The following is a 72,089-nucleotide window of genomic DNA, read 5'->3' as shown; positions in this document are numbered from 1 at the left end:
AAATGACAAAACAAATGGGATGAGGGAGGACTAAATCTGATGTTCCTGCAGGAAAATAGGGATTTTTTCCAAATGGAAACATGTTCCCCAAAAGGCTATTTTTCTAGCCAAAAAATGATCATGTGCCTTTTGTGCAGGGCAGTGAATTTTTGAAGCAGTGTTGTAAGCAGCTGTCAGGAAGGAAAGATTAGGCTTTATTTTAAGTTGGTCCTCACACATAAAAGAAGCTCCTAATGACCTGTGGAGCTTCCTATCCTCGGCTGGTGCCTGCTCCCCCAGAGATATAAGACAGACCAGTACAATGATACTGGGCAGGCACCTATGTGCAGGCAGCCAGTGTCATCTCTTGGCAGGCCTTGGGGAGTACTAGCTGTTAATGCTTGTGTGTGGGAAGAGAAGCACTTTAGGAGGCAGAAGTTGAGCTGTAAAAAATAAAATAAAGCATTGCCTCGGGTACAGGTGAGTCCAACTGGACTTCTCCATAGAACTGGAGCCAGCTGCTAATTCCTGCTCAGACTGAGTGGGAACCGGTGCCTGATCCCTCTGTTCTGCTTTGGGAAGTCTCAGCCAGTTTGAATGCAGCTGACAGGGTTGAAGTCACATGTGAGGACACAGAAATAATTTCCCCTAAGTACCCCACCAATGTAGATCTTGTTGCTGTTGCAGCACTGCAGTTCTCATCCCTTAGCCTGGAGGCAGGTGTGCTGGCCTGGCAGCAGCTGTAACTGGGAATGCTTTGGGAGATGTTGATGCTCCACATGGTACACATCAAGTTACAGATGGGCACCTACTCGAGCACCTGGTGCTGAGTGGGCAGGTGCTTTTGCAGGACCACACTGACACTAGCACAGCTCCTTGTGTGCCTCCAGAGCCAGGGCCCCTTGCTGCAGTCTGTGCATGCTTTGCAAGTCAAGAACCAGGGACTCTGGCCCTAAACATTCAAAAAAGTATGAAAATGATTGCAATATAATCTAATATCTTCTAACATGTTGTTTTTTTACTTTTTCATGCATCTGCAGATCAAGGACTTGCAGGAGAGTGGCTTTCTTGACCTTCTGGTGCAAAAAATTTTAATTTATTTGCTTAGGAGAGGTGAAATCTGATTTGAAGATGCATTTGCCATTAGTAAGTGCTTGGCACTGGTATTTAAAACAGCTCTTTTCTATCTGTGGCAGCTTTTACCTTTGCTTAAGCCTCACAAACCCAAGATTTACAAGCTAATGAACTCTAACTGACAATATGTAGATGATACCCTGTGCACTGGCTGTTTGGTGTAGATAACTGAGGCTTGTGAGTTTACTCTCAAACTGACTGCCTAAGCCTGGATATCTGCTGAGATACTTTATCCTTTTATGAGGGTGAATCCAGAGTGCACTGAGTAATGCATAATAAAATTAGTTTGGGGGGAAAGCAAAAGATAAGCACAGTAAAATAAGCTCAAATGACTTCACTGTTCAGTAATGACTCCTACCAAATAACTGCATTGTAGTTTTATCTTTCCAACCAAGATTGTGTTAATGCTCTAAAATTAAATCTCTTGTGAAAGTTATCTGGAATTTCTCAAACAAGTTTTAAAGGGGTTTATTTTTTCATCAGAGGTCATGCCTCAAGAATTTGTAGGAATTCCGCCTGGAAAGTAATAATCAGTGGAAACTGGCAGTCAAAGCTAATTTATATTGCTCTTCCAGATAAAAATTCCTTCCGTCTTAGACCTGCATTTCAAAAAAGATGATTATCACTCTTGAGAGAATACATCAGTGAAAAAAGAGAAGGAATGACTTAAGAGATGTCTCCTGGATCTGTAGATCTGGGGTTTATGGTCATGCGGTTTTTTTCCTTATAATCCTTCCTTCTGAAATGTGTGAAGGACAGAGACAAAAGGGAAGGAAAGGGAGAAGGAGAGGTATGTATGAGGAGACAACAAAACAAATTAAAGAAATCGGCTGCCAGGTAATTTCCCAGGAGTTTCAGAATAAATGACTTCAAAACAGGGTGATGTCTCACCAAACAGAGATGCTAGAGCCTATTCTTTCTTTTTGTTCAGCTTGTGGTGTCACACCATGTCTGTCACTACTGTACCTGGCTTTCTGTCAGTATTTCAGTTTAATAGGTTAACTGCTGCAAGAGGAAAAATAAAGCCATCTCTCTAACTCAGCTTTAAAAAGTTTCCGTCTCTGAGTGCTGGTGGGCCAGTTGTCACTCACTGGCTCGCAAACGCCCCGCGCCACCAGGCAGAGGCTGGAATGGAAAAGCTCCTAATGCATTTACAGAGCACAGCCTGGGTCTGCCTGTCCCCACATGGGAAAGGGATTCAGAGGAGTGTGTACTGTGAGGTCAGAGGAGCAGGAGGGGGTATGAAATCAAGATGAGGGCATCCTTGGCAATGACACCTTAGGTAGCTGACATGTGCCTTCACCTTTCTCATGTGCTGGCCCTGCTGGCAGACAGTGCCTGCCTTGAAAGCCCTGTGGAGTAAATTTTGTCAGAAGTAGTGTTAGCGAGATCTGGTGCCTGATGTTAATCATCTTCTGCAGGGCAGCGTGGAGCGATGGGCAGAGCTGCCTCTGCTGGGTTTGTCATCAGCCTTGTAGCTGAAGCACTAAACTGCCAGCAGCACCAGTTCACGTCATCTGCTTGTAGAAAACGATGTCAAACAACCCCTCACACAGGCACAGCAAGGTTGTTTGTTAACTGGATCTCAGTCCAAGATGCTGCCGAATGCTATGCAGCCCATATGAACATTACAAAACAATATGTTTTTGCTGTTCTCCTGCATAGTCATGCTAGATTAGCTATTTCCTGTTCAAGCACAAAGCAGAACATTTGTGAATAAAGGAAGCCTTCTATTTATTACAAATTCAATCTCTCTATTGTAATGTTTCATCAAGTTTTTTAACTTAAATCTGTCAGTGTCATACACATGTGTGTGTATTTATTTTTTCCACAGAATTCCAAATCATAATTTTGGTGTAAGGCCATCAATAACCCCATGCGCTTCAGAGAGTAGGTAATCCTTTAGGAGTGGAAACAGAAGACAGATTTGATTCCAATGGTGAGCTCATTCCTAGATCACCACTGAAAGCAGAGAGAGAAACATGCTCCAAAATAAACAACAGTTTGAACTCGAAAGCATTTTTTCTTTTAGGGTGCCCAGCTTTGCATGAAGGCATTCCTGCAAATCCTCCTTAACTGTTCTGAGGACTCTCTTGGTTTCCCAGGTCATTAGTGTGTGTTTCCAGAGCGAACTGTGACAATGCACTGACTCTGAGGATCATTTTGAAGAGAAGGATTTAAAAGAAATACGTAACCAGATCCCTCACAGTTGAAACTACTTGGAGAGGGGAACTGGGGGGTGGACACAAACCCCGTTATGAACTATGCAAATAAATGCCTTGATTTAGTGAGCAAGACAAATTTGAGTGAGCTTCAGGCAGCTTAATTTTTCCTAACCTAGTTTTGCAGCAACTATTGGCTTGCAGGTCACTCTGTAGATTTGCATCTGTAGGTTCCTGGAATCCTCCTTCTATTAAGCAAACAAAATACAGTTTCAAGTAGGCTACACAGAGGTGATTAATGAAAACTCCAAATTGGTTAACCTTAAATAAAGCAAGAAAAAGCACTTGCTTGTAGAGGTCACGCATGTGAGGAGTACCATGTTGTGCAGTGCCAGGTGAGGGCTTACCAGACTGAGGGATTTCTGTGGCAGAGGAAATCCCAGACATTAAAACCAGGCTCTTTTCCAATGACCTGACTCTTGTTCAAAGGGACATCTGCCTTTTGGACATCCAGGCCAGTGACTGGTAAGATGCGGGTTGCCTCTGATGTTAAGGCAGACAGCTGACAATTTGAAACAGCAGGAGCAAGCCCCTCTGTCGCAGAGTATTTGGTTCAGGGAGAAGCAGAGCAAATGGTTGGGTGATGTCAGATATCCCCGGTGGAGGACTCCAATGCAGAAAGTAGATGGACTTATCTGCAAAGACCAGCCAGCTCTGAAGAGGGGTTAGGTAGGACTCGGGATTCATGCTGGATGAGCACATGGACGGTGACCGCAGTGGAGTGCTGTCCCTGCAGAGAGAGGACCACAGGATGGGAAGGACCTGGCAGGCCTGTTAACTGAGTGTTGTATATTTAGGTGGTTGAAAGTTAAGACATGCTGCTGCTGCTGCTGGGAAATAGGCAGTCTTTAGTTTTTGTCTGGTGTTGGATGCCAAATCTGGGGAAAGCTCTTTTCAGAAAAGCAGCAGAGGTTCAACACAAGTGTTCTACTAATTTGCCATGGCTTTATGTAATTAGTCTTGCTGATCCTCAAGCCTTCCCCAAGCTGATATATTTCTTTTCTGCATTTTTGAATGAAAACATTTTAGTATTTGATAAGCAAAGTTAGTTTTTGTTTAAAATATCACCTACTTTTATTAAAATGAAAAAAGTGAATTTGAGACAATGGAAAAAAGGACAAGCCAATGAATAAGAGAAGCTATTGATATGTTTGTTTCAGAGACCTTAATCTCATGCTACCCCCCTGACTCATGCTTGCATTTGTTCTGCTTAGCCAAAAGTATGCTTTTGGGGTTGAAAGCTCTGTCCGCTGGGGGCCACCTCCCTCCCTCCCCAATGGAGGCACAGGGAACTGGTCTTAAATGTATTTCCTCCCATCCATCCATCCATCCGCCTTAGAGACAAGGGGTGGCCTCCATCCAATTCTTTCAGCGATCTGCTCTCAATGCTGTCAAATAAACAGATTATTTAACTCCTGCTAATCGAATCAAATAACCCATAACTATCTTTGAAAAAAACCAACACCCAGCTTCCTCACAAAGCGATTTCTTCATTCCCAGCCCTCTAACTACAGCTACCATCAGTCTTTGTAACAATCATTACATATTCTCTTTATAAGGATAATTGCAGTGATGAAGATTATTTAAGAAAATAATATAGCTATGGGGAAGAAGTAAACCCTGAAGATCCACAGCCATTAAATTTAATAGGTAAGCCAAAGCTGCTGGGAACAGAATTAGTTTGAGCAGAAGGTATCTACCTGCTTACCCCTGTCAGAGCTCAGACACAGCCGTAACCTCAGAGGCAGCCTTAGGGGGATCTGCTGAGACCATCCAGACACTCTTTCTGCAAAGGATGGATTAGTGAGTAGTTTCCTGCTTTGGGACTCTCCCGGTAAAGACACCCTAACTGCTGGAAAGAGAATGGCTTGTCTTTGCATTCACTGCTGAGAAGGAGAGATGTGCTACTGGTGTCGTGGCAGCCTGCTTTCTCCTGAATGACTGTGCCACCTTGTCCTTTGCCTTTTATTCCTCGGGGGGTACTTTCTCACCATGCTTCTCCTCATTACTCTTGGTCTCTGTTTTGCTTTGATGGGTGTTTTGGGGTTTGTGTTGGTTTTTTTTTTATATATCCCTCAGTTTAAACTGCAGTCAGCGTCATTGAATCACTCTGATCATAGGAGCAAAAACCTGTCATAACAGGACTGAGGAAAGACACTTTGAATTTGCCAGTATATGGTAACTAGCCGGGTTTAGTACCAGTTGCCATTCTAAGTGGTTAAATGAAGAGTCCAACCATAACTAGTGATCTTTGGAGGTTCCTTGCAGACCCTGCGACTGTGGGCTTGGGACCTGGGCTTCAGCCTGAGTCCTCACGGCTCCTGGTGCCTGTGCAGGTCTGACCGTGCCCTGGTGGGAGCAGGCAGAGGCGAAGCGGTTCCTTGGGTAGGCAAATGAAATGCAGTTTTGGGACTTGTTTGAAACAGATTGTCACTGCCGTAGAATGATGATATAGTGAACTTAAGAAGTTTGGTATGGCTAACAAACAGTATAGGCAGGATCTCGGTGAAAAATCAAAAGGCCATTTTAAGTCTGTTTCCATGGTTTCAGAGAAGACGGGACACTTTTCTTTTTACATTCTCCTTTTTTTCATTCCCTGCCCCCACTAGTGCAAAAACAGTGAATTCTGAACTCCCCCTTCCCATGCTGCCTCCTGCTCTCTGCAGCAACAGGGACATTTGTAGCTGTCTTCCAGCAGAAAGCTGGAGAGTCTGCTGGACAACCTCTATTCCCTATTTATTTTCTACCAAAGTGTTCTCAGCAGGGTCTCCACTCGGGATGAGGGGAGAGATGTTCACCCTGGAGTCTCTGGCCAAGTGTTTTTTATGGGGGATATAATCCAGTGGCAGGTCCCGATTTATGGAAGAGAACTGGGCTGTGATGAGCAAGTTACAGCTCCCACCACGTATTTCAACATCTGCTTTCAGGCAGGAGCTTTTAGGCCTTGATTTGTATGTTCCTAAAAATGGAAACGCTTCCTTGTTGCGGAATGGGAGAGGAAGAGAGAATTCTTTTTTCTCTTTTATTAATTATTTTTTTTTTGCCAGAAGGCAGTAAGGCAAAGGGAAGTCATTACAGTTTGTTCTCCCTGTCCTTAATCAGTTTGCACCAGCTTATTCTTTTCATTCCTCATTTCTGCCTGCTCCTGCCCTATTCCTGAACTGTTACTGGCTGCAGCAGCAGGTGAATCGGGCTTTTCCTTTGTAATTACATCTTAATAAAGTAGTGGTGGTTATACTGTCCCATGTTGTCCAACATCACTCTGAATTGACTCGTGAAAATTTTTGTGAAAACCCCCTGAACACATCTGGGAATTGTTCATTGGCATTGAAATGGTGTGGTGATGATTGTGTTGCAGTTTCATTCTGAACACTGGTGATGCTAAAGGGGAGGCAGATGCTGGTTTAACAAATCCTGAAACCTCAGATTGCTTTCACCATTGGTTTCTGACTAGGTTCAGGACCAAAAATGCCATTACAGCATTTAAAAATTTATTTAAAGGTATTTTAGGCAAGTGAAACTACAAAAAAAAAAAAAAAAAGATATACTATTTCTAGCTCAATTATACATATAGGCTCAGCTCATACAAGTTGTCAAGTTCTCAGACTCCTTTGAGAAGGCACTTCTGGAAGACCTGTTATAAAAGGAGCCTTTAATGGTATGACAGACAGTGACTGACTGGCTTGTGCGATGGACACTTCAGTTTAGGGGTAAGAGATTAAAAATGAGAGCACTTTTTAAGATTACAAAAATCTTGTATGTTTACCTAGGAAAAAGTCCTGAGGATTATTCATCACTAATCCTGGGATCTACAGTATCTTAATGAATTAATATTTTCTATATACATGTAAAAATGTACTTAATTCAACAGTCTTTTCTGAAAGGCAGAATTTGTAATGTGCTGCTAAAAACAAATGAACAAAAAAACCCCACCCCAACCCGAAACCAGAACAGCAGAACGCCAGCACTTGCTCTTTCCCAGCTCGTATCACGCTGCATTTCAAAGCTTCATCTTAGCTGTTGTGCTACAGGCAGGTCAATATCCGGACTGAGAAAAAAGTGGACAGTAAACATGAGCTCTTGAATGAAATGTTGTTTCAGATAAGAACTGGTAGTGTCCTTTGTAAAAAAATTCTGTGTAGGAAAAAGTAAAATGATTGCTGCAGCACTTAAGCCATAGGCTATTTATTTTGGAAAAGAATCATCATTGTATTTGAACAATTCGTCAGGTAAGTATGGTGGCAGGCACTGCTGAGGGTTAGCATGTGGAGCTGTAATAAGGCTCCTGGTTGAAACTTCTAATTCTGGACAAGTCACTTAGTGTTTGTATTCTCTTGGGAAATTTTGTAAAATATTTCTTGATGATTGCAGCACTGGTAGCCAAGTTACTTGTATTTTCCAAGAAGAGATGCAGCATCTGTATCCTGTTTTCCTTCTCTACAAATTATCAATAATATAATTTACCTTGTGTGCATGTCATGAAACCGAACAGATTAATGATGGCATGAAAAAGAAGGAGCAAAACAACTCTGAGCAAAGCTCAGGTGCAAGCTACCACATATGAGGTGGAAGGTGGTGTTCCCATTTTATCACTGCTACTTTATGACCAGTCTTAAAGCTACGTGTGTAGTCCCCTCTCACAACTGAGGACTCTGTGAAGAGTTGCAACTGATAGTCTTATTAAATACAGCTGAGGTACCCTCCAACCAAACGGAAAGGTCTGCAGTGAACGGCTGAACCGACACATGCAGCTTGCCTTGCGGACCAGGCAAATGCTCAGGCAATGAGTAAAGTCAGACGTTCATGCTCACAGAAGCTGGCAACAGGGAGAGAAGTCTGTGGGCAACCCTTCTGGGTTTTGGGTGATGGGTTGTGGTTGCTTCAAGTTGTTTTCCTTTGCGCTCACTGCTTACCTTTCCAAATACCCTGTAGCAAGCAATAAATAAATAAATAAAAATGTAGGTTCAGAGCCTTTACAATAAATTCCAACCCTTAATCCAGTCCTGCAATGGTAGGAATTCTTTCTTGTGGTTGGGGGCTAAATATCTTCAAATGTCACCCTGTGTTTCTGGAATGTCTTCAGAAAGAACATGAAATCCCAAGTTCTGTATAGAGAAAGTGTTTGTTTTTTGTTATTCCATCCTTTGTCAACATTGTATCTGTTCATAGTGCAAACAAATTCCTTTCGGTCAGTATCCTAGAAAAGGGCAGACAGGACAGGGCAAACCAAAGTAAACAAACTGTTTTTTTCAACTTTTTTTTCACTGTAAGAGAATTCACTTGTGCTATATTACTCTGATTGAATTCAGCTTTTACATTTTGAGACTACTACACACAGTGGGTGTTTTACAATAAGTATCACCTAAATGGATTTTTCTTTACCAGCAGAACTTTAGAATTAAACTTCTGTCAAGGCTGTCAGATTTGCATGAAAGTGATGTTGCTTTTTTATCAGACTTTGTAACAGCCACAACATTTGTTTGCAGCATTAAAGATGTGCTTGCAACAAGTATGTTTTGTGTCAAAGGGAGGTACGTCTTCTGAGGAAGGTAGCAAGCATCTGGCTTTCTGGTCATACTGAAAATTAATTCTACATTTTCTTGGAAGTATGTAGTTTCTGATGGGAAGTAGATTTTGAATGTACTAGAGTTAAATTTTAAAGATTTTTAGATGATTTTCTAAAGATGCAGAAGTGTCTGAGTAGATTTTTTCAAAAGTGTCTAGCCATATATAAACTACTTCTTTGAAAGAATGTTTCATTAGGATCCCACTATCTGTCTCTTTCAGAGAGTAAACATCAAATTTAATCCATAAAATCCAGATTAACTGCCTCTCCATGTAAAATATCTTGAAATATTTTGTAATACACAAAATAACCTGTGTCTCCACCTCAGCCAAAATTTCCTCCTTTCTATGGATAGCAGGGTGAAATCTTGAGCTGAAAATTATTTTCACCTTTATTTAAAACTGATGGTGTTTAAACCCCCTAAGTTTCAAAAATGACAGTGGCACTTAAAAACCTCAGTCTCACAGAAATCTGATGTGACTTCGGTCCCTGGTGCCTAAGGGAATTAGGAAAGTGAGATGTGGTGCTGCTTTTTTCTTCTTTTTTTACTTCAGATCATTGAATTAAACATATGAGTGCCTGTCTTAAGACATTATGTATGGATTTTTTAGAGATTTAATTGGGGAACAAGGTTTATGGCAATAACCTAACTGTGGATATACCACGTTTTGTTGTCTCTTTGTCATTGTTTCACTCCTCCTTGGAGCTTAAGAAAGACTTTGTAGTGCTTTGTCTAAACCCCAGCCACACAAAGGCAGCTATATACTATTCACTGAGGGGCTCCAGGTCTGTTTTGTATGAAGTTACTAATGAGCTAATGTGTTGTTACTGCTTTGGAAAGCTGATATATGCGCCCTGATGTGCCCTTCAGCTGAACGGTGATGGGGACTGAAGCCTGCTTTATTGCCTCGACTGGAGGTTTTTCCAGAAAGGAGGCAGGCACATAATGGAGACGCTAATCTACTGTACTTCTGATCTCCCCTGAATGACCCTTATTGCAATAAACAAAAAGCTGTGCCTATTAATCCTTGCCTGTGCCCACCCAAATAATGCCTAGCTTCAGCTGCAATTGCTTTGAAGGGTGTTAATTAGCATTCTGCAGAAAACTGAACTGGTGATCCTGCCAGTTACCCAACGAGAAAGTGGATTCGGATCATTAGACAGAACGCACCTGCAATACTAGATGGAAATGATGGTCATCCACAATGCAAATTGAATTTTAGTTGTCAAAATCAGAGTACAAATTTTTAATTTCACATTCTCTAAACATTAGAATCTCTAAAAAAGATGGATCACACAAATGTCTTTGACTTCTTATTTTTATTTTATTTTAACTTTCTAAAAACTGAGAACACTTGGCCAACAGCACAGGCTCTTGGTGAGGTAACAAACATGCACAAGGAACAGGAAAATTTAAGAGGAAAAAGAGAAGGCTCTACTGTATTTTTTCTTTTATCATATAGGGTTTTTTTCTTGCTCCTTTATTAAAATATTTCACAGTTAAAATCTTTGAAGCACAGGGATTTTCTTAATTTGATTTTTGTTTAAACAAAGAAGAGCGATACATATGAAAAGCAGTGAGAAGGTTGAGGAAAGCTATAGCTGTCCACATCCCTGTAGCATTAGGATGCTGCTGCTGTCACTGTGCTCCCTGTCATACAGGATCACAGGCTGGGCAGGGACCTCCTGGGCTCCTTGGGCCACTCAATAACTGCATTATACAAGCTCCTTTCATAACTCACCATGCTCCAGCTGAAAGTAGGTCAGTGTTTCACCTATTTCGCCTGACTACAAGACTGTTCCAGACCCTGTACTTAAGCTTCTTCTGAAAGCTTCATTTATTCATGAATTGTTCAAGATCATTTGTTCATGGGCCAAGAGTATCCTTTAAGTAATTCTTTCCTTTCCCCTTAATCCCCATGACTGGCTCGCACAGATCAGTCATCTTTTCTCATTTTTCTGTGCTGGACAACCAAGGGTTCACCCTCCCTTCACAGGAGACACATTCTTTAATTTAGTTAATCCTTCCAGAGCTGCGCAGTGCAGTTCTGATGCTATCTCACCAGCACCCTTCGCCCTGGCAATCCTCCTCCTCCTCTCACTGAAATCCAGTGAAGCAAGTAAGGTTAAAAGCTTCCCAAGAAAGTTTATCAACAAGGATATCAACCGGTTCCTTACATTCTAGGGAATTTTAGAAATGTGAATGTCTATTGAAAATTATTTGTATAAGAATGAAATGGGCATGGTTCTAATCAGATTTGGATTTTACCAATTAACTATTTCTGTCCTAAGCAATTTAATACTTATTTTTGGTTTTACCCATCATCTAGCCAGGGCCAGGTTGGAAGGCAAGTTTTGCTGACTGATTCTGCAGTGCTCCAATGGCAGCGTTGTTTGGAATGGGTTCAGGGATTCATCGGAGTTAAGGTAGTGGCACAACAGTCAAAAATCCATTCTGCAACCAGGTCTCTTCTTCGCTCAGCAGCTTAACTTAGCAAAAAGAGGTAAAAGGCAAACAGATTCTAAGCAAACATTAATATCTTAGAATTAAGTAAAAAGTGCCATTCATAAAAATAATCTAAGTTCAACTGAGAATATTTTTTTCACACAAAAAGCAAGGTGCATTGCTTCATTCTTTGGGTAAATTCTTAGGACATTATGTTGCTCTAAGAGCTCAGGTAAATTTCTAACTGAACCTTGATAATGAGTTGGTCATGAAAAGTGGGTAGGAACTTAAAACACAGTGTAAAAATAGTTTGTACTTCAAAAAGTGGAAGAAAAAGGCATTTCTGAAAGGAAATCCTGCATTTAAAAAATTTCATAGGGAAGTACTTGGATGTTTTCTAAGTAATTCCTGCCCTCTTTGGGATCAAAAGCATGTGTAAAAATTCCATTTGCTCACCTAAAATGAGGGCAGGGAAAAGTAACCAAACTTCAAGGCAATGGAATTCTGCACCTGACTTCAGGCACTTACCTCCTGTAAGTTGCAGAAGTTTGCAAATGTGGTTATGAAGCACCTGAGGCTGCTTGTGCAGGCAGCTGGCACAGCTGGGGGCTACCGGAGGGCATGGGGAAAAACCTTCCCATTTTGATCAGAACTGGCTGCCCTGAGTTGGGATACAGCTGTTCTTCAAAGACTGCAATTGTCAACGAGCAAAACCTAATCTGTGCTGAGAGCTAGCACAGTTGCTCTCAAGATTTGGTTAATTCTGGGTCCTTCAATGAACTATAAAAATTTTTGGAGGAGTCTGATTAAAACTAGCTAGAACATCTGGAAGATAATTCGTTCTGTGATTTCTTTTGGAAAAAAATTTACATATTGTCCCTAAGTTTAATAAGTTAAATAATAAGCACCCCTTCGAGTGTTGTAATAAATGCTTTGTTAGTCCTCTTCTAATAGCTGTAGGACAAAACCCCCCATACCTTCTAAACAGAAACCAAGCAACCCAAAACCTAAATGTTTTATTTGGCTCTCTGATGCTCATGAACACAAGTTTTTGACTGGTGTCTGAATGAACAAATGGATCATGAACACAATTTTACCTGTGTAGAAATAGAAAATACACACAGGCATGACTTGTAATTGCAGTTATTACTATACAAAAGAGTTTTTTTAACATATTTATTGGTCTTGGTTTACCTTCATGTTTGTTCTTGTGGAGCCATCCATCTCGGTGGAGGCTTGAAAATAGATCATTTTATATTTCTTGATCATTTGTAGCTTTTTTTTTTTCTAAAGCCTCTTGCCCTTTGTTCCCCTCTCCCTTAAAGTTTTGCATCAAAGCCTCAAGAGCCACGGGCTTCCAGTCTGCTGTTCAGACCTCCATTGTTTTCCTAGACAGAGGCATTTCAACAGAGGAAACTTTTCATATGTTTTCAAACCTCACATATCCAACCATGATATTGGAATACTTGCTAAAGATTCCTTTGTGACTTCCATTTGTGCTTGACTAAAGCAGAAAGTACAGACTTTCCATCATAAATGTTAATATTAAACAGACCATCGCAGACTGAAATGGAACAGAAGTGAAAGTCAAAAATCAAACATGGCTAAACTCATCTATGAACTTGCCCCTGGAAGAAATAGGGAGGTAAAAGGACACATACCAAAGCAAAGTAAGCCTTCTCTGGCCATTTTTAAAATGCAGGCTGTAATCACCCCTGGATCGAGGGGGAACTGATGAAGATCATCATTACCCCCAACATATGGTCTAGGTGATGCTTCTGTGGCTGTCAACACTTTTGTTCAAATATAGGTGTTGCGCCATAACTTAACAATAGAAGAGAGTGTGACTAGTTAACCTAGAAGAAAAAAGATCCTGTTCCACAGATCTTACTGCTGTGAAGGTTCATTGTAAGTGGGTGAGTGTGCATGTTTTTGTTTTAGAATATTGTTCCCCAGTAAAACTATTCAATAGGTCAAAATTTACAATTGGTTTTGGTCAAGCAATGAAGAAAACAGACAACTCAGAGTTACCCCACTAGTGCTATCCACTGCTAAAAGATTTCACCCCTGTAGGTCTTGTTGGTAATGTGGCTGTTAGAATTAATTCTAATTTACTGCAATTTTTTTCTTTGCTATAGAAAACACACTTAAACCATGCCTTTGACTTATATTTGTACGACTGATGACAAAGAGAGCAAACAATTGCTTCATGCTGACCCAAAGCTGTAAAAGTGTTATTTCAGCAGTAAGCAAACAATGCAGCTAGAGAGAGCACACAAATTCATACCGCATTTATAGTAAAAGTTTCACTTTTAGTATATAAATAACGCCCCCAAACTACTGAGTCCATTGCTATGTATAACCTCATTGCTCTGTTTGCTGACAGGCACTAAAGACAGCACTTTCACACAGCTGGGCTAACGGGTAGCATTTGGGGGCTGGCAGCACTTTGAAGGTTTCATTCCTATCTAGTGATAAAGTCACCCTACGTGATATTCCTTCCCCCCTCCCCCCCACCTTGCTCACTGAGAAATCTAGCTGCCATCTGGGAGCGGAGGGGCAGGGTACTCACAGATGCTGCACAGCTCAACCTCTAACTGAATGCATAATCAATCTTAATTGTTCTTTGTCAATTCACCCCAGAGGTCTCAAAGACTATTTAGGTCCCTTTCAGAAAATTGGGGTATTTACACTTTCTGCTTTTCTACAACTAAAAAAAAAATAAATTAATATGGTATGTTTTCTTACTTACTTATTAGAAATATTTTTTGGTCAACTTACCCTTAAGATGCTGTTTGGTAACTTGCGCTCATGTGAAATCTGTTTCAAAACCAAAGCCCTTAACAATCACATAATTTTATTTTCTGTGTATTATTTCTGTACTGCCCTGTTCCAATCCATAATAATGCTGACAGTACTACTAAGTGTCAGAAGAAGCTGGCCGTAGTTTAACAGCTATGAGCTTATTATGCACTCATTTCCTGAAGCAATGACCTAGAAACTACTTTTTTTTCCTGCATCATACCAAATAACTTCAGAAGTATGGTAAGGTACAGTGGCAAATCTAATTAATGTTTTTTAGGGAACATGTGGGTTTGAAAGATAAACCTGTGCAGGGGTTGGAAAGTGATGTGTGCAATCAGCTAGTTCCAAGGGCAACACAAGGTTATTTAGTCTATAGCAGATATTTCAGATATTTCAGAAAAACGTGAAGGTGACTGATTTCTATTACCAGCAGAGAGATCCACCCAGACTTCTTGAAATTCTGGGGGCTTCCAATTCCCTTGGAGAAAGTAATCGAAGCGGCATCCAACATACAAATCAACTGGCTATTATGTCTAGGCTTTTCAAGAAGAATTCAAATGAAGTAAAAGCTTCCAAAACTTAACCTAAGAGTTATTCAGAAGTAATCAAAGATATTAAGGAGCTGAAGAACACGTCAGCATCCTCTGAAGCATTACACGATATCTAACCACCCACCAAAGGGCTGAGTTTATCAGTGAACTTCTGCTGAGGATCCCGCTCTGGCACTCGCTTTCTGTTTCTTCTCCTGATGTCAAGCTTCGCAGGCCTTTGTGGTAAGTCATTCTGGATTTCTTATTTTTCCACACTGTCAAATACCCCCGAATACTTATTTGTTCTCAGCCTTCACGCAGTAACTGATGGCTCCACTGTCTACTCTATTATGCAGAATCTCACTCTCTGAGACCAGGTTATTTCCCTTTTTCCTATGCAGGGCACCCATCTTTACGGCAAGAACATTTAAAATCTGTTCCTTTTCATCTTTAGATCACAAACTTTACCCCTCTCTTATCAAACTGGTGTTTGGGGTTTTGCTACCCTAATTCATTCCTGTCTCACTGACTTGAATGCTGCAGTTTACTGTGAATAACCACAGTAGAAATAATGAACAGACATCCCAGTCAGAGTTTGGGTCATCAGACTGTGAGATGACAAAAAGATGAGTCCAACGGACCTTGAGTCTGAGTTTGGCAAATGACATAAGGTAGTAAAAACTAGAGAGTAGGTGGAAGCAAAGAAGCGATTGGATTGTGTTGCTAATTTAGAAGCAGTAATTCCAGAATCAACATTTTTGATGTGCAAAGACAAATCTTGATCTTATAGTTAAATCTTATCCAGAGACTGATGAATTAGGAAAGGTCTATGGGAAATTCTATGGAAGAAGGTACTAAAGTGCTCCAAAGAAAGCTAGGCATGCTAACTTAGAAGCTGCAATCACCACCAGGGTTGAAATGAGAAATTATGACCCTAAACCACATAAAATAAAGAAACCTAGACACAGACCAAGATCGTTCTGTTTGGTCCTAAACAAATACAACCACACACGCACCAAAAACAAACAACAAAAAACCCCCAAACCAACCAAGGGGTGGGTGAGGGGAAGGTGTTTCAGAGTATCTTGCTGCCACATGAGTACACCAACAGGTAAATTACTTTAAAGCCACAAGGTCATGCTTTGGAGAGCATAAAGGCAATAAAAGATGGAGAGAAAACTCTGCCAGCCTGTCCCACTGGTGTCTTAAGCTGTCAACAGGTACACTACAAATACACACAAATCATATGGATACCAGATTTTATATATTGCCTTTAGCTGTCTGAGGGAAAAATGAAATCACAATGAGGCTCCCCATCATGAATGAAGGGTATTGAAGTCGCCTGCATGTGTCCTGGCAGTGCCATATGACATCATAGGATAGCTCAAGATGGATTTCATGTTGATGTAAACCACTGTTTAATTTCAGGAGTATAGGTATCAAACAGCTCTAAGACTTGCTTCATGGATGTTAAAAGAAATGTTTACTTTTTAAAGCAATTACTTAACTTTCCCAATTATCCAGAAAAATGACCTCATTGTAGCATGTAAATGTGCATTGGAGAGTCTGTATGTAAGCTATAAAAAAAATATAGCTTTTAAAAATAGATATGCAACAGGATTGAGATACTTGAGCCCTAGACACATGCAGTATATATGCAGTGAGAGTAAAGGCAGCTTTTGTACTGCTGTTACCACCCAAGCCCCACTGAACATTTACAAAATTTAGAACATCTCCCTAAAGTGTTTATAATGGTATCTACTTTACTTGCAAGTAACCAGCCAGATGGGATGGCAAAGATCAAGCTTTCACATTGTGTGAAAAACAAGTCCTTCCTTCCAGCCTCCTTCTACAACCCTTAGGATAGTTCTTACTACCTACTTTGTGCTGGCACTTTGCTCTGCATTACCTTACCAGCATATAGATAAGGCTGTGTGATGGGACCTTATTAGATCAAAAAAATCTGAGCTACTGCATCTCTCAGCCTCTAAACTGATCATAAAGCAACAAACTGGGGCTTTCATTAATTCCATTTACCTCTAAAACATTTTAGGTGGCATCTAGTCATGCCTCCCTGCAGGTTTAGTAGGAAGACGGCAGCTATAATTTTCTCCAGCAAAAAGGTATTTTTGGTATCTCATACATGGTTTGAAAGGTTAGACAGAGCTTCTGCATTTACCAACACAAGCACGATTTGGAAATACCTTTCTTGGACAAGAGGCTTGTGATAGAAACCATTATAAAGGTAAGTAAACGCCTGCCTAAAATAAAAGGTGAGGTGCTGTAACGTCAGGAAGTTGGGAGACACTTCCTAAAAATTTTGTCCTTACTTGCCACCTTCCATTCATCTGTGTCCTTCCTTGTAAATCCCGCAGGTTTAATCTGTGCAAATTGGGAAAGAGCAGGCAAAGGCTGGAAGACAGCAGTGCCAGCTACAAATTGCTTCTCATGTTCTTCAGCAGCCTAAAAGCCACGTAGGCACAGGCATGTGCAACACACGTGTGAGAAAAATGGGTTATGTCTCAGCTTACTAAGTATCTGCAGGATTCAGATCAGCCCTGTGGGTATTCATTCTTCCAGGAGACATTGCATGTCTTTTCCCAAATAAAATAATACAGTGGAGACTGTGGGGATAAACTCACTGAAAGGCATGATGCAAACATGAGCTTTCCCTACTGTCACCTTCTAATGCCTCTCTGTAAAATATTAAAAGGAAAAATTATCATCAAAAGAGGTTTGCATCCAAGGTTTCGAGAGCGCTGGTTAATATGCACAGTTGTCCCAATAAATTGTTAAATGTGTTTGCAGTGAATTCGTAAATCACTCTGTGAGGCATTGAAATAACTGGCACTACTGTTTTGGCTCAGTTACCAGTTTTACATCAGGGACTTATTTTCCAGTTTTTTTCCTCTAAGTTGCTGTAATCATGTGCTGCAGTTGAATCTAAACTGAATGGCATGCACAATAAATACACTCCCTCACTGAGATCATGCAAGCACTATAAAATGTAAAAGAAAACAGTGGAAGGCATTGAAGTGGTTCACACTGTGACCTTTTATAAACCAAGAAGAGAAAAACAGCAGAAAAGCAAAATTTGTCAGATTTATCTGCTCCTTTTGGCTTAATAACAGAGACTATGTTTGCTTGTCTTTTGAGGACATCTATGGTGCAGGAAAAAGCCTACCTGAGCATAAAAGAAATCCCAACTCAGAGCTTTCTTTCATCAACTCACAGATGCAACCCAACTGTGTATTTTTTTTTTTTTTCAGAATCTTACATCTGAAGTGATGACCCTTATGCAAAAGGAGTCACTGGAGTGAGCAGACACTGACTTGCAAAGCAAGCAACGTGTTTGTTTGGAGCAGAAAGACTCATTCTGTACCTCAACAACAACCCCGTCTGTCACAGCCTTGTTATGGCTTGATCTTATGCCATGTAAAACCCACAAATCTTCAGAAAGCAAAATAGCTACAAATGCCAGAAGGGACATTAGCATCTCTCAGTCTCTTCCAAATGTAAACAGCTACAAATCAGAAGCTGATCTTACAAAGTGCCCTTATCAGTGTTTAAAAACAATCAGGATCCTACAACCCCAGGTTATCTGCTTTTGGTTTTGGTTCTTATATCTACAACAAATGCCCTAAGTGAGACAGAGAAAAGCGAGCTGGGCTAACCCAGAGTACAGAAGACCTGGTTTCTGATCCCAAATCTGCCTCCCGGCTTCCTGCAGCAGAAGCTCCACAAGGAGCACCATGGAGCAACAGCTACTGCTGCCTCTGGTTAGCTGGTGACCTGGTCAAGTTAGGCTGTTTTACAGGGCAGGCGATTTTTTTGGTAAGCTCTGAAGTAAAGCTAATGCAACGTGACAAGACTTTGATTACCGTACAGGTGATATATCAGCAAAAGGCCAGTTCTTCACATTTCTTGCCTTCACAATTGCGCTTCAGCTGAAGAAAACAAAAGAAGGCAGTAGTAAGTGTAATCATCTTAGCTTTTCTTAACAACATATAATTTTTGTTTTCCAAAACATCCTATATGACAACTCCGTGCTCACGATTTTTAAAATGCTAAACTATGTACATTAAGTGACTGGGAATGTATAAATCAAAGTGTATATATATCTAACACACACACACACAGAGTCTCGAAGAATGTGACTTTGGTACTTTTCAATGCATATTAAGAAACATTACAGTCATTCTCTGCTTTGCAATGGAAATATACTCTTTTTAATGGTGCTTTACTTTTGAAAAACAGGAGCTAAAAATCTTAAGGTCTTTGATTGTAACTGAATTTCTCACTTTCAGACTCTAGACTATTCCTGATTTTATTTTCCAAAAGAAAACTAAACTGCTAAAACTAAACAGCTGGAAACCTATTTTCTCTCAGTTGGTCATATAGATACATACCTGTTTCTCAAATCCTCAATTCTGGTACTTGTTTAGTTGGGTTTTTTCCCTTCTTCCTTATGGATGCTACCTCTGTAAAATGAATTCAGATTCATAGAAAAAAATTAGTTTGGAAGGGACCTCAGGAGGTCACCTGCTCCAGCCTCCTCAGAGCAGTGCCAGGTTCAAGGTGAGATCAGGGCCAGCTGCGGTTCAAAAACCTCCAAGGAGGGACTTTCCATGGTGCTTACCACTCTCATGATGAAGGATACATTCCTCACATCTGAACAAAATTTCTCTCATTAAAACTTCTGATCATGACCTCTTGTCCCTTTGCCGTTGTGTCTGTCAGAAAGCCTGATCCCACTGCCTCCAAAAGCTCCCTTTGGAGAGTGGAAGATGACAACTGGATCCTCTCACCCACCCATAGCCTTCTCCAGACCCAGCAAACCCCACTGCCTCAGCAACCCCAAGCACCTCTCATGCTCTTGCTTCCTAACCGCCTTGGTGCCTCTCCTCTGGCCTCACTCCAGTTTATCACTGTCTTTACTGGGGGCTCAGTGCTACAGAGAGTTTTTCAGAAAGAGCTACTGGAATTCACCTACAAAATCACGCGGAATATCTCAGCTCCTCAGCAAAAACAAAAGAACTACCTTTTCCAGCAGCAGATTATTCCATCCATCCAAGAGCTACTGTAACTGCTGGTAAGTGGCAGGTGCAATCTTCAGCCACAGCTGGGTGAGGGTGTTTCTTTCTCTCCTAAAGGATTTCAGATCCAGACAGAACGGTTTATGTTTTGGTGATGCTCTGTGCTGAAAACCACTTTTTTTGCTGTAGAGAAGGGAAGAAAATAAGGAAAAGCGGAGTTGCCCAGTTTCTTAGTTGCTCAGTGTCATTCCTATAAACCCTCATAAAGGCACAAATTTTCCAGTTGACTGGGAAAGAACAATTGGGTTTTTCACTACAACCGACTTTGGGCTTTGCTGCTACATCCAGAAAAAAGCAAGTGCAGGAACAGTACGGACATAGATAAAGTGTTCAAGAGGAATGCTAATCCAACCTAAGGTAATCCACTATTTGGAAATGATTCTCAGTCACCCAGGGGATGGAGACATCACTTTTATCTATGACCTTAAGGCTGATTTTCATGCACCTCTCTCCTATATTTCACGTTAGAATCATTCCTATTATGACCAAAAGAAATTTACCTGCTGCCCATGGAGAACTCCAGAAACAGTGAGAACATCCACACGCCAAAGTTACAGCTGCCTGGACAGCCTGGGTAGCTGTCACAGGGCTGGAGGCGAAACTGCCCGGACAAGGCAGCTAACTACAGCCCAGCTAGGAATATATCATAGCCCTCCGCTGTTCGTGCCAGGAACCACCACAGATCCATTGGGATGCAATAACAACAAATAACAAAAAAATTTCATCTTCAAGGAGAGACCCAAAAGAGAAAAGCAAGGGTACGTTATTTGCTTATGCCTTGGTTCCATAATTTGCCCCCCGCCCCGTAGGGACCAAACGAGTGGCATTGCAACTCTTGCCCTAAGGACTGAAGTAGCTAAACAGATCATTTGCACTGAAGTAATTTAGAAAATGGTTATAAATAACCCACATGTTGATCTTTGGCTTCCTGCAGCCTGCGCCAGTATGAGAAATGACTCCAGGAATAATTCCAGAAAAAAGCCCTGTCCACTTGCTGACTTCCATTCTGCCTTTTGTTTTCACATCCACTTTCAGATAAAACTGCTCCTGCTGGAATACCCTAGCATACTGCAGCGCTATGAAAAATCATATTGCTAATCTATTTCTCCTGCCTTGGGAGAGGAGAACAACCTTGATATTCTCTTCTCAGAGCGCCTTTGCATCCACTTCGGCAATGGGTTTGGATGGAATCTGAAAGAACATTTCTATCCTGCAGAACAACATTGTGGGGACCCTTATCATTTCAGGTGTTTTGTGAGTCCCACAACACTCATTCCAGCCCTATTTGCTGTAGATTTCTTCCATAAATCTGCACTGTAACTTGCTCCAAGCCAGCACTACGTTTCCTAGCACACTCTGCCCCAGTAAACAACACTTTTTGGGTATCTCCACTGGTGAATCTACCGATCGAATGAAACGAACTGCCTAGTCAATAAGAAAAAGTCCAATGACAACATAGGAAGTCAGGAAACACTGGACAGATCCAGCAGAAATTACTGGGGGGAAAATCAAATGCCTCTACGGAAAGTGTTGTAATTTAGTTTTATTCCAGGTCTAAAAGTGGAAAAACTTAAAGCTTCATACTACTTTACAGCGGCGCCGTTCAGGGTCTGCCAATGTTTCCATTATGAACTGCAATTTTCAGGGGTTTATAACTCAGCCATAAAAATTTGCTTGGGATGAAACTAGAAATAAAAGCTCTCCACCCAAAAACTAACTCTCCCCCCCCCCCCCTTTTTTTTTAATAGAGGAGAGTTAAACGTTAAATTGAATTTGCTTATTTTTAAGCTAGATCATTTAAAAAAAAAAGGAAAAGATCATTTTATGTCACTTTTTTTACTATTACAAAATATAGACTAACAGGAGAATCTGGGGTTATAGCAGATGACAAAGCAAATACATGTCAATACCATTACGCTGCAAGAGGGCACTGGTCTTTTTGGTTTGTGTTAAAAATGTGAACATTATTCCTAAGAGACAGGCAGTAGTTATTCTGTGCAACTTTGCAATGGAAAGGTCTCATCCACAATACTCTAGCCAATTCGAGCATCACACATTAGAAAGGAGTAAACCACAGCAGAACAATAAAACTTACACAGACCTACAAAACATGATATAAGGAAAGATTGAAGAACTTCAGATTTCATCTAGAAGAATATCATGGGTAAGTGGCAACTGTTTCCCAATATGAGAAAAAAAATAATAAATTGTAAGGAGGATGGTGATCAGATGCTTTCCAGGTTCACTTCATAAAGAGTAAGAAAAAACTGAAGTTTATCTGCAAGAATGAAGTTTTAAGTTACATGCCTGTAAATTCACATGGCAGTGAAGTCATGCAGTGGAATCACCCTCATCTTGACCTGGTCATATTACTTAGCAAATATTTCTCTTGAGGCTGGATAATCATTTTGAAGTTGGTGGTGAAACATAGCACTCAAATACACTTTATTCAAATATAGCATTCAGATATATACCCTGAAGTTGTATGACCAGCTTAAAAAAACCCCACATCATCTTTTTTACTAAAGATAATTTGACGGTAGTTTTTTTTTTTTTCCCCTTTGCTTTGTATTTCCAGAGGTTTTAGAGCATATTTCCAGTTTCGCTGCAATTCAGACAAAAACCAAAACGCTAATAAGCAAAAATTCTCACATAATCATGAATCTATGTGAGCTAAGGGCTGATGAAATACGTAACAAAATTATGGAATTTGCAACAAAACAACAAGAGGTTTTAGCTCTGCATTTTTTTCTATTACGCAGTTGGTTTACTTTCCACATTTTAATTGGGACAGAGAAACTAGACTGAGCAGTTTCTCTTGCTTACAGTATAACTTTTCTTTCACTTTGCTAAACTAATATAATTTCAAGTGTCTTTTAACTAGCAATCTTCTATCATTTACCTAAGGAGTATGCCCTATAAAACCAAGGCACCGGAGCTATCTACACCAATTTGAACAGAATTTGGGAATCAATTTTTTTCGGTCTTTTGGGAAAAAATTAGGAGTATCTTCGGAGTTTATTAGCCAGAAATATTTGCTGGCTTCTAATTCCTTCTGTGGTAGCTTACCACAAAGGCTGGGAGTTTACAGTAATTTCAATACAGTGTAAAATGTTGATTTATAATTTAAGATATTCAGCTTTGCAAAGCTTCTGACTGTGTTCTACATTTGGCTGAAGGATCAGCTGACAAAGCATTTTATTTTATGCACATCACATAAATTGTAAATATCGCTGAATCTGTCCCAAAGAGAAGCTTATCTCCAAGCAGTGGCTGGGGAACAGATCATAACCTTCTGCTGCTCTGGAAGGCTTCTGACATTTTCTACTCCCCCTTTGGCCCCTGTAAGTATTACATATTCTCTGAACTGAGGTTATGGCCCCCAGGGTCTTTCCTCTGAAGGTTATTCACCACTACTGCTGTCCTCCCTCACCCTCTCTCAGCCACGTCTCATTGGATTGCATCATGCTTGTACCTCTCTTATCTGCTTCCCAGGTATTGACTGTCAACTTCAAACGTTACCCTGCCTCACCATATTATACATTGGTTTTGATCCATAAAAAAAAAAGAAAAAAGAGAAACGATAAAAACCCTCACAAACAAAAACAGTAGTGCATGTCATTTTTCTTCCTAGAAGGTCAAATCCTCTGGGACCGCGTTTCTCATCCACACATACTGCCAGGACAGCACCTCACTCCACACACCTCAGGCGGCATCACCAGACCCAAAGGCACTTGAGACCCAGATGTTTTGTCTCTGCATCGGCCTTGTGCAAGCCCAGCTTACTGCTGACCGAGCGGGCGAGACTGTCAGCTGCCCACAGCCAGCCACCCCAGCAGCACGCTGGCAGGCTCATGGTACTCTGCTGCTGCCTGGACACACCATGCCCTTCTCATCCGTCCATCACCCCACATGCCCCTGCAGGCAGAAGAAACTCTCGAGCACTTGGCTCCTGCCCCTGCTGCAGTTCTGCTCTGAGTCCAAACCATGCTCGCTCCCACCAGGCGGACACGGAGAGCACCGGGCTCCGGTATGAAAACACCTTTGGAAGAGACTAGATATTGCTCCCCACGTAGCCCAAACAGAACACAGGGTGAGCACCTCAAAAATATTTCACAGCAAAGGTGACCAAATCAGCTTCAGTGATCTGTGACAGAAGGGACTACAGGGACAGTTGGGTTTCACCTTCAAACAGTTCAGAAGATGCCACTAGAGATGGCCTGAGGCACCGCCGCAGTTTTCTGGCAGAAACGCAGGCCCAAGTATCAGGTCACGGACAGACTTGGTGCACTCACCTGGTAATAAAAGCACCCAAAGTCCGTGTGTCAGCAAACGTGTGATGCCGGAGCTCGGATTTACACAGCAACGTCACAGAACCGCGCGGATCCCCCCGTTCTCGGTCCTGCTCAGGGTGGTGCCCCGCAGCACACGCCGCCACCGCACACGCTGCTCCATCCCGCGTGGCAGGAGGACAACATGTAAGGCTCGATGCCCCTGGACTGCTTCCTCTCCTCGCTACCCACCTCCCGCCAAGATTTTAACGACATCGACAGCAGATCCTATTAGCTGCGCAGAACTCTTGATTTTTCAGGCTGGCACTTGAAAATGTCTTAGCTGAAGGTGAGATGTGGTCGAGGGAACCTCAAGAGAAATAACAAAATGAAGCAATACTATTATAAGCAGTCCTTGGGTGGGTTACAAGTCAAGCTGCTGATGACTGAGTGAGTTTAATCACCTTTAGAGCCCTGTAACCTCCCTGAAATAGCCCAAAATGTTATGAAATGGAATTTGTATGCAGGACGCAAGGAAAACAGACCTTTAAATTTACCAGACTTACAACTATGATTATGACAATAATGGTGGGTCAGAATGTTCCCATTACATCAGTGGATCTATAATTAGCCCCTAACTTTGTTTTTGAGGGAATAAAAACATCTTTCAGCTTGCCACTTGTTGCTGTATTAATTGCAACCCAAGTGCCCCCCCTCTAGCTGTCAGCATTACGCCACCGTTTCACCTACGTTTTCTTGAGGCTTAAAAAACCCCAAAATAAAATAAAAATCATTGCAGTACTGAATTGCCCCTTCGACATCCTCTTCTACTTGATGTACTCTCCAGGAGAAGCAGCTCCTCAGCTGGCACAGGGTCAACCCCCCAGTAACTCCACTCGTGTCAGGGCCTTGGCTGATGTATGTTGGCACGGTTCGACGGGTCCCAAAGGAGCTACACCAATTTACAGAAGGAACTGGCACAGACAACTCCGCTCTACTCCGTATAGCATTAACAGGTCCTCCTAATTATTTATTGAAAGAATGTTTTATTTTCCTGCTGCTCTCTAAAGCCAAGTCCCTCCAAGGTGGTCTCCATCCAGCGCCTGGAGCTGCATGTGAAGCTGTTTCTGGACGCCTGCAAGTCCTGCGTGCCACCGTCAGGTAACCTTACCAGGTCTGGACAGCCAGCCACCAGCTGAACGCATGCAGAGCTCTGAACATGACGTTTGGGCACAAATCTGGGAACACAATTTGCGCCATTTAATTGTCTCAGTAAGCCAAAACACAATTTTGACTACAAGAGACATCAGCGCACGCAGATGTTATACATGTAAATCATTATGCACTCACTTGTGGTTACAGCACTGGAGGGAATTTGAGAAAATAAAATGAGGCCCATCCTTCTTAGCACCACTTCAGCATTTGATTAAGTACAAAGGAAAGGTTTTAAAGAAATTGCCAGTGAGTTACATTTAAATGGCGTGAGGTAATTACAGTACAATAATTTTTAAAGCCCACCTTAATGCACTGACTGCTGTGGAGGAACACTGACTTCAGACTTTCTGACACTTGTGTATGCTTCACTGCAAGAAGGGAATGACACTGATTTCAAATACCAGTACAGACAGCAATCAATGTAAGCATGCACAGAAGTGTTTGGTAGACCAGGATCCACGCTACTACTTCTGCTGCATCCTATCATGTTAGCACATTACAGTTCTGTGGTTAAAAACGAGACAGCTGCAGTAGCTTTCTGAATACTGCCTCCTGTCATAGAACACAGACTGTCACAACTAAGGAAAAAAAAAGAAGGCAGTGTTTTCTGAAAAAATATTTTTTCCATAAATATATATTCCTATAGTAATAATTTTAATACTGTAAAAAGGTAAGGACAAAAAGATTTACCTGTAGTTCCCTGTCTTCCATTTATCTCCCCTTTTACTGATTTCCCCTGGTAAAAAGGGAAGAAGTAGAAGAGAAATGGAGACAAAAATCCTCAAAGGAACGAAGAACCTTTATGGTATTTGAAGATAAAACAAAACTCTTTTCCAGGCTGAAAGGAAGGAGGGGGGGAGGGGGGTGGGTGGAGAAGAAAAGCTTTAGTCAAGCAGAATTTTTTTGAAAAATAACTAACAAAACAGAAATTCTTGCACTGTATTCCCCTCCCTCACCAATACTATTTGTTGCATTTCAAAACCTCATACAATAAGGGCAGCCAGCCTGCAAATCTGGAAGGGAATTCAGCACATGTTATTGGTGGATGATTTCAACATAGCCACAAGGGGAATGCATTTAAAGATCCATATGTTTAGTTGGCACCAAATCAAGTTCCATTAAATAACACTGTATTCAGCTACACAACAAATTTACTTACCATACATTTCACATGAGAACTAATTTGTTTGATAGGAATATTGCTGATGTTTATACTGGTTTACTGTAATGAAAACAGTATTTTCCAAACTATGAACAAATGCATACCAGTAGTTTTACAGTGGCTTATCCAAAGTACTGGTAGTGCTTCAAGAAGGGAATTTATACAATATGTATGTTTCTCAGCGCTGCTCGCGCCAAACATAGTAGGGAGGTTCCACTATGAAGACGGAACTTGCCTGTAACACCGGGAGGGCAGACTGAAGCCTCTGCATGGGCCATGGGGAGAGCTGCTGAGGCCAGCTGGGCTACAGGTAATTCCAGGCTTGGCAGCTTGGTGTGTCCAAATATACCTTCAGGAAAACCGGGCATGTATGTCCAGGGCTGTTGGAGTGGAGCATGACACGAGGCTCTCCTTTCTCATGACACTCTACAGAAATTATGAAGGCAATCAGTTACCCGCTGTTTTAGCTGAATGTCAAACCCCTAATTTTTAATATGAAACCAAGGGTCTTTATATAAAATGTGAAATTCACATACCATTGCCTATCTGGTCAACAAGGCTGCCAAATATTTTCACATACAGAAAAACACTGGTGACTGAGTTGTGCTATAAAAACAATAGAACATCTTGAGGATTTCAGTTAGTAATTCCATGCGGTCTGGCATTAATCAATTGGACATCTTCAGAAAAAAATATATTTCCTTAGTGGGGAAAAAACCACTTCTTCCAAGAAAGTCACCTCCAGTGTTTCGCATGTTTATATTTTTGCTTAGAGAAGCATCGGGGGTTTTTTTTTTAAAAATACACATCTGAGAAGGAGCCAAGGATGACTTAATGATGCACTTACTGAAACCTCTGCAAATCATCTTTTCTGTCAGCTTTCGATATACAAAATCTGCCTTGGCACTTGCAATCTTAATATCCATTCCTTTCTTTTCACCAGGACAGTTCAGACTTCTGGTTATGAGTCACACTAAATTATAGATACAAACAGAAGCATGGGCCACGTTCTTCCCCAAAAATATGTCAACATATTATTAAAAATACCAGCAGTACCATCCTTCATTTTTGATCCAGTTCATTACCAAGGAAATTATTTTAAATTAGCACATGCACTTCACATCACCTTTGTACATGCTGCAGGTGTCCACAGCACAAAAATCTCTTCCTGTAAGGAAAAATCTGCATGGTTCTAAGTGTAAATCTGATGTGACGTGTCATGGGATCAAACAGGCTGATTACTCGACAGGAGAGGGAACCTGCTTCTAAAACAAGCTTCCTCTCCCTTCCCTAAAAAGCGGGGAAGGCAAGGTGGCAGTCAGACAGGCACCTCCAAGTCCTCACTGGAAAATACTCTGACATATATCAAAGAAAGGGTTCATCCCATTTCCAAACCCTGAGCTCCTCATTAGGCATTTATTTGTCAGATTGAGACTGCAACTTGTTCAGTCGAAACAGTGAAAAACATTCGTCTGTACGGGACAGGATCAAGGCTTAAGTCAAGATGTGTCTATGGATAAACCTGATCTAAATTATTGCATATTGGGAAAAAAAAATCCTGTTGATGGCAATGCAATTGGTCTTGTCCAAAAAGTCATCCATCACCCATTGGATGCAGTGCAAAGAGAATGAAGGGAAGCTCCATTTTCTTTTTAAGTATAAAAGAAGTTTGCTGCCAGAATGATGTATCACATTAACCTGCTAATTATCTGAACTTACACTTCATAAACAAGTAAACCCAAAAGAGAGACCTTCCTCAGACATAAGCTACCTTAACTGGGCTAGAGATTAGCAGTTAAAAATCACAGCCATGGAAGGGAACGATGGTTGAGCATTCATCCATTCTTATTACTCTGGAAGTATTAAATCACTGCCTTTGCATTTTTGGCATACTCCTGTGTAAGGTTCATAATTATTTTGGCTGCCCCCCACAAAACCTTGGCTGCACTAAAAACTTCACCCCAAACCCTCCAAACTCAAACAAAACTGGTCAAAACTAGAAAAAAGAAAGGCAGAAAAAGGGTCAAACCCAGAAAAAAAATAGTGAAACCTGGACAAACACCCAGAAAAAAAAACAAACAGGAAAAAACTGGGAACAAACCCTGGGAAAAAATCCCGGGAGAAAAAAAAAAAAGAAAAAAGAAAAAAGAAAAAAGAAAAGGAAAAAAAAAAGCAAAACCCCAAGAAGCAGAGCCCTGAGTTTGCTCCTCCTAAAACTTCATGGCATCTATCTCGTTAACATCTTACTACCATACGTAAACACCCCTAAAGGTGTCAAGAGTGAAAGATTAGGGATGAATGAAAAAACAGTTGCATTCTTTTCCACTCTCTTCATCTAAATGTAGATACAACTGATAAGACATACCAGTTCAGGACTCTGGATGCCCCTGCACTGCTACTGTGACTGTCCCAACAACATGTAACCCAGCAGTGAAAAGGGAACTCTTTGTGATCCTTATAGATTCTACAAAGTACTTCAAATGCCGCCTGGCAATCAACAGGCCGGTCCCGGAGCTGTAGTGCCACTAAGCGCTGTCGAGATGCCCTTTCAGCAAACGAACCCCTGCCCTGTGCTCTGGTATCAACTTAAACATGATTTTTTTTTTTTTAAGCGTAGTGCAAAGGGGCCAAGTTGAAACAGGCCAGCCAGTCAAAAACCTATCTGGATTACTTCTTGCTGTCAAGCAGCTGGGCTAATTTTGACTATTAAAGTTTTCATTTGACTAGAGATCTAACAGCAGGCCCACTGTCTTCAAGGACTAATATTGCCTCTGGCTGCTTCTCAATACCAACCAACAGTCCAACTTTTTCTGGGCTAAAACTCAATCTGTTTGTCCAACCTGAGCTAGGCACCATCTGGGACACAGAGCCACACCATCCTCGGCAAACAGGCCAGGCCAGTCACACCACCCTCGCTGTAGCTACCTGCAGACTGAGGGAAAACTCTACAGAGAAGTTCTCTAACATCCCAAAAGTGACCTCAAAACTCGGGGATTTGGGACCCCTTTACAACACACACCTAACAGATCTCCAATCTTATGTCACAATGCATCTCTGGGTTAGTTGGGATTTCACTCACAAGCCGAGGAAGATGGAAGAAGATGGATGCAAGTGTGGGACTTCACTGTTTTCCAAGAGTGTCATGAAATGCAGACCTTACAAACGTCATGAAATGTGGACCTTTGTAAATGCTTCTCACCCTGTATCAAGGGAACGAAACCAAAGTCTGTATCCACTGCATCTGCAATTATTGACACCGCAAAAACAATCTAAAAAACTGGGTTTGGCGTGGTAATAGTTTCTATTCCTTTCATGATATCATTTCAACCATTTTGCACTATGCTCTGACCTTGTTACAAGCCACCTTGCTAGGAGCCCACCACTTTCCCATCTGCATGCGCTTGTCACCAAAATGAATTACCACTTTGCATTAGTGGCTTGAATAGTCTCCTGATAGAAACTGCAGGAAGAGCAGAAAACGGTGCAAAACTCAAAATGATGTATAATCGCCAAAATGCTACAACTTCAGTTGTCAAGGGTTCTAATTAGAGTTGGGACAAGGCAATGTTAGCTCAGCTGCCTCTGAACACACCTGTTTCAATTTAATTTGCAGTAATTAGGTAGCTTAGGGCACCAGGAAAAAAAAAAAAATGCTGTTCACTTACTGTTTCAAATAGCCGAGTTTTCATGTGCCATTTAAAATCCTGTTTTTCAGAACAGACTGCTGACTTGCTAATGCTAGCAAAATGAAATAAAGCAAAATATTTTTAGCAGCAGGAAGTTGTTACTTGCTACTGCCAATTACATGCCTTGTACTTGAACAGTGACATTTTTTCCCCTTTGCTTATTCTTCAAGATAGGTAAAAGCTGGCTTCGGTCTCAGTGCATGAGGATTTGAACAAAACTCTTCGTCCCCCGGACTTGGCAGACTCTTCTGGAGTCATAGCCAATACTGGCAGCAATCTGCTGTGACAGAGCAAACAACAGTGTCCTAGATCCACTCTTCAAAAAAGGGGGAAGGAGAAGATTAAGCAAGAGACCTGGATCTATTGGCTTTGGAAAAAGGCTGAATACCTTGTCATGCTCAGAAAATTACTGAATTTGGGGAGGAGAAAATGGGGCAGAGCGGGGAAAATAATAATAATAATAATAATGATAATAAAAAGCATTAAAATTACTTAAGAATATTTATACTCTGAGTTAATTTATCAAACTGACACAGAGATGAATCATCCACCATAAAAGTAATGGGATACAAGTTTTCTTTATATCACAATCATTATTTACAACCCTTAAATATTCACAAAGGAGTCAAGTATCCTCATCTTTCAATTTAAAATGCGATCTTGCAAGCCAAAGTAAAACTGTTGGCAAAAATAAGTTTCTAAAGGAACAGTGCCCAAAGAATGATATCTTCAAAACCAGAATAGATTTTAACAATCATGATGGCACTGTTTTGTTTTTCGTTTAAACCTACACTATAAACCACACAGGGCTCAAGCAACTCACATAAAGCTACATCTCCGAGTAACAAAACAATGAACGCAGGTAATAACAAGGGCCTGTGGTATAGCTAGACGCAGCTACTTACGACTTTTGAAACTACAACACAAACCTCAGTTGTTGGGGGTTTTTTTGTTGGTTTTTTTGAGGCACCATACAATTCTGCTTTGATGTAGGTTAATTCCCACATGCTGAGAATCCAACTGAAGGCAATACGACTCCTCAAGTAAAAGTCCATCACTTTAATAATCGTCCAAGCTTTAATGCCATTAGAAAGCTAACCATACCACTGTATACTTTTCCATCTTAGAACACACACACAGACACAAAAAAAATCTGGGAAATTCACAGCAATGCTTCCTGAATACTGTTTTGATTATTTAGGAATGGTTTTACTATTAGCAGTCATTATTTTCCATAGACTAATGTGGATGTGTACTTAAAAACTGGACAAGAAAACAGAAAAAGAAACCCGTATGATAAAATGAGTGTGAATAGTCAGCACCATCATTTTACCACTTCCTTCAGTGAACTTCATAAAATAAAATAGTATCTACCTGAAGCTTTGCTTATATAACATATATGGAACACTCATATATGTATATATATAAGCCACACATGATCTTAAAACCACAAAAATCAGGAAGTATATGAAAGCTTATCTTCTTTTATTCATTTGTCTTTGCTGCCTCAACAGGTAATTTTTTTACAATCCAGGTTTTTAGTTTTTCTATTTCTGTTCTGTTTAACTCATGATTAAGATTTGGAAAACTATGAAGTGATGCTGATACTCCCAGTGACTTCAACATCTTGTTGGTCTCTTCACCCCATGAGTAGAGAACTAGTTCATCAGCAGTTCCATGACACTGAAATAATTCTGGAAGAACACCTTCATTTCTTTTCAAAGCCTAGATGGAGAAGAAACACAGCCACACATATCACTAAAAATTTTAAAAGAATAGTTACAATTACATGGTGACAACTTCCATAGCATTTCATTTATTAACCTGGTTCTAGCGGTCATATCGTACTATCTCTACAAAAATAAAAAATAAATATTGGAAAAAACTGCACTTCAAATTCCAATGTGCTAACTCTTGACAAACAATAGGGTGTACTTTAAGGTCTCCGTCTCTCTCTAAATAAGAGAAATAGAAAAAATTCATGACAGTAGATGGAGCTCATGAGTATTGTAATTCTCACAAAATTTCAAAGAATAGTTACACTTGCATGGACTCTAACAACTAAGGACAACTTGCACAGCACTTCATTTGCTAATCTACCTTCTACACTGACTTTGAATAAAATAATTGTACTGTCTGTGCAAAAAAGCAACAAAACACCATGTAAGGACAGCTTTAAAGCCTCACTTCCCTAATATTCTGCTTATTTATTTCCAGGAAATGTCATAAGTTAAGAATATTAATCAATTGCCTCAGATGAATAAACACGCTATATGCAATTTTAATGATCATGTTTTTCTTTCAGCTCAGCAGTTTTTCTGTGACGTCCACCACACACTCACCTGGTAAACAGCAGATTCTTTGTTGAGAAAACTAGACAAAGCAAATACACCTGCCAGATCTTGATGAAACCTATATGCTAAATGCATTGCCATTCCACCTCCCATCGAAAAGCCTCCTAGGATGCAACAACAGAAACAAAGATTGGATTTCACTATATGTCTTTGTAACCCAGTGTCCAACTTATTTCTATCTTCAAACTTGTTTCTTTTAAACACAATGCAATCAAAAACCATCTTGACTAACATAATGATTACACTGATCTTAAAGCATAATTCAGTTAAGAAGTTGGATATCTAAAGTACTGCTGAAAATTCATTACTGAGAGAGAAAAACAATTAAAAAAAATCAGCTAAAATGCCATTACTTTAGAAGCCATTCATGTATGATCCCTACCAGACAGCTGGAAACATGTGGCCATATATTCTCTGATGTTAACAAAGCAAAACTCTACGGATAATTTTCACTGCTTTTTAGTTCAACTTGTTTTTCCCCTAGGCTAGCAGCAATCACACATGCAAGATCTGTATCACTATTGTACATAACCAATGAACATTCACCACATTAGACTAGTACACAGAGCTGGATGTTTTTTTTTTTGTTGTTATACCTTAGGATATATAATAGATAGGGAAAAATGCAATGTACCCCACCTGAGATTTAATAGGACTTCTGAATTAATAGCCTTCTGTGTTCCATATGTCTCTTCAGCTGTACAAACTCCTTACACCAGATAACTCCTCAGGGACAATTTTTACATGACAAATGCTTATTCATTAAGGAAGAAATCCTGCATACCACTTCACAAGGACACAGTATGTAGGTTATCATATTGATTGCATCCAGACAAGAACTAGGGTGAACAATGACTGGCTGCTGAAGTATCTTCCAGCACAGAGATGGCAACCAGCAGAAAGGTAATGACCGCAGCTCTACTTAGACCAGCACTAGCATCCATGGTGCTGGTGATACAATTGGTTTGTGCCAGGTAGTTAACTGGTGTAATCAGTTGCATAATACTGAGCCCAGACGTTTTCACCAAGAGACATGAAATCAGGGACTGAAGAAGAAATACAAAACCAGTAGACAAAATACCAAACCATTTCAGCTTGTTACCTTTTGAAGTGATTAAAATGAGACTCCAGAGTGGGAGTGGCTCTTTTGTAAGGGCTATATAAGTCCTCTAGGCTTGACTTCTGTGCTACGCTGAAGTCTGACATGGGTGCTAAACAAAACCTGGCCAGGAAGCAGTGCCCCTGCAGCACCAAATCCGAGCGAAATGATGTCCTGCAACTTTAGTACTTCACTGGATCCTGGGACCACACCAGGAATCTCTGGTGCACACAAGCTCAAGACGCAGAAAACACTGCATTTTGTAAATATTAACTGGGTCAGAGTGAGGCTGTTCCTAAAGGGAAATCCTCTTCCCGCATGTTTGTATCTGCAAGTTCCAGCAGGTCTGAGGCCCTGCTAGCTCACAGTCAATCCCACATTATGACTGGAAGATTTGGCTGGATTTGTGTAGGAAATTTTCCTGAAAACACTACACTAATCCAGACATAAAGTGTGTTCTTTCTTTCTCCCACACATTATGATTTCTGATGATTTCAGATCAGAATTTCTACTGAGTTTCTGACTCTTCTTTTTACTTTACTGTCACCTTGTAGTCTTGATACAATTATGGCCAGAAGTGGTAACTGCAGGTTCCTGACTTGCAGAAGTTGGATCTTAAGAGAGAAAGAGCAAGACCACACAACATGGAAGACTGGAATCTCGCTTCCCTTTTTCAAACAGTCCTTAACTGAATTAGGACAGCTGTATCCTCAAACTAGGAGATACGGCCTGGGATCCCCTACCTATGCACCCAGGGGGCTGACAATACCCTGATATTTACCTTCAGTAAATAAATCCAGGACCTGTTTACCCTACGAATCAATCTTTAACCAGCTCAATGATAAATGTAGCATGTTTAAGTGCCCAGTGGCAGTTCAGAAACAAAGGTAGTACAGGAAAAATAGGAATGAATGTGGGTGAACAAGTTTAGAGCAGACCTTAGAAACTACAGCACCTGAAATTTTGAATAGCTTGTCTTCACAAAAATAAAAATATTGGAAACACTACTGCAAGCCTTTCATCTGCATCACTATTTCCTACCAGATATGTTCTCCTATCACACATAAAAGAATTCTACAATGAAAAAAAAACCTGATAAATGCTGCATGTGTCATAGTGATCACAAAAATTCAACATCATTGACCCCACAATCACAGACAGAGAAAAATTTAGCCTTCTGAGAAAGTATGTAAGATATAGCAGCTACACAAAATTACTATGTAAACAACATCATCTTGTGCTGAAGTTTCCTTTATGCTCTTCTGTGGAGTCTGATCATTTACGTCATTTCCTTTTGATCATTCTGGATAATGCTGTCATCCCCAAACCCAGAAAGTATCACTTACACTCTAAGAGACCACTTTGATTTGCTTACAAATAACTACATATATACTTTGTCCACATATAAAATGAAGTCCACTTTAAGTATTTTAGAATACAGGAAAAAAGCTGCATTGAAAACTCATTACTAGTTTGTAAATGATTTAATCTAAAATTTTGTACCCAGTTAGTCACACTCTGGCAACACTATCTGCAATTACTCACCAGCAGTCTTTGACAATGCAGTCACCTTCTGTTTAGAAGAATATTAGGTAATGGTTCTTTTATGTGGCTCACACTACTATGACAAAATGTAATACAAAAGACAAGTTCTTTGAATTTGGTTTTCCAGGGGAAAACCTGAAGTTTATCACTTGATACCGTAACAGTCTCTGAGTAAATGCTGTATAGCACATGCTATATTTGAATGAGCATTTCTAGTTGGAGACAATTTTTTTCTATTACAAGAAGTATTTCAGTATAAGCATAAATTTGACATAAAACACGCTCAGTCAAGAACTTTTTGCAAGAATTCAGATTTTGGATTAAGGAAAAGTAAGAAGCAGGTACAGATATTACACAAAAAAACAACCTTACGAAGTGACAGTCAGAATGTAAGCAAAACAGAGAAGTACAAGTATGCTTATATACACCAATGATCTCAGCATAAAGGATATGTAAACCTCACAGCACTGCTAAGCAGATTGCGTCATGAGTGTTAAGGAAGATCAAAAATGACACAACATTTCAACCTTAGATGGGCAGAACAGAACAAGTCCTTTGCTTGAGACCAATCTAGTCCCAAGCATACAATGGGTATGCACAGTTCAGAATTTGCCAATTGATTTCACATAAAAAGTATATTAATTTTCCATTTTCCCCCTTATATCTGTTTTTTAAAAGATCTATTTTTAAAAAGATCTGTGAATAATGCTTCAAAACAACTAGAAATTGTTTGCTCTATAATGTTCAGGATACCAGTTCAGAAAAGGCAGCTAACAATCTGCATTTATTTCCCTGCTTTACAAAAGAAGTTTATGCACAGGCTAAGAGATAAGCACATACAAAACCCCAATTAAGTAAAGAAATTTTCTTCCAGTTGCAAAGAAACTTCACTCAAGTTCATGTTTATGACCTTAAATCTGCTTCTGTGTAGTGCTGGTTTCTAGGTAATACCCTTATGCAGTGAGAAGAACGCTGCCTGTAACTTGCTTTCCTAGTTGAGGAAGACCTGCTGAAATCACAGGATCGTCACGCTTCCAAATTAAAGAATTTGAATCAGAAGGAAACTTCCATGCAATACTTTACTAAAAACAAAACATTCTTTGCTGCAGTATTACCTGTAACTATGTTAAGGTAACCCCAGCCATACGGTGATGTAACACTGAGTGAAGAGAGATTCAATTTCTCGTATGCAATTTATTCCTGCTTGGATAAAATGGAAACCCTCATCACAGCTGCCATTTTTCAGTGATAAAACCTTCTTTCCAGAGCTTGTAAATGGTTTTAGGAGCCTTTTAAACTTCAGAGTGTTTGTATAAAGTCTTGAGCTCATTTCTGCTAAAGATCTTGATTTATATTAATTTGCTCCTCATTTGTATCTGTCTTAAATGATAATCTGGTCCATGATGACACTTCAACATTATATCAAGTTCAGGAAACCAAATATTTACCTACTGTCAAACTTCAGCTTTATTCATTTCTTTGCATTTGGTCTAACAATATTTGGGTTTGTATCTCAGAAAATGACTAACTTTATTATCTAGCACAAAGGTTTCCTTATTTAGTCTCTCTCGTGTCCTGTATACATAAGAATGCTAAAAACTCTGCCTTCTCCCCCATGCTCCACTTTAGTGCCTGCAATGACCTATTCCTGAGTTCAGAAAGCTCTTCAGGTTTTCTTCCTTCATTACAGAAAAAACACCTCTCTAACACACGCAGGTTTGACACTGCCAATTGTTTCCTGAGCCATATAGATCTGACTGTAAAGTGCCTTAGTCAATTTGTTATAGATAATTATTATGGACTTAGGAAACAACAAACCGGATCATTTTTTCCATCTTTCCAATATAATTTTAAGATGTGATCAAAGCTGTTTTCCATACTAGAAATCACAGCCATATGAAACAGGTTTTAGTTATTAATCACATTTAGTGCATGAATTCTGCCATCTGCACTGAGTAGAGATCTTCTGAACCTTGCAGAAACAGACCTTGAGGACTTCTCACATTAATATTAGTGGCAGAGGTAGAAACTGCTTTATTACAGCACAGAACCAAAAGAGGAAGAGAAGCTAAGCCCCTGACTTTGATGCGATAAGTATTCGGACTTGGGAGTACGGGTAGGTTTTGCTGTGTTTATTTTTAGCAGTTTCTCTCTTGTAGTTGTTCTTCATCTTCCCTGGATTTCTTCAGATTTGTCAGTGCAGCTTTAGTAACAAAGTGGCAAGAGATGAATGCTACAGCACACAGTGCCTGTGCCAGCACAGTGCAAGGAGAGACAAATATTCCTCTGTTGTATAACGCTACCCCAGCACAGTTAGAATTTGTCTTTGCTCGTTCTGTTATCATCACAACAGATTACACACTCTTGCCTCATTTTCTTTCCATTCTCCCTGCAATTTTCATTCTCAATTTCTCCTTTCTTTAGATATTTCAGCTTAAATTTCTTTCTTGGTTTGGTATCAGGAATTTTTCCCTAAAGCTACATTTTAGTTTACTTTCTGCTTTCCCTTGGGATGTTCTGTGATTTACCTTCTATTAATGACAACAGCAAAACCTTGTTCTACACATCATCCACAAAGCAGCTGACTTTCTGGTTTGACCTTCCTTTTTCATCCATGAATGGAAGCATTATATACATTTAACAGTGTTCATATATGAATATCAGCAAAGAATACAAATGCCAGTGGAACAGTAAATTTGTTCTCTGCAGAACTCCCTGAACACTGCTCCTGTGTAAGTGCCCAAACATGTACTTTGTCTCAAGTGGATTTCCTCACAGCAGCAAGTTTCTCCTTTTAATCTATTCATGAAACTTCACTAATGTTCCACACTAGCAGAAGTGCATGAATGGTTTCCACCTTTGGTAGACTTATGTTTGTTACTCAGTAACTAAGAGTCTTTACAAGAACAAAAGCAACTTCCCTTCACTGGCTCAGCCACATCCTCTTGTTAGGAACATGAATCAATTTGGTATCCAACTTTCTCGCCAGCCAAAACCCATTTTGAAAAGCATATTTAAGTGGTACAAGTTTTACCACTTTCTTGTAAAAACAAGTGTATAATAGTTTAATGTATCAACTTGTAGCAAAACCAGAACCAGGTGTGGTTTTATTTTCAACTGATATGAGTAGTAGAGGGGAACGCAACATGTATACCTAAGGAATCATCTTTTTTAGCACTAGAAGGAAAGTAAAATCCCTGAGAAGTCTGAAATCAGTTTTTACTGAGATGTTACTCTACATCTATAGCTTGCTTTATTTACCTAGTGTGTTTTCTTGGTTGTTTCGGGGATGACAGCACAGCCCTGCTGCAATACTTACCTGTCATTTTTTACAGTCAGCATAACTGCACAACATGGAAAAAAAGAATGATCTACTCTTTATACTCATGGTATTCATGATTTTAAACTGCATCACAGAGAAGAAACTAGAAACTAGACTCTCTAAAGCAAAGAATAGTGAAGCACAGGAACAGGTTGCCTTGGAAAGTTGTGAACCTGCCATTAATAGAGGTCTTTTAGAAGTATTCAGAAAAGCAAAGGTAAGGGTTTGCCTAATTAGAGCTGAACCTGCACTGACACATAAAGATGGATTAGCAAATGTTGCTAATCCTCACTCGTCTATGAATCTGTAGGCACGACTGTGAAGAAAGAACACATTAACGTGCACTCTGTGGCATGTCTACACATGACTCTCAAGCATTTAAAAGCCCATACATCCATTTACTTCTCCACTGAATCCAGGCATTTATTGGAGATGAGTAAGCATATGTTTTCAACAGAGTTTCTACTAAGGCTGAAGAGATCAGAATCCAATTCACTTTATAATTCTTTTTTTCCCAAAGCCATTATCTGATGATAATATGTGATGACAACAACATCATTAAATTACTTTTGGTTTTACTGCTGTATGCCTTCATTACTCCAAATCTTCACTATCATTTGCTAAGTCTGTCATTCACCATGCAGACTGAAACTGAGAACATGCCACCTTTGCAAGACTCTCATTTCTAGATACATTAGTACAGTCACCGTCAAGAGCTGGGAAACAAAGTGACAAGTGGTGGATCCTACTGATTAAAATTATTAGCATTTTTACCTCCTACTGAACAATTTATGAAGGAAACAAACATTCATTTGTCAGTGTTTATTGCCTGCATATCAGGAGGTAAAAGGAGTAGTAGCGAGACAAAAGAGATAAATGGCCAGTTCAGATGCAAACAAACAAGGGGAGCAAACATTTGCCCTGAAGTACAAATGCAATGCAAATTTACACTGATGCACTGGAATTTAATGAAATGTTTGCTGGTATTGTCGGGAAGATGGACTAACGGTACTGGTTTGAGCCCAGCATCTCATAAGCATAGTTTAGATAAACCACAAAGCCACGTAATGGGTGGTACAGAAAGAGAAATCTCATTTGAATTGCAGTGACAAATGGCAACATAAACCCATGATTTTACCCTGTGACAGCAAGGCAGCAAGTGCCTTTAAATGAAAGACATTTTCCTAAAAAAGACAGAAGATACAAGATTAACAAGATAAGAGAATAAGAGTAACAGCAAAAGGCTTCGAAGCCAAAGACATCAAATACCAAGATTGTAGGTGATGTAGTTTGCCCAACATTTTAACTATTTACCGTTGATTTATCTTCCCATATTTACAGAATCCTCTTTCTCTGCGATGTCAAAGCCAAGACAGTCTCTCCCCATCCCATTCTCACACACACTGAGAGAGATGGAAATGCTAATATTTACAAGAAGCACAGAACTTTCATGTTACTTCCACCACGGTTCAGTAGCAATGTAAGAAGTCTAGCAATAAACAAAAAGTGGTTGTGTGTCTTGTGTTATTGTTACAGTACAAGGGGTCAGGAATCATGCATGTGTTTTTTGGCATGTAGTCAAATCTACAAGACTGTTATGGAAAGTTTATTTTCACTGGCTGCCTACACAAGTGACTACAGGTGGCGAGGCCAACAGGCTTGGATCAGCATTTCTGCACTACACAAAAAAGTGACCTGTAGAAGTAAGAAAGTAGCACTAAATTAAGAACAAAAAAGAGAACAAAAAAAGATTGCCTTTCACTAAAGTGTAGTTAACTGAAGTGTTGTGGTTTAACCCCAGCTGATACCTAAGTACCTGCAGTCTCTCGCTCACTCCCACCTCACCCAGAGGATGGCGAGAAGAATCTGAAAGGAATGTAAAACTCAGGTGTTAACAACAATTTAATTACTGAAATAAAACAAAACCAACAATAATAATAACCTTAACAGTTACCATGGAAAGGAGGAAGAATGGGAGAGGAATGAAATCCAAAGGGAAGGGAGAAAAGAAAAACAAATGATGCACAATACAATTGCTCACACCTGCTGCCTGATGCCCAGCCAGTCCCTGAGCAAGAACCAGCAGGCCCTGGCCAATGCCCCCGGTGTCTATACCCAGCGTGATGTCCCATGGTACGGAACATCTCTTTGGGAAGTTCAGGTCAGCTGTCCTAGCTGCATCCCCTCCAACCTTTTTGCTGCCAAGGCCTGAGAAACTAAAAAGTCCTTGACTTAGAATAAACATTACCTGCCAACAACTAAAAACATCAGTGTGTTATCAACATTGTTGTCACATCAAATCCAAAACACAGCACTGCACCAGCTACTAAGAAGAAAATTAACTCTATCCCAGCCAAAACCAGGACATAAAGCAAGCACTATCAGAATGCTCCAAATGTGAGAGTGGCCATTTCTTTCAAGAGCTTCTAACATATTATTGAATAGGACTGTTGAAATCTTTGACATTTTCCACTGAAGGGAAGTTACTTTATAATGCACTATCACTATGGAAGCAGTTTAAAAAAAACAAACAAACCCAAACAAACCCGAGAAAACAAAACAAAGCAAAACCACCACCACCTGAAAAACCAACTCCAGCTTTAAATAGAAAAAGAACTGATTGTCCCACATTTCAAACTCTGGTTATTTGCTTGCTTAGCTAATTTAGCAATGAATTCAAGCATTTAAAAAGAAAGAATACATCTAGTTTTTAAGGAGGGATACTATCAAGGCTCCAAGTGTCAGAATGTGACTAATTTTATCATCCTCTTTTACCTCCAAAGTCAATATAAAGCTCTTTACAGGATTATTTGCAAGTGCTTTTGCCAGGAAGACCAGCAAGAGTAACTCAAAAAGAATGTTTGGCTAAAAAGTGACTTCCATTATCAAATTCTGGGGATGATATAATTATTTTTGAATAATTATATACTGCAGTCACTTTCCCTTCCTTCCTCTTCCAAGGTCAGGGGAAATAAACCTTAATGAACCAGAAGTTTACTTCTTTCAAACAACTTCTGTATTAATAGGAAAGCAACTCATGAAATTGTCAGGAAATAGGAATGGGTAGGTGAGCCATGTACTACCGTGTACTGCTTGTTACACTGAATTGATACGGAGGTTTTAATAATAAGACACTATTTACCTTGAGTAAATTAAGTAATTGAATTCTTTAGAAGTAGATACATTGAGCAGCTGTTAAAAACAAGTATTTTCCTTGATATGGAAAAAGAGAAGTGGCATTGCACAATGTGGACTCCGTCCTCAGCTTTAGAGTTCTGCCCTACAAGCAGCCACTTGTGGATTTCAGAGCAAACTGTGCTACCGAAACAAACAGCACAGGCTATAATTTATTTCAGAACAAATGATCTTACTGTACCCACAATCTTGAGCCTTGTGGAAATTTTGAATGGCTCCGGGAGAATCATCCCCCAGAACACCAGGTGCTGGCCTCATTTTCCACTGCTGAGAGCCTGCTTCTGCTTCCCCTCTCTTCCCACTCGCTCTCCTTTGCATAGTGCTCCCTCAGACCCTGCCTTCTTGCCCCACACCTCTGAGCTGTCAGCAGCTGCCCACCTTCCTGCTTGCCTAACACCTTGCTCACCCTCATCTAACAATATCTGACACTCATCCTCAGCCTGTAATTTCTAGTCCGCTCTTCCATAAAAAACCATAACCTTCAACCTTTTTACCCTCCTCATACTCATTTTGTTTTCTTTCCACTCATTAAAACTCCCACTCATTACAAAACAGACAGTCCCATAACCCAGTTCTCCTTAACCCTTTAACAACCGTGTCATTCCTTGTAACTACCTCTTCATGCAACTGCTTTGCTCTCCTGGCTTCTGTGACCTACTCGAAAAGGCCCCCACTGCTCTTCACAGAACCCCAAGCCCTCCAGTCTCTTCTCTCAACTATTTTGTCTCTGCTTTCCATAATAAGACACATACCAGCATTCCCATTCTGGATCTTCAATATGACTCAACATCACTGAATGCACTGACAAAATATCCATAGCAAAATTTCACCTTCATATCTTCTGCTATAATTGTCTTATTTTTCTCTTCACCTCAAGAAGGCTGCCGCCTCCACCTGTACGGTACCAGCAGCCACAAATCCACTGTCTGCTCCCCACCTGTTACCTCGAGCCTCCTCTTCTTGTACCGAATGGATATTCCTGACTTTTTCAAAGAGAAATCTGAAAAGATCTGACAGGACTTAGTTCTTTGGCATTCTAAGCAAGTGACCATATCTTCCATTATCTCCTGTACACCAATCTTGCCCAAACTCGGAAAATTTCAGGCCACCCGTTTCTCCTTTTCCACTTGACGTTACAGTTTGGTGCAGACATACTGACTATACCTTCATAACCAAACCTTGGCCTCGTATTCTCTTTTGATCGAAAATGCTATAAAGCTGTCAGGTGCCTTTACAAAATGCCTAATTTCCTTAAGAATGCCAGAAGACAGGCAATTATTTGCACAAAGTCCCATCTAAAACAACTAAGAATGTCACACTGGGCTGACTCAGAATGATACTAAATCTCCCCTTTATGCACACAAACCTTACAGGATCTCTAAGCTTCATTCTCCACTGCATCAACACTGGTTAATCATAAAAACCACTGCAGAGAAGGTACAGAGTTCAAATGGAAGAACACAATCTCGTGCAGCCATAAATGACACTATTCTTTTTCCACTAGTGAATTTCTTATGCATCCAGATGGGTCCCCGTCTGAACTTTGGATGGAGCCAATTCAGGCCTGCTTTATTTTGATTGTTGCACCAATATCAGATTGAACTGTGAAGATGTATACATCGAGTCTCTGTTGCAGAGGCAAGGAAACAGTGCCTTACTCTAGAAGCCTGAAATCAAAGCTCCCAAGAGTGAGAAAATAAGTGCAATTATTTCTGATTTACAGATGAGGAATGCAAACACACAGATGGGGACTTCCAAAGAATCTACAGGCTGAAACAATCGGCGCATACCAACTTCCTTACTCTGCTTATGACTTGTAAAACAACTTTCATACTCTGCAGTCTCACTATTTTTAATTTTGAAGGCTCCAGAGAAAGGAAAAAAGCCTAGTAGTAAAGTGGATTTGTACACAGAACATCTCCCAGCTCGCTCTACAGAAAAGCACCTGCGCTTCTTCAGCTGTTCCAAGCCAGCAGGTATAACACAGGAAAGACAAATCAAAGAGACTATGCTGACAGCCATCCAAAACAATGCATTCTGCAGCCAGGGCAATGAGCCAAAAAGAGAAAGTAAACAGAGGCCTTCAAAGAGCAACATGGAGCTGGACCAAGAAAAAATGCGGGCTGAATGGTAGTGGCTCCACCATGCAGGATTTTGATGGCATGACTCAGTTGGCCATAAATTTGTAAGTTCCCACGTTAAAGAGTTTTTTCCCCAACCTGAAACAGTTTGTGGTCTAGGGACGGGACACGGAGCCAAGAACTTGTAAATTCTCTGTAGCCTCTCCAGGCTACTCCATTGCCCTTGACTCCCGTGCCTCAATATCCCCACTATCTATTCCACAGTAGTACTGTGAAAATTACTGGAAATTTGTGGAAATTAAGAGGAACAGAAAGATGGACACATATGAACTATGATGGCTAATACTTCATTTGTTATCAGGTGTTAATCTGTAGTGATGTGCAACATGCAGATTTTTTCCCCACAAATGAACTTAATCCAAAATGACCAGAGCAGAAAGGAAAAGCTCATGATTGTTTAGATGCTCTACCTCCTCTCCAAAATACAAGTCATTTTGGGAAAGTATACGCTTCCATCCTTGGAGAGGGCTAAAAGTAAGAAGTACATATTTTTACCATTTCTAATAAATCACTGCCCACTCCGTATTTTAAATAACGGGTAAGGTACAAATGACTATTTACAATAAAACCAGTTTTAAGTTACATTTTTGAGGACACTGCTTACAGTTAGCCACATTCCCCACTTGTTACAGGTTTAAATAATGATTCAATATTCTTGAGGATTGGCTGCTGAAGAGGCTGTTCAGAAGTTGCAAGACATGCTCATGAGCTTTCAGGATGAAGTAAATTCAAAGTAGATGATCTCTTAACAATTAAAACCCATTAAAATAAACACATTAAAAATAAAACTCTCTTACCTATTAGTATCCTGTTCTTTGCAATACCATTTCTAATCTCATCGTTGATCAAGTCTGTAAGTCCCCGGCACATAGAATCAATACTTTCAATGTGCTCTGGACAGTCATTAGAGATCTTATATCTGTCAAACCACACAGTGGAAAAGGCTCCTTTCATAGGTGTATACGGCCTGGAATGGTGGAAGAAAAGAAAACAAATGATTAACCAAGCATAACATCACAAGCCTTCAGTGTACGTGATACATAAAGACAATTCAGTCTCTCTCCAGCAATGGAGAGAAGGAACCTCCTTCAGATCTAACTCAATTTACATCCAGTCACATTGCACTTCTTTGCATTCAAAATGTGGTCCTTCAAGAACTAAGACAGCATTTTTAAGCTATGTAAAATGCAAGTTTCAGTCAGTGTCAAGGTTGGTCAGCTCAGCTAAACTTTTTTAATTCTTAACCCTGTGAAGAAGTTCCTAATCCCAAACAAAGGTAAAGTTGAAATCCACCTTGGAATAGGACAAACTGAATAACTGCTAAACAAGACACCTTTGTAGGAGCTAGCTTTATGCGATTCAGTTGTCTTGTTGTCAAAATTGACAGGAGACAGGTATTATGAACCACTAGGTGTTTACAAAAACTTCTTCCTTCTGTTGATTTTTCTTTTTCTTAAATAAATACAGCCATCCTCACCTTAATAGGGCAGGTATCTTCATAAAAATAACATGAAGAAATGCCACGTGCTTATTGGATTGGTGCACAGATCAGAAACATGATACTCCACCGTAACACTGTGTTGTCAGATTAGTATTTTAAGGGCTTTAATAACACGTTGCCCAAACCTCAGATAATCAAGGAAGCTACAATTCAAAGGAGCCTTTTCTTTGTTTTTAAATAAATATGATGAACAGAGCCCTGAAATCCCAAGAAAGGTGATCTAATTGCCTTGCAATGGCTCTAAAATTTAATACCAAACATACTGCTATGAGATCAATGCTTCACCTCAGAACCAAGCCCCCTAAAATCCTTAATGGCAATGTTTAATCAGGGAGAAAATTTTTCATTTTTACTTAAACTCAGATGAGCTCAGATCAGATGACAATCACTGCCTACAGACAGCCCTTGATAAATTTGTCTGGATGGGAACCCACTGAAAACACTAACATTGACTTCTGTGCTCTCTCTGGATTTTTTTTCAGTACTAGGATTAAATAAAACCACAACTAGCCTAAAAAGAGAAAGCCACTATTTTAATTGTTCTTAATGAAGGAACAAATTCTGCCATTATTAATACCAGAGAGGCTTCACATATGTAAATGGCTATTTCTAAAGCAGAAATACTGCCACCACTACACACATACAAAAGGCAGTATACTATTTGCATTGCTCAGACACGAGTCACATACGAAAACACAGAATTTCTTCTGCCTGGTGCCATGATCATGAAATAAAGTCCATGACTGAAAAGCTGGCAAGCCAAATCTGAAGAACGAGGCAGCAAACAGCAACAGATGGTTACAGGCAGACTACACTGCTTCATCCTTTTGATGGAAGGAGCACCTAAAATCTACTGTTACTCAAAATGACATACAAATATGTCAGTGTATACAGTGTGTGCCTTAAGTAGCCCCTGATTTGCTTAATTCCAAACAAATCATATACTTAAGCACCCGAATTAACAGGTTTCTTTCAAGTTAGCCCTTGTCTTTAAAACAGAAAAAGGTAACTCCTAAATTAAAGGAAATTCAGTAGAAATATTTTGTACATGCAAGAAGCCAAATTTTAAAAATGTCATTAAAATGCCTTCTTTTTTTTTAACTTCTCTTTAGTATTACCACTGTCTCCAGGATTCTTCCCAAGTGAATTGATCAATACCTAAGAAACAAAATTACAGATCTCTCATTCACAAAAGTAATTTTTTAAGAGGAGACGTTCCAGTCAAAAATATCAACAACAGCGGAATCAGTGGAGTTTTTGGAAGTCACTTGGACAATGTGATGTACAACAGACTAAGCGCTGGGGCAAACAGCATTTAATTCAGTTTTAGCTTCTCTCTCAAACACTTTCACATCAATCCTGGTTAAAATGCTTAGCAGCCAGAGTGCTTAATTTTCTAGTAAAACCAGAGTAACTTACATTTGTGTGAGAAAACATGCATAAGGTCTTAGTATTATTACAACAGGTTCACCTGGGATTTCCATGGAATGAAGATACATATTTGTATTACATCACAGAAATTTGCATTTACATTACAGAAATATAAAAACAGATTTTCCCACAACTGAAAGACAGAATCAAACAATTTATAAAAAGGAAGAAATCCATTATGAGATTGTAATACTTGATCAGATGATGAAAATCAGGACTTTTAACTTTTGTCTTTGCAAATTCTTCAATAAGACAGATGAAAGACTAATGTGTCAATAGCCCACAGGAAAAGATCCTCAAGCAAATAGACAAGATGCTTTTAGCTGTCTCAAAAACATCTTTGCAACCACTCTTAATTTCTCAGAAATGCATTAAAAATAACCTTTACATAAAGCTGAGAAGTAAGATTCTTTTAATGGTTCACCCAACTGGCACATCTGTTTTAGTCATTCACCTTGTTCCTTAAATAAATCCCTTTATTAGCTGGCACACTACAACTCAGACATTACCATGGTAAACAAATATGTTTGGCATAGAACCATCTGTACAGATCCAAGAATACAGCACAAAATTTTTTCATACAATTAAACCACAAAAGAAAAAAATAATAGAAAAATCCCTATATTACAGTGACACGAGAGGCTGGACTGAAATACACAAAAGCAAGAAGTATAAAGTGGAGTGAAAACCCCATCCAGTAAGACCAGCACGGTCAGTTAAGGACAGCATCAGACCAAATGGTCAGCTTTAAATTTGGATTTTTTGCTTTCCCATGTTTAATCAAAATTTGTAACATTAGTCCTGATGTTTTCTTCCTCTGTATCTTGCTTTCTTTATATTCTTTTTTAAGTGATTAAAAAAAAATAAATAAAAAAATAAAGCTCTGTGTCTCTAAAACACGTGTGGTTGAAACTTGGAATGAAAATACATAGCCGCTCAAGTTGCGTGGGGTTTTTTGTTTATTTTTTGTTGTTGCTCGTTTAATGGTGGGAGTGTGTATGTTTTGCTTGCTTTGGAGCACACAAGATTCAAATCTATGTAAGAAAAGAAGAACCAAGAACCCTCTCTTCTGGGTACACCTGACTTTCAAACTTGAACACATTTTTAATAGACATTTGAAACACTATTTCCTAAAAATTCAACTAAATCTTAACATACGAAAATAGAGAGAAAAGATGACATAATGGAGGCATGGCTAAAATCACAGAGCGTTTAAGAAACTGCAAGCACCCTGAGGAAAAGAATCTTTAAAATGCTTCCCAACATCCTCAAATCACTCTAGATCATGTTTTCTGATTATAGGTTTTACTTTTTAAGGGTGTGCATTGATCTACAATTGTTTTCTCACACATACACTTCTTGCATGAGACAGCAGTTTCAAGAAGATCCTACACACTTAATATTTGAATGTCTTAAAAGGAAAATACATCCTGTAATCTCTCTTGTCAGTTTTTATCAATCTTTCAGTCTTTTAAACATGTTCAAGTAGAAATAGTTTTCACTCTTGATTTCACTGCAAAGTCTCAAAGTAATATGGATCACACAAGTTTTCACAAACTCAAGATAGGGTAGCTTCTGCCAATGTGAGTTATGTACTAATGATGAAAATATCATGAAAGCAGGAAGCAACAACACTATCTTCTTCCACTTTCTGTGAGCACATATTAAATACTCTAGACCTTAATCACATTTAGAATTGTGCTAAATAGTTTGACATTCTCGTAACAGAAGTGGAGAGCAAACAAATGATGCTACACAAGGTTCAAATTCAGATCTAAAGCCGCGCCAAATTCTGCCTCCAGAATGATGCTATTAGCATAGCAATTCACATAAAACTACAGGTGTTTTTGTTCATTATCCAATAAATCACTGTCCTTGTGCAACGTTTAAGTTAAAAGACAAGTAAGCATTGCTAGCTGCTTTAAATAAGAAACATAAGAGTAGCAGACAGCACATTGATAAATAGTAAATATTCTTTCCCCAGCAATTTCTCCTGATGCACAATGGTATCGCTGCCTTCACATTCAGCACTGTGATCACCCTGCTAACGCAGTCGCATAAACCCCAGACCACTGGAGCTGGCTTACAGCTTTCTTTAAGTTCCAGACAGAACTTCCTGAGATGTCAGACAGAACTCAGAATTTATAGTGAAGTTAGGCTTCAAAATTCAAAGAAAGAAAGATCACATTTTTTTAAATTCTCACTTTTGCTTCCTTCCCAAACCCATCTCCTCTCAGGAGGCACAAAGTCACATGAGACAGTCTAACATCATCTTTTGGAAGACTACGTATCCCTTTGAGGAAATCTACAGAGCACGCTGCTGGACTGCTTAAGCTCTGCTTTACTCCACTCTGGTCAGACCCCACCTGGAGTACTGCGTTCAGCTCTGGAACCCTCAGCACTGGAAGGACATGGACCTGTTCAAGCAGGTCCAGAGGGCGGCCATGAAAACGATCAGAGGGATGGAACACCTCTCCTATGAAGACAGGCTGAGAGAGTTGGGCTTGTTCACACTGGAGGAGAAAAGACTCTGCGGAGACGTTATCACGGCCTTTCACTATTTACAGGGGGACTATAACATGGGGACAAACTTTTTATCACGCCCTGTTGCGATAGGACAAGAGGCAATAATTTTAAACTAAAAAAGGGTAGACTTAGACTAGGTATAAGGCAGACATTTTTTCCAATGAGGGTAGTGAAACATTGGAACAGTTGGAAGGTTGCCCAGAGAAGTAGTAGATGCCCCATTCCTGGGAACATTCAAGGTCACATTGGATGGAGGCTCTAAGCAACCTGACCTAGCTGAAGACGTCCCTGCTTACTGCAGGGGCGGTGGACTAGATGGCCTTTAAGGGTCCCTTCCAACCCAAACCGTTCTACGATTCTAGAAGCAAAGCTTGACTCCCTTACAGCTGATGGGAGGTTTTTCCAATGAAAGCAAAGTTACTCCCCTGTGACAAATTCTCTCCTAGCATATTCTCACTGCTGATACTAGTACACTGCAACAGAAAATCTAGTTCATAATTCTGCTTTTTAATTCTCACTGTCTGCTTGAACCAGAAAATGTTAAAAGAAAAAGGAGGGAAGGCAGAGAATCCAGCTATTCAAATCAGAAGTGCAATTCAAAGCTCTAGTGCAAGTTATATCTTATGTTAAAACTGATGTTCAACATACCTTAACAATGAAGTTTTGCAATATGGTAACAAAACATAAGATGCAAATTCAAACAGCTTAAAATTGGAAGTACACTTAAAATTAAAAAAATGAAGGCAAGAGTCATTTCCATGAGGAGCAATTTTGGCTGTTCCGGAGAAAAGGCCGTGCCTGTTCACACAACCACATACAAATGCTTTTGATAGTTGTTCTGGATGTATATTGTGTGAAATGACAGCTAACTGAGCTGGTGCAGAATGGTTACCTGAAGAAATACTACATGGATAGTTTCTGTTACTTGGGACAAGGAAGCGCAATAGAAGCCAAAACAAGACTCAGCAGGACAAATTCTGCGTTTGCTCCAGTTTCTTTGTTGGGTTGGTATTGGGTTTTTTTAGGGGTGTGCATGAATGTAAATTGTGGGGATTTGTACTAATCGTAGAAATAGCACTATTGTTATGATTGAGAAGACCATAAATGACCTTTTCTGCACACTTCCAGTTCCTCAGCAACCAGCTAATAGTGGCTGCTTTATGAATTCACTGAAGGTAAGTGGCAAGAGGCAAACCAGGGTCCAATCTGAATCAGTTCTCCATTATGGGGTTTGTAAGACACTCTGGGATTCAAAGTGGTATCTTTCACACAGTGATGGCAAACAACACTGAGGATGGATGAATGACAGTAGGTAAACACCCCACCCCACCCCCCCAAAAAAAAAAAAAAAAAGACAGCAAAGCGAGAGCACAGAACGACACAACTCAGAACGCCCAACTGCTTGCTGGAATAGCCATATAAAAACCACTGTCTCCAATTCTGTCCTGGAAAACAGTTGAGAGAAGTAAAACAAGAGGAAAGATGTCTAAGAGCATGATGTAGTTAATGGGATCAGAAATCCAAGATTACTGCCATTATGTTCTACTTTGTTTTCCCCAAGCACGACTGAAGTATCTCTGACAACTGTTTATTGCATTCCACAAGTTATTTAGAATATGATGTAACCCTTACATGTATGCATATTCATGTTTTCCTCACCTAATGCAAGAGGAAAAGTAAAAGGAAAATATGAAGTTCATTCAAGCATGCTTCCATCATTATTATGCAAATATGTTAAATTTCTACTTACAAAAGGAGATGAAAGAACCACCCCATGACACCAACCAAAACCCTTTCGATTTGTCCTTCAAACGTTCACCTCTAAAAAGACTTCTTTGTGTGAAATTTATGAATGAGGTTAGGGCTTACAAATGTGAAGGATTAATAACATTCGCTTGAGCCAAAAATAGTATGATAGGCACCATGCACGCTCCCCTACACAGCTCCACCAATCCATCTCCAGTCTGACCTGCAGTACCCCTGCTGCTTTTCCCGTCCTGGGCCTCTCACAAGTAGAGACTGCCAATGTAGCTGCATGGTGCCAAACTGTCTGGTGGTTTTGCAATATAGCCAAATGGGGACTACGATGAGATGAAACTCATTTCCACCCATATGCTGAGCAAAGATGTGAACTTAGGTGAAAGGATGGAGTACCAGGCCATATAATGCTGAGCAGTCCTTACCAGCCACTTACTTAGAGACAAGCGAAATTAGAGTAAATTGGGAAAAAAACCCAACTAGACAACAAACTCTGCATAGAGACTTATTGGCCACAGAAAGATGTGTTGAGTGAATGTCAAAAAGATCCACAAAATAGCCCAAGAAGTATTTATAGTTTACTTTCTGACTTGCAGAAGAGGAAGACTGTCAGAATGGAATGCTAGACAACGCAAAGAATCTTTGACCTAGATTTTTTAAGGGAATTATAGAAGGTAAGGTATACTTATTAAAATAAGTGGAGCCTAAATGGTTTTAACTTTACCACGTTAGCTCCTGCAATGCCAATTTAAACTATCGCTTTCTATTAAAAAAAAAAAAAAAAAAAGGAGGTTAAATTGGGTGGTATTCAGTTCTGATTTAGACACTCAATAGAAACCTAATGTTTAAGTCACAGTTGTAGCAGCTGAAACAGTATTTAAAGCTGCAGCCATCCTGACCCAAATAAAAAAGGAAAAAGGAAACACTTTCCTTTAAAACTATTACTGTAGACGTGGCTTTAGGGATTGCATCAGCTTCTAGGGCTACAATTTGAGCTTCTTATTTTTAATTAAAGATATACATCAGCATTAAAAGGGAGAGGAAATAGAATTCTGCTGTGTTTAACAAGTTTAATCGATGTACAGAAGCACCGATCTTAAAGGTGAAGTTAAAAGAACAACCTATTAAAACAAGTTCTCTACTCATTTTTTAGTATTCCAGTTGCCTACATTACAGAGAAAAAACAAAACCTCTCTAAGAAATGTCAAAAGGTTTTACTTGTAAAAAAATGTGCATGCCCCAGCTACATGAACTTCCAAACATATTCCAAATTCAGTGTTCACTACTCTCACTACATCACGCTGAGACTTCAAATCCACATATTTTTTCCTTTTTCATCTAAGCATGCTTTTTACCATAAGCATTTTAATGAGAAAGTTTGCAAGTTTTTCCTTTTTTTTTAATAGTAAATCGTACTATCTACATTCTGTTATTTTTGCTCAGGAAAACCAAACATGAGACTCACAGGACCATCCAAAGTGATGGGGGCAAGTGTGAGAAAGTGTTGCAAATATTTTACCTGTCCAGGGGACATCTGGTGATCATTCTCTACATAGACCCTGCACATTACAAAAATGATTAAAGAAAATAAGTCTTTTTTTAAAAAAAAAAGTGTAACTTTTTACAGAAACCTAGAGAACAGTAAAAAATAGTTTTATAAAAGTAGTCCAGTAGTGTTCTAATGCTTTTACCTTTAAAATGGAAGTATCCTCTCAAGTGTTTGCCAAAATCAATGCTAACGAAGTCAGTGAATATGTTTGAACATTCTTCTAGGTTATATGCTGGGCTGTTTTTCCAAAATAATTTTCAAACATATTGACTCTTCAGTCAAAACACGTCTGAACCCCTGATGTTGTAGTAAACGAAAAATATGTATGCTTCAGTGCCTGGGATAAAATCTAAACAAAACATAAAGAGAAACCCCAAGCATCCTCCACAAAAAAAAAAAAAAAAAAAAAAAAAAAAAAAAAGTTTAATTTGTTGAAAAATGTGAATCCCACTGCTTTACAGAACTGCAAGACAGGTGAAGAATGTACAAGACCAAATCTATAGATCTATCTATCAGCAGAATTATATCCATCAAAAAAGTGAAGAGGTATTCCTGACCTGCAGTTTATCCTGCCAAAGCCTCTAGTGTTGCAGTTATATCATCAAACCTGCTTTTACTGGCATAACTACTTTGACAGAAAGCATTCAATGTGTATGTGGTAAGTTATGCTGGAAAAGACAGGAGTTTATAAAGTATGAACTACATCCACATGAACAGTATTATGCCAGAAGAGCACATTAGCCAAGCAATCCTAGTATGGTCTTGCCTAACTTCAGGCTTTTCTTTGATTTCATCATCAGTGTAAAAACCTGCTGGCAAGCTTTTGCACTCTGCTCCTATAATTGACAATGCAGTGGCAGGTTGTGCCACCCACAGAGTCTCTCACTCACATCAGTGTAGCTTTCCACCAGCATATCGCTCTGTCTCTGCGCAATTAAAGACTGGATCAGAAACTTCTTCATCATATCTGCACACTCATAACTGTATATCTATAGGTCTCATTATCAAGGACGCTGAATTTCCCTGCTGGTGCCAGAAGCATTTGGAATTCTTATCAAAACATACACACACACAAAATCAGACCATATATTCAAGTTCCTAATGCAGATACAGCTATTTTAATGTCTGCCATTCAAGCCTGGATGTTCTAGGCCCCGTTTTTCCTTTCTGTGGAAGAAAGGAGAGCAACCATTACAAAAGTGTCAAAAAGCATAGCGTGTTTTGGACTTGAATACCAAAACAACATGAAATGGATCTGTAAAGGCTTGTTATTTCTGTTTCAATCAATAACACATATCTTCACAAACTTCACTCCAACATTGCTGCAAACAGTGGCAAACATTATTGTAGTTAAGGGCATCTGTTTTATTTCACTATGTCAGCTAATGGTGCTTATCAGCAGAGGGCTGTACACTAATACTCCCAACGTACTTCATATTGCCAGTCAAAGACAAACAGTGTGGGTATTTTTTGTTCCTCGAATATACAGCTTTTCACAGTTTTGCTAAAAATCACTTCAGAATCACCTCATACATGACCTCTATCTGCTCTAGTGAAGAACAAGAGCAACCCCAACTTAAAAAAGAAAGAGTATGGAACTGTTTATTCACATCTTTTAAGTACAACACTACCTTTCTTCCCATTTGTTTACCAAAGTATTTAAATCCAAAGTCTTAAGATATAAACAAATTACCCACAAAAGCCACTCACTTGAGTCAGGAGATCTTCCTGGTTAATCATTTATACATAGTTTACATCTGTAGTTATCCAAAGAAACCAAAATAAATAAGAGAAGGACTGGACCCCAGAAATGCAGTGAAATGGAAAAGCAAAGCACTGGCCTAACAGATGTGGTCTGAGGTGTTCTGGTAACATGAAGAAAAATCATTTCATAGGGAAACAAAACTTCCTGCATTTCTCCAGTACCTGCTGTATTGACAGGAAAGAAATGGGGCCCATCACTATATGTCATGTGCCACTGATAACTCTAGCATTACTTTAGCCTGTCATCAATAAAGTAACGATCACGTTATTTACAGAAAATCACATTCCCTACCTAACACAAACCACACTGCTTCAAAGACTTCCACTCACAGGCTTGATTTTTCTGGAACACAGTGACTACATTCACACTGCAATCTCTCAATTGCTTTTCCTGCCTAAGTAGATCATAAAAATACATGGTCAAGGAAAGTGTAGTGAGTGCCAGACAAAATCTGCTATTATACTCGTTTATACCCTCCAAGAAATTTCTTCTGACTTTCAAACCTCTGTACCTCGAAAGTCTGTGTAGAATGTCACAATTTCCTTCTCCTTTCAGCATGCATCCACACTTACGCACAAATTCAGAGAGAAACTTAAGCCCCATTACCTTTCAAGGAAACATTTTCCTAACATAGAGCCACAGACACCTTAAAAATGAATTTATAGTAAGAAAAATCAAACATCTCTGAAATATAAGGCCATGTCTTTAAACAGCTAATATGGAGGTAGGTGTCCAATTTTTAGCCTTTACGTTTGACCTCATTAACTTTCCGATTCCCAGGGGTAAGCATTTTTATCTGTATTTCCAGTCTACCACTGGACATACAAGTGCCACTTAATAAGAACTGTTCCTACAGCAAAAGTTGAACTAAATTCTCTTTGAAACAGTTGGGTCAGGATTAAAAGTAGAAGAAATGTGTAATTTTAAACTCCCGGTCCTTTCTCCAGCAGCTGAAGATCTTTCACATCCCACTTGCCAAAAAGACCTACCACCTTCAGAACTGAAACCTGGCATTAAATACAAAAGAATAGTTTAGTGGTTAATAATTTATGGATGTTAATGTAAGTCAGACTGTGATCCAGAACATGGCTCTGTAATGCCATTACAACACACGTTGGAGTATCTTCTTCTATTTATATCAAGGAGATGGAAAGACACTATGAGGACAATACCTGAAATTGAGTTAGAGACTGTGACTTCTACAAAATCTTAACCATTTAGAATCTTAACGACCTAAAATCATAGCACCTGGGCAGCAATGCACTGCTGAGCTTCAGTTTTGCCAAAAAGCACATACATGAAAAAGAAGAAGGAAGTGTTACAACAGTCTGTACCAATACTCACAAGCATATTTTACAGTACTGGAATAGAGAAATTTAATCCTACAGTTAAAATATATTAAACAATACCTGGCAGGAGCCGTTGGGTAAATTACTTTTATATGTTGGAAAGCCATGTCTTGATTCAAAATTTGTTTTATCCATGCTCTTGCTCCTTGGCCAGTATCACCTGTATCACAGAAAAGAGTACAACAAGAATTATTCTGTGCATTTAGCAAGAAAACTAGACAATGTCAAATATATTTACATGAGACTGACCTGATTTCCAAATCACAGTGTTAATCCTCCAAAATACTAGAAGAGAACTTTCTAGAAAACCTTAACACCCTTCCCAATGAAGATGGACTCAAAACTTCCTAGAAACAGACTACTTTAAAGGTCCCACAGCATTAAGTTTAATAAATGCTTTACTACATCCAATGGCTTAAGCACATCCTAATCAGGCACAAGGCCTTACCTCTTACTTGTACCTCACCTTATTTGCTGGTAACAGTGATATAAAATACTGATGAACATCTTAAGAAGGAAGATAAAACCTGCTGCTCCCATTAGAAAAGATAAGTTACTTTTAACACAGAATTTTATTTTAACCCACTTCAAAACCTAGTCAAGAGCAATAAAAAGGATCTTCACATTATTGTAATTACGCTGACATTACACACAGGCTTAAGAGAAGCATCAAACACTCCCAATGTTTTGTGAAAGTGATCAAGAGATGAGTTTGGGTTAAAGTATCTGGCAGGCTCCTCCAAAACCTTAGTCCCACAGTTCTGTTTGAAAGCTTGTTGAGATCTGACTGTGCATTTTTTCCTAGTCTTACCAAGTCAGATTATAGCCAAATCCCTGCAGCCTGAAGTGCTATGCGTGGATATACAGGATGAATTCTTATGCAGACACTACATGTTCCTTTCAAACACACGCACACATATGTACACCAGAACTCACGTCTGCATCACTGTATCCTCAACCGTAACTTGCCACCCCTCTTGAACGGCATGCACACACAAGTCTCCAGTAAGAGTTAAACAATGCTTTAAGCTTGAAGAAACTGGACCATCAAGGAACATGGTTTATAGTTGGCAGTAATACAACATGTAGTAATGTTCAACCTAAACATTTGGTAGGGATTCAGCAAACAGGAGCTTCACTCCTGCAACTCTTACCATAGGGCTTTAGTCTTGTTTGAAGTTGGGGCTCCCACATATTATCAACTCATGTGCTAATCCGAGTTAAAAGTATTCTCTGTTACTTGTTCTCAAGTTGATCAGTTTGACTTTAGAACTCACCCTATTTTTTTCAACAAAATCACTGAACCACAAGAATTAAATGTCACTGCCCTACACCAGGCTTACTGCCACATCACATGGGTTCATCTGAACAATATCACATAAACATGATTTATTGTTATGATTGTAATTCCCCAACAGAGAAGATGAGTCTTTGCTTTAGCACTCAAACAAAATTCAGCTATCTTTATTTACACATACATTTAATGAATCTTCAGAATTAAAATTGAAGGCAACAAACGCAGCATATTTTTCCTTTTGAGCCCAAATGGCATAACAATTAAGTTCTGCTTGACAAATACTCCGTGACAAATAAGCAACAGGGTTGCAAAACTGACACAAATCTTGTTCTGTGCTACGTTAAGCAGTAAAACCAAAGTTACATCTGTAACTGGATGCTTCAGAACACATTCCCATAACCACTTTGTTTATGTGAGTAGTATGGTCTGAAGTCCAAATAAACTTCTGATTCTTAGTAGACACTTTTCATCTGGAAGGGTTTCTTCATGGTTCCTCTATCACCAAATTTACGAATGATGCATCTTAAGGAGACTTGAATAAACATTTTTTTTCGTATACACACCTCTTTTTACAGTTAGAATACAGAAGTCTAGGCTTTGCAAATACTTGCACAGGACCAACCCTCAGGTAGGTCAACCTAAGCAACTATCTGAATGCTGGGACTTTGGTCTTTACAAACTCCTTAATGGTGCAGGATACATCTGTTATCCCAAATCTAGGTTTTTCACCCAGTATGCAAGAGGCGATCCACACACAGAGAAGAGATATTTGTTTGTTGCATGTTTACGCAGAGATGGGTTATAGGTGGTAATCCACAAAGTTAACACACCTCTTAACACACAGCATAACTTTTCATACACTTCAAAAAATTGTTTACAATCATGTTTAGACACACTTAATTCTCATTGATTCTCCTAAGTCTCATCTCCATTAAAAGCACAGTGTTGTTTTTTTTTAACCCTGCATCTTCTGTAATGAGGGGGCTTTGTTAGTAGTGGGCTCTCAAGGGTGGATCTTTAGTATGCCAATTAGAACAGCTTACACATAGTTCCAGTAATTTTCTGTTTAGTCTCATTAACCATTTGGTTGTCCTTGAGCTTTTCTTGTTGTGCCCCAGCTTGACATATTTATGGTGTCTGTTCCTTCTCCCAAGGCCATGTTTTGTTAACTGTTTGTAAGGATTTAAATATTATCCTCTTTTTTTTCAAATTCTTTCTTGTTTTTCATTATAGATGTTTACTTTTTTGTTTTTCCTTCTTTCTTTTTAAATTAATTAATTCTGATATCACATCTTTTATTACTCACAATTCCTAAGCCTTGCCAGTATCAGCAGAAACATTTACAGTTAAGGAAGCTACTTAGTCCATGAAAAATTCATAGAAAACTCATTAAGAAAGAGAAAATTTAACTATGACCTTCTGTGTGTCAAGAAGGTCCCATGGTCCAAATGTTCTGCAGCCGCTGCGAGCACTTGCATACAGAGGTAATGCATTTTGATTTGGTAAGAATAGAATTTGGAGGCGAGGAAGAAATGAGAGGCAACTTTGACACCAAAGAAGACCAAACAACTTTCTGAAAGGTTTGTCTTTCAGTTTGTTCTTAAGATTCTGGCATCATATGCTTTCCTGGACTCTACTAAAGAATGTCAAACAATGCACAGACAGTTCTGCTTAGTCTGCTTACAAACCTGAAACAGACTGATGACAGAATTATCTTTTCCCCTTCCTCAAGTAAAATATGAATTATTTTCCTTTCAAATATAGCTTGAATTTATTTCTATACAAAATTTAAATTTAACATGTAACACGTTGATTGGATATTAGGAAAAGTTTCTTCAACAAAAGGTGAAAGAGGCTGTCAAGCACTGGAACAGGCTGCCCAGGGAAGTGCTTGAGTCACCATCCCTCGAGGTATTTAACAGACATGTAGATGTGGTGCTTCAGGACATGGTTTAGTGGTAGACTTGGCAGTGCTAGGGTAACGGTTGGACTTGATCTTAGAAGGTATTTTCCAACCTAAATACTTCTATGCAACATGAAAAGTTGTAAACTTAAGTCTAAAAAATTATTATACATTTGTTATGTCCATCTGCCTTCCCTGCTGAGCTACCAAGTGGATCCTCTACCTAAATTTGATGTACAGTACCAGAAATCTTCTAATATTTTTCTATACCGTTTTGCATTCACATTCTCCACTTGTTATAATTTGTCTGGAGCAAGCATTATGAACAAAATGGATCCATGCCATTTGACTGCCACTTTCCATCATAAGCGCTCTACAGAAGGTTTACAATTCAGGTTTACAGGCCAGCCCACAGCAACAGCACTGTGGCTATTCCTGTTTTAAATTTTGTTCTGCGGAACTGCTAAACAAAACCAAATAAAAGCATCCTTGTACTTCCCCACTGCAAACATTATGAATTAAATTGTATCAAAAACGAAAAATTGTAGAGTACTTTAACCACATGTGGAATCAACCTCTAACCATAATCTTCCCTTACTCCTCCAACATGAGAGAAAATCATTTCCTCAAGCATTAAAGCATTAGCATTAACAAGAAGGCTGAACACATCTTAGGAACTCTTTCACTTTCATTCTTTAAGTCACAGAATTTGAGAAAAGCAAATTATAAAAATGAAACTAATAAACATATCCATCTTTGTTAAACTAAACAGAAGCATCAGCTTAGGAGAAATGCACTGGAAGAGCTGAGCATTTGCCACACACACACGTGAACAGCTCAACAAAACTGATTCCCAAGGCCTTGATCTGATAAAGACCAAGTATTACTGTTGTTCTTTAAGTCGTGTGGGCTTTGTTGTTGTTATGTAGCAAGTTAGAAATAACCTTTTAAGAAAAACAAACAAACACAGCACACAGGCCCCTCCTGCCCTCAGACCAGTCCCCTTCTGCAGGTGGTGGCCACTCCTGAGAGCAGCCAGCCTGCTAACACCGGCTCTCAAAAGGTGACAACAGTGCTCTCAGTCTGACCCTAAACACGCCAGGAGCCTTTTGAATCGTGAAAATCACTCTTCGCTTGTGGCCGCCCTCAGAGGAGAGGAATTAAAAGGGGTCTTCTGGAACAGGGCTGTGCTCCCGGCAGAGCAAGCCTGGCCGGTCTCTAACGGCACCGCCCTCAAACACGCCCCACAGACCCTCCCGGGGCCCAGGGCCCCGAGCGCCGCACTGCCCCTGCCCAAGGAGGGCTCCTCCCCACGGCCAGCGCCGCGCCGTCCCCCGGGGCGGCTGCAGCCGCAAGGACAGGGACCCCTCACGTCCCTTCGCCTCGCCTCGCAGCCGCCGTGGCGGCCGGCCCGTCCCGCTGACCGCCTCACGCAGCGCCGCGCACCGAGGGGTCGCCCCGGCCTCCCCTCTGCGCACCGGCGGGGGCGGCGGCAGCGGCAGGCACCCCGGCCCCGCCGGCCTGCCCCGGGCGGCGCCCTGCGCCCTTCCCCGGCGCCAAGCCCCGAGCCCCGGCCCCGCCGCGGGGTAGGAGGGGAGAGAAGCCACCTGAGCCGTGCAGGAAGATGAGGGAGGCGGTGTGCCTGCCCGCGGGGGACACCACGCTCCTCTGCAGCGCGCCCGGCGCCGCCATACCCAGCGCTCTCCTCCTCCTCCGGGCCCGGCCCTGCCGGTAGCGCGGCCCGCCGCGCCGGCGCAGAGCGGCCCTACGCCCGCAGCGCCCCGCCGCCGGGCCGGGAGGGACCCCGGGGCCGCCTCCCGCGCCTCGCCCCGCGGCCCGGTCCCCTGGGCCCGCTCTCCTCAGGCGCCGCTGCCCTCAGGAGCGGCTCCCAGCCCCAATCCAGCAAGCTGCTCACGCTCAGTGCCGTGCCCTGTCTCCAAAGCCTATTTATAGAAAACACTGTCTCTCTATAGACCCCATATGTAGATATGCCGTATGGTGGGCAAACCGCGGATCAAACCGTAAAAGGGGGGGGTCGACCCTCTCATCTTCTCATAGGTGCTTGGAAAGGATGAGGCTGCAGCCTCGCCAGGTGCAGGCCTTGGAGAATAAAGGCCTGGCTGGTGAGAGAACTGAGGGGAGGCAGGTGGTGGGAGCTCGGATGGCTCCTTCAAGGCTCTTAGGAAAGTGCAGGGCCTGTAAGGGTGGATATAAAAAAAGTCCAACACAAAAAAGGTCCAACAGACTTGCGAGAGCTTGTCTGACCGTAATCCACGTCTGAGCACAGCTACTCTGATGCTCCCGGTAGTTTCTACTGAACTGCTGTAGGGGAACGAGGAATAGGAACTTTCTTTCACCCTTTTAGATGACCTACACACATTCAAGGCCATAAGACCTTTTTTTTTTAATCCTAGTGAAGTCTAGATTAACCACCTGCCTTGGTGCTTTGAGGTCTGCGGCAGTGGAACAAGGATGACCAGACATAAACACCGCTGTTGCCATTTCACTAGCCAGGTGCAGCGCGACCCAGGGGGTGAGCAGCCAGTTTACAGATTAGTTTTGCAGTTCATCATGGAAGTTTTTTGGCAAGCCATAGGGGCACACCTGTTAGTCCTTAAAAACGTAATGAAACCTTAGCCTCTTGAGGTAGCATGTTATTACCTTCAGAATGGCCTGTGGGTTAAGTAGATGAAACATCAGCGTGTATGTAATATGAAGAGCATGCTGTGCTTGTATTTCTGTTCAGATTACTGTCCTGACTACTATTTTCCTTTATATTTAGTCCATGAAATCTTAGGGCACCAGTTAAACGTAGACTGTCAAACAGCATGTTATGATGCCCCTTCAGAATGTACGCAGCTGTCTTTTTAATGTATCTAGAAGCATTCTGCAGCGGGTCTGAGAAGCAAATAAAGAGGAAAAAAAACCCCACCCTGATAGATGCAGAAGTGAGAAAATTGCATGGCCGGGAGGGATGAAAGACGTATGTAAAATTTTCTACAGTGTCAGTCGCTCGATACAAGCATACAAAATCTCAGCAAAGTAGTGCCACCATGAACAAGTCAGTATTGCTGGTGCCTAACAGCTGAGACATACCTTAGTTTCCATTTGACTTGCAGTACACAAAAATAATTGTGGTATTTGAGACATCAAGGCTTTTTTTTAAAAAAAAATAAATAAAAATTACCTTAGCAGGGAAGTTTAATCATGATTATAGGGTATATTCACTCAGTTAACTACACTTACTTGTAGTATTTTAATTTATCTTGCCAGCTTTCATAAGCATTGTAATTTTTGAGGGCTATTATATGTGAAGGGTGACTGAACAAAGGTACAACAGTGACGTGTGGCTTTGGACAAACTCTTCTGCACAGTTACGGCAACAAACCATGATCAAGCCTTTTTAAAGCTTATTGTTTGTCATTCCCTGCCTCTGAGTTACAAGCTTGGAGGTACAAGATTTTTTTTATGCCAACAAATAAATCTTGATGCCAGGAACAAAACAAAGGATAAAATATCAGACCATGCGAAATAGTACTCCAGGTTTGGAGGGTTTTGTCTGTTGTTTCTTTTTTTTTAAGAGAAAACCTCAAGGCATATGATTTATTTTTTCTTCTCCATTAAAAAACAGGCAAGGGGCTATCTTCCCCTGAGCAGAGAGGACTCCAGAGCTTCAAGGGAAAGACTAGTATTTTTAAAAAAATTAAAGGCAAAATGGAGCACTAATAGGAGCTCTGAACAAACCTAAATGGAAAAGATCTGAGTTACAATTCTGATGACTACAAATTTACTGTAATAACCTGTTATTTATTACCTTGGGTAATAAAAATATTTTCATGGGGTGTTTTAAAGTATATTATTTATATTGAAAGTTAATGATATTAAAAATGTATTTTAATTACATTTTAAAAAAAATAACCACAACAAAAAAACCCTTCTAACTGATAGGTCTGAATCAAGTGCTCAGAAATGGCCAGAAGACGATTCTGTTTCTTCTGGGCGTTTTCTGTCATTAGAGGGATGGTGGAGTCCCCTTCCCTGCCAGTTTTGCCTCCTACCTGAAGGAGGAGGGGAAGAAGGTAACATCCTTGGAGTACGAACTAGAAAAGGGTTCTGTTTCCCTGGGCTGAACCTATGAAGCCCATGAAGCAGAGCGATGTAACCCATGAAAAACATGAAAATCATGACTGCTGCTAAAAGCTAGCCTTAGTAACCGAAAGAACTAACCTGAATTAATGGTTTGTTAATAACTGTAGATAATTATAGGCAGTATGAAAATACCTTGCACATTTTGTTAAACATATGCTTGAGTTCTGATGCTTACAGTGTTTTATAAGTCTTTTCACTGCTGACATGTAACATATCCAAAAGGAATTTATTATATTTCACAGCATCAATCAAATGTCCTCCCACACCCTTAAAAACATATTCTGTTGCAATTGCTTTTCTTTTTATTTTGTTTCCAGGGTTAATGAAAGAAATTGATTAAAATTTGACTTAAATGCTAAATAAATATTAAAATATGTGGCCATATTTAAGTTTTCTAAAGAAAGTTAAAAGTTTAGTGTGAGCTGTGTTTTGTTCCTTAGGATAGGCTCTTGCTCACGGTGTTCTCTGTTCCAACTTTGTTCTCTCACGCTGACTATTCAGAAGAAACCAGAAGAGTTTAATTTACCTGCAACCATTTTGATATTTTTCTCATTTAAAATGGCTTTGCACTTTAAAATTAACTTTAGCTGAAAACAGTATGTTGCTGAGTAATTTTTATGTCCAGCATGTGTACATACACTATGTCCAGAAACAGAACTAAGGCTCTTGCATCCCACATTGAAAAACAGTTTGTAGGTATTGTATGGTTACTGTTGGTTTTGGTTTAGTACGTGAGTTAATCCACAGATGCCTCATCGATGATTACAAAGAAGTATACCTGATTTCTAATTGATTATATTTAAATTTAGGTGATTTTGACAGAAGCAGGGATTTTGGTATAGAAATAAAAATATCAGGGGTTTGGATCTTTCCACACATACACCCCTGTATTTCTTTCTCACTATAATGACATTATCATCACCGTATCAGAAGATACTTGAGTGATAGCTATGCTATACTTGCTTTCTTCATTATTAAGGCATTAAATTGAATGCTGTATTTCTTGACTTTTTTTTTGTGCATTCCTTCCCTGTCCTACCCTTCTCCCTTTTTTACAAGGGTCTGTCCACAATTTTTAAGACCATCATGCCAGTTACTGTGATCCGATAAAAAAACCATCCTCAGATTTGCAGGTGGTTTCATTCCTTGGCAGTACTTTGATGTAGAATTTATATGGCATGGGTTTTTTTTAGGTCTCCCATTCAGTGTACATCTTGGCATAGTTTATTCTAAAAAGTTCTTGTAAAGTTCTCTGCACAGCTGCCACAGTAGAGGTAGGAAGTGCTATAGGGTTTGCTATTCAGGCATACAACCTAGTGGTCTGTTTATCATGCTGAACTATTCATACCCTCACTAAACCAAATGAAAACTGTATTTTCATTCATAATTTTTAATTAATATGTTGAGGTTTTAGCAAATGATCAACATTCAAAATATGTAGATTTTGAAAAGTTGTTTTCCTGTCCAGTCAGAAGTGTATTTCGGTGCCGAGTTCTGTTCCGTACTACAAAAAAAGGCTCCCTAGCTAGGAACCATGCCTAATATTGTGCATCACATGTATGATACACTGTGGAGTTGTGTGGGGCAAGTCAGTCCACAAAGAGAAAAGCAAGTTGCCTTCTGCATCTGAATACTGCCTGGCACAATGGGATCTTGACCCAATGTTTCTAGTTACCACAGCAAGGTAAACAAGTAATAAATAAACAAATCATGTTCTTTTTGGCCCAAGACATAATTGGTGTTTAGGGTCTTGTGAGATAATTTTGCTAGCAGGCGCCAGATATTTACTTCATGCCATCCAATTTGCTCAAAAACAAATGAGGGCACAGTCCCAGGGACAACAGGAGGCAGATTCAGAAATCCGAGCCTGCAGCTAGCCAAGACCCTGCCAAAACAAATCCAGGCTTGGCTACAGTACTGGTGCCTGTGTGTTTCTTTTGCTCGTTCTTTGCAGCAGATTTGCTGCTTCTGAGTCATTCTGGATGTCCACTCAGCTGCTGCATCTGCAGGCATCTCCCAGGCAAGCTCCTTGGCCCATCTTGTTCAGCTTATAGCCTGCTGGAGCCTGGAGGGATGTTCCTCAACCAGAATTCCCCAAGGAATCTTGCAGACATGCTCGGGGCTTACCAAAACCACATTAACAGTATTCTCAGCAAATAGCAAAGCCGCTTTCTATTAATAAGTGGACTGGTGGTGTCTGCCTTTTGTTCAATACGTTGCTGATTAGAGCTACAGCTGCTAACTGGTATGACTGGTTTTACGTTGACAGCTGCTGGCAGAGCTGCTCTACATACCAGACAGTATTTCCAAGATGCTCACCCTGGGTATTGAACACACCTTGGCTGTAGGAGATGACTTCAGGACTTTTGAGGGAAACTTGAAGTGCTACTAGAGGGTTTGCCTTCATTGGAGCTTTGCCTGTGGGAAGATGTTGGTACTGGGACCACAGTATTATTACAGTCTTCAGTAAATTTTCTGGACTCAGAATGAAGGATCCATCATTGATTTAAACTGTGTATCTGGCCAGTTTGTTACGCCTTGTGATTTCATTGTGTTTTGGTATATCTCTTGAGGACCAGTGTTCTTGTATATATGTTACTGAGTATGAAGCTCAGGTTCTTGTTGCTTTAAAAGGACGTAAGCACTCTGAATTGAGGAAAAGGCTGTGAAAACATGAACCTTAAAATCCAGACATACAAGAAAAAAACCCCAAGATCCCTATTTTAAAGCTCATAATTTTGACTCATTTATTTAGGTTCTGATTTATGAATTAGGAATTCTCAAAATTAACGGGAGTGCTCTAGTGAGATTACTGCACTGGAGTTCATAAATGAGTGTGCCCAGATCTGTGCTGACCTATTCTGTGTTCATGTGAATTGGGCGTGTTAAACATATCACACTCTCAAATAACATAGCTGTGCTAGCAAGCTCTCTCGTTTTCTCCATAGAAATATATTCTGTCCAACCAGAGTATCTCATGTCAGTGTGGAGTACTTTTGCCAGTATAAATTGGAAGTCTGAAAGAGGGCTTTGCTCATATAAATATATTGGCAAGACTTTACACAGTCACAACAAAATCTAAATTTGCTTTCTTAATGCTAAAATCTGGTTTTGGTTACATTACTGTCAGTCTGGAGCAAGTCCCTCTGGTTGAACCAAAGATAAGTTGAGCCCAAGAAAAAAGTCTTTTGGACTCACAACCCTGTAATGACATTAGAACACAGAAATGGCAGAAATCACTTTACTAATCTGCAAGTGTCTGTGTTCACACTGGTTTTGGTTAAGTTACCCCGTCTGAGCCTGAGCAGGTAAAATGTAGAAATTTGTATCAGCACTGGAAACATATAATACAGAAGTCCCTGACAGACCTGTTTGTTGCTTTCCTCCTGCTTTCCTACCAGTGGGACTTTGTTTGTATGGCTTCCACATTTTGGCATTTATTTGTCAAAAACCGGGGCGTAGGTGTAAGCATTTTTTGGGGTGCAAACTTAGATGATGCCATAAAGCAGCATTTTTCATTTTTCAGCACTTATTAGCTCAGCTCCTCAGCTGTGCAGCACCACACCCTGGGGTGCAACTTATAGAGGGATAATTCTGGCAGGTTTATATTGGCCTAAATTTATAGCATTTAATTTGGAAAGATGAGTATCTTGTTTGCATTTCCAGTACAATGTTGTGACTATTTGACAAGATCAACCACCAAGACCTTTGGAAGACTGGAAATCAGAATATGTCTTAAAGATACATAGATTCACTTTGAGACGGTGGATTAATGGAAACCCCATTTCTTTAAATCAAATGTGCTACGTTTTAAATTATTTTGGTGTCAGTGCACCAAATTCTTCCAAAACAGAGCATCCAACATGTATATACATACATATACATATAGTATTAATATTAAGGTAAGCTGAATGTTGCAATACTGTACTCAAAGCTTTTAAGATAACATTTTTGATGCCTTAAGATAAAACACAATGGTGTATCGTTTTCATCACACAGATATGGCATAAGGACACAAAATATACATCAAAACATTTTTCCTACATATAAATTTATGATTAAATATGAAACCAGTATGCGGAGTGACTATCATACATATACATTTGTTATGTTTTATTTCTTTTTCTAAAATGACATATGTTCCAAAAGGGTAGTTCCGGAATGTCTGATAATAAGTTCTGGGTGGACTATTTTTTCTATGTGCTAGGGATGAAATTGATGGTTGGTTGTTACTATTTTGCTTGATTGGACTCTAAGGGTGCAGGTATATTTTTCTGGGTCTGTAACACTGGTAACACTGGTCCTTTTCTGTAGTCAGTAGAGGCAGTGGGTCTTCTCTATGGTCTGTAAAGGGTGCCTATGGCTATGAGCTCAGCTATAGCCATCTGAAATGTGGACATGCCAAGTTAGGTGAGATTAAGTGCATCCTGAGTTTCTACTTTGGTTTTGTGTTGTTGGATTTCAGGTCATGGCCACACCATTCCTAGCAGGCCACTGAACATAATATCTCTCAGAAATCTAACTGGGTCCCAGTTTGGATCTGTAAACTCTTACAGTTGGAGTGTGGTGGCTGAGTGACAGCAAAATAGCTATGACCCAGTTCTGTCATATCTGAAATGTACCTACATTTTTAAAATCAGCACCATCAAGCTAGCAATAACAAGGATTTGTTTTGTTCCCTGCCGCACAGGAACTATGGAATTAGAGAATGAAAAATATGAACAGGTCACTGTAGAAAGGTTACCCACCGGGGTGTTGGGGCTGCTCTAAGCCTAGCTGTAGAGCAGTTTTTCCATTACGTGTCTGAATGAATTCTCAGACACGTGAAAACTGCAAAACTGGCCACCTGTGGATAACTGGATGACTCCATTCCAAGTCAATTAACACAGAGAGAATTATGCAGAAAATTAAATAATTAGATTTTCAGGCAATGTGAAACATGTAAGTTACATTTGTGTAACTTAATCAGTGTTTTCAGAAACAATTGCAAAGACACCTAAGCATGCAGTACATAAACAAATCTGGCATGAAGTGTTAGGTATTATATAGGTGCAGATTGCTCACCTTTGTCTTGAAATGTGGCCTTTATTAGATATCTGTGAATTACAATAAAATTTGATACATTAATGGCATTAGAACCATATTGCTTTAAAAGAACCGACAACAAAATACTTAAGTGTTTTAATTAAGAAGATCCTTATTCGGATTTTTACTTTTTCCATTATGCAAAGTTAACCCAATATTTTCAAATAAATTGTGTGCTTTTTTTCAGATTCAGAGGGAGTTACTCAGCTGAATGAACTGCTTTAAGTTGGTCCTGTCCAAATGAAAGCCAGTCTTAATGTGAGAGCAATTATTTTTCATAGTCCTTAGCATAAACCATGTGATGTTGGGAAGTTCTGAACATTTGAATATGCTAATTATCCTTCCCTTTGCTCTGTGGTAGATGCTGGTTTGCTATATAAATTGGCTCAGGAATCTGCATGTTTTTGTGATGTGCTAGTTGCCATCTGCTTTGGAGATACTCCCATGCACTTTTGTTGATGCAACAGCTATAGTGTTTTCGAATGTTGACACTATAAAAATGTAATGTGATTGGGCTTGGACAAGTGCCTTAAACAGACCACCCATCATATTTATTTTGCTGCCAGTCGGAACAGGCAAACTCTTGGGTAGAATGTTGAAGTGCTTTGAACTTTCCAGATAGATAGTGAATGATTTGTGGTTCATTTTAAAGAAGATTTTGACAGTCCTGAAAAAAGTCCTGTTTAACTAAAAAGCCACCATTGTCATCCAGATTTTAAAAGCTTAATATTTAAGTTGATTTTATTTTTTTGGTTTAGTAATTATTTCACAAAAATTTAGTTTAAATGCCTTATTTTTGGTAGCAGAGAAAAAAAACTTGTTAAAGAGTAAGCTGGAAAAGGATAAATTTATTATTATATATTATTTTTATATTACTCTAAGTCAAATGCAGAGCAAGCAGCTATATTTGCTTATGTTTATAAAATGACTGGATTTGGTGGACAAGGTACATCGAAGATTCTGTGTATATATAAATGAGAATGTTTAATGTGGACAGAGCTGCTTAAATATGGTGTGGACATTGAAGCTTAGATACGCTTATGTCACAAACTTGGAAATCGCTGATTTTAAATCCAGTAGGAATGTTTTATCACCACCAATTCTAGAAAAATAACAGTCAGGGTTCAAACCTCTGATACAATCAACGTTCACAAGAATATATACTCATGCATGTGTTGTTAACCTATTTGATGTCTTGGTTTTACCTTAACGGCAAGCAGGCAAAAACATTGACTTAAATCTTAGCCTTTTCAAGCATTAAGGACTAGAGGTGACTGATACAAAATTCCTGGGCAGAAAACAGGTTGTTGAAATAGATTGAAATGTAAGTGTTCACAGTGAAACAGAGCTTTGTCATCACAGGTCTAGAAAATTATCTAATATTGGATCAAAAAAAAATGTGTTTCAGAACAGGAATCCTTCTTGTACTAACTGATATCACTGTTACCAGAAGCGGAATAGCACGGAGGGGAAAAAAAGGGATCCAGTGAAAAATAACAGAGCAGACAGTCAGGATCTTGTTCTCTAAAAGGTTAGATGCAATTAAGAGTAATTCACTTAAATTGTGGCACTAGAAGATTGGCATAGATGAGAATTTTGTGTATGGTCACTCCAGCAAAAATATTGGACTTGGAGTTTAATTTTGAGGTGGCCTTGGGCAGGGGGTGGGGTGGTGGGGTGGGGTTGCTTGTTTTTACATAAGTGTTCCATAATAATTTTTACAAAGAAAAAGTGTGCTATAGACAGGGGATTGCCTAAGAAGATTTTCCTAAGAAGGGAATCTGTAAGGATCTTCAGAACCATAGCCACACTTTGGACTTAGTAAAGGATGGTGGTGTGCCAGAGAGGAAGAGGAGACCAAGATGTGGTTGCTTGTTACTGAAAAAGAGATAGTGTTGACGATTTTTAATAAGAAAAATGAAGTCTCAAGAGAGGATGGCCTAATGGCAAAGCTATTAGCTACATCCAGAAAGATGGTCTCACATCCTTGCTGAAACATTCAAATTACGTGAGAACACAGTGTGCTTTCCCAGATGGGTGAAAGAGAAACATAATCATTGCTGCCTTTAGAAATGATGACAGAAATAGCTGAGAAAATTATACCTCAATTATCTTGATCGATCTCGTAATAAACTCTACACACAATCTATCTGTCTTTGCTAGGAAAGAGATCAGGAAGAAAAAATACACCTTTGTTTTTAAGAACAGGACCAAGACAAACTTGGGGTGGAATTTTTTCAAACGGATGTATTTATTTATTAGGGATGCTGCGGAAGCAAAAGTGGCTGCTCTCTAAGTTTTGTTTAAGTTAAGCACAAGTTCAGTACAGGATCAGATAAGAGATTTCTGTCGTGGTCTTGCTTCATAATGAATAAAATCATTATTTTTTACTGAACAGTCTCATCCAAAATACTGCAGTAAGCTCTTGAACAAGCAAATACTGATTTACAAGTGCTAAACCAGCAGTTTGACTGTTTGTAAGCATTTGAGCTTAGCTTTAGTTCCTAGTCATGATATGGCTTTTGTATCATGTTTTGCTGTTCAAATACAGAGAATGAAAAAGTCCTGAGGTCCGAAACATGGTGCAAGCATTTACTACCTACACACATAGGTACAATTGTGTAGGCAAGACGGGTGCAACTCAGATTCTAGAGTATTTTATATGTACACATAACACCTTCAGGTGTGCTGTCACAGTGACTGTAAGCGCAAATTGTTCTTGTACTTCAGTTAAAGGAACACTGTGGGGTTTGAACCCTTGTATTTTTTATCAAAGATGGTTTGCTCTAATTAATTTATGAGTGTAGAGAAATGATCTAGTGACCACTGGTGTGAGGAAGATGCCCTTCTCATCACATCAGTGAATTTAAAAAATAGTTCAGAAAAATAAATAAGGAATTTTAAGTACTGAAAGGATTTTGCAAGTCAGGGAACAGCTGCAAAATGAGAATGTATTGTCCTGTTGTATCTCGTTTAAATTGATGTTATAGGCAGTGAGCTTGAGAAGATAGGACTTCATAGCAATGGAACTTGCAACATAAACACATTTGTCACACCATCACATTCCCTTTCTTTTGTTCCATGAGGTCTTATATGAACTTAGTTCTACTGACTGAATAGAGAAATTGCAGACTTAAAAGGAATCTCACTTTTTTTTAATAGAATGGGCCACAAGAGATTTCCGTAGAAAGGTACTGGAAACACTCACGCCTCCCACCCCGCTTTGATTAGATCAGAGTACTGAAATTAAATTGCATTGTCCTCAAATGGGGAACTGCAAGATATGCACTAGGGATCCCAGAGTACATGTGACTGTTATGTATCTGATGCCAATGCTTAGGAATACAGTTTTATTCTTTTTAATTAAAACAACAAATAAAATCCTATTGAGTAGGTTTTGGGGTGAAATTCTTTTCTACTCCTCTCTGTCCTGGACACTGCTGTTCTGTATGGTAACTATTGGAAATAGTCAATGGGACTGTTAGGCAAAGCTTTTTAACTGATTCTTGCATTGTATGACCATTTGTAATTCTGAACTTCAGTTTTAGAAAGGCTTCAAAAATCTGGACCACTATGACCCCTTTGAATCAGCTGAAGTGGTTTAATATTAAAGCTTTTCTGATAATGATGTAGAGGAGTTACTGGTTTAGACACCCTGTCTACTGAGGTTTACCAGTACCTTTCAGCCTTTTGATACATGAGGTTAGGGTGTGTATATTTACTAAAGCTTCCAGTTTTACTATATTTTATTAAGGGAGAAGCAAGAAAACTGAGTGATGCTCAAATTCTCCAGTGCCTTCTCTTGTCAAAAAGCTGGAGGAGGAAGGAGAAGAGGGACATTACTGACTGTGAGTCAAAATTCTAGATTTTGATCTAATTTATGGGGCATACAAGTATAACTCCCATTTGATATGGTTTTGTTTTGTAGTGGCACAGGAAACACCTATCAAAGCTTTTAATATTAAGGCAAAACCCACAGTGGATAAAGTCCTGCCCTAATATTTTAGC

At 39.7% G+C, this 72,089-nt stretch overlaps 1 protein-coding gene and 1 long non-coding RNA gene across 4 annotated transcripts in view; one reads left to right on the top strand and one right to left on the bottom strand.

The window, feature by feature from the left end:
• The window catches only part of LOC308072117, a 16,026-nt gene extending 1,953 nt beyond the window's left edge, over window positions 1-14,073 (top strand). Inside the window, exons 1-2 of the long non-coding RNA XR_013931502.1 lie at window positions 1-11,608; window positions 11,646-14,073. The exon at window positions 1-11,608 is cut by the window's left edge and continues 1,953 nt beyond it. This is a non-coding gene — a long non-coding RNA (uncharacterized lncRNA). The remainder of the gene's footprint in view (window positions 11,609-11,645) is intronic.
• A 1,014-nt stretch (window positions 14,074-15,087) lies between these two features.
• Window positions 15,088-60,665, bottom strand: LYPLAL1 (lysophospholipase like 1). Of its 3 annotated transcripts, XR_013931501.1 has the most exons (8): window positions 60,455-60,665; window positions 55,708-55,807; window positions 44,566-44,735; window positions 32,455-32,570; window positions 19,724-31,837; window positions 19,092-19,163; window positions 18,564-18,629; window positions 15,088-17,378 (listed from the first exon to the last, which is right to left on the bottom strand). XR_013931501.1 is itself a non-coding variant. In XM_080408561.1 (5 exons), exons 1-5 carry the CDS (start codon window positions 60,537-60,539, stop codon window positions 31,598-31,600), a joined length of 711 nt encoding a protein of 236 aa, XP_080264687.1. In that variant the 5' UTR covers window positions 60,540-60,642; the 3' UTR covers window positions 31,157-31,597. The 3 variants fall into 3 exon arrangements, 1 of the variants encoding a protein (XP_080264687.1); XR_013931500.1 differs by having other exon boundaries at window positions 15,088-18,629; XM_080408561.1 differs by lacking the exons at window positions 15,088-17,378; window positions 18,564-18,629; window positions 19,092-19,163 and having other exon boundaries at window positions 31,157-31,837; window positions 60,455-60,642.
• Window positions 60,666-72,089: the final 11,424 nt, after the last annotated feature.

This window comes from Falco punctatus, assembly GCF_963210335.1.
Source record: "Falco punctatus genome assembly, chromosome: 12".
NCBI classification, from domain to species: Eukaryota; Metazoa; Chordata; class Aves; order Falconiformes; family Falconidae; genus Falco; species Falco punctatus.
The sequence above is the reverse complement of the archived record's forward strand: the minus strand, read 5'-3'. Positions and strand labels throughout refer to the sequence as shown.

Coding starts and splice junctions, on each gene's coding strand:
- LYPLAL1 (XM_080408561.1), bottom strand. CDS start 60,539: ATGGCGGCGCCGGGCGCGCTGCAGAGGAGCGTGGTGTCCCCCGCGGGC. Junction 44,736..55,707: donor TACCCAACGGCTCCTGCCAG/GTATTGTTTAAT, acceptor CCACCATTCCAG/GCCGTATACACCTATGAAAG. Junction 32,571..44,565: donor AAAGAACAGGATACTAATAG/GTAAGAGAGTTT, acceptor GTTGCATCCTAG/GAGGCTTTTCGATGGGAGGT.